This window comes from Triticum aestivum, chromosome 1D (assembly GCF_018294505.1).
Source record: "Triticum aestivum cultivar Chinese Spring chromosome 1D, IWGSC CS RefSeq v2.1, whole genome shotgun sequence".
NCBI lineage: Eukaryota > Viridiplantae > Streptophyta > Magnoliopsida > Poales > Poaceae > Triticum > Triticum aestivum.
Genome location: NC_057796.1, coordinates 247,330,582 through 247,402,670, shown reverse-complemented (window position 1 = coordinate 247,402,670; position 72,089 = coordinate 247,330,582). Strand labels below are relative to the sequence as shown.

At 42.4% G+C, this 72,089-nt stretch overlaps 1 non-coding gene and 3 pseudogenes across 1 annotated transcript; 3 read left to right on the top strand and 1 right to left on the bottom strand.

The window, feature by feature from the left end:
* Window positions 1–23,304: 23,304 nt before the first annotated feature.
* Window positions 23,305–25,285, top strand: LOC123167996 (photosystem I assembly protein Ycf3-like; annotated as a pseudogene).
* Window positions 25,286–27,983: 2,698 nt separating this feature from the next.
* Window positions 27,984–34,442, top strand: LOC123181254 (photosystem I P700 chlorophyll a apoprotein A2-like; annotated as a pseudogene).
* A 729-nt stretch (window positions 34,443–35,171) lies between these two features.
* On the top strand, window positions 35,172–35,243 carry TRNAR-UCU (transfer RNA arginine (anticodon UCU)). Its single transcript has one exon. It is a non-coding gene; the product is annotated as a tRNA-Arg (tRNA).
* Window positions 35,244–35,459: 216 nt separating this feature from the next.
* Window positions 35,460–36,654, bottom strand: LOC123158756 (ATP synthase subunit alpha, chloroplastic-like; annotated as a pseudogene).
* Between the last annotated feature and the right edge of the window lie 35,435 nt (window positions 36,655–72,089).

Sequence of the window (72,089 nt, the reverse complement as noted above, 5' to 3'; positions counted from 1 at the left end):
GCTATACCTGTCGGTATTTGTGAGGATGTGCCTGTTGTGGTTGCAAACGTTACTATTTTAACGGACTTTGTTATTCTTGATATTCCCGAGGACGATAGTATGTGTATTATCTTGTTAGACCTTTTTTGAATACTGCAGGGGCTGTTATTGATTGCAACAAAGGCAATGTCACTTTTCATGTTAATGGTAATGAGCATACGGTACACTTTCCGAGGAAACAACCTTAAGTTTATAGTATCAACTCTATTGGAAAAATTCCATCGATTAATTTTGGAGGTTTTGAATTTCCTCTACCAACTGTCAAGAAGAAATATGATATTCTTATTATAGGGGATGTGCATATCCCCGTTGAGGTAACATAGTGTTATTCGAAATTTCTCTGGTTCCATGTTATTCGGAATGAGTTTGTTAACAAGACCTGATCAACCTTGTTAGTGGATTCCTTTTGATGAGCATGAGATGGATGAAACTCGAAAGCACAACCTTCTGTACCCTCTCTCTACTTTCTGTTATTTAGTTGAAATAAAGTAAAAATAGTATTTTTCTGTCTGTTTTCTGATTTATCCATGCAATATAAAAATACCTCGAAAATAAAAGTTCTCCAAATGCCCTGAAAATGGAATATGATTTTTTCTGGAATATTTGAGAATATCTGGCACTGAGAACACAGCAGGGGAGCAAGCACCTGGCCACGAGGGTCCAAGGCACGCCCACCCCTACAGGGCGCGCCCCCTGCCTCGTGGGCCCATGGTGGCTCCCCTCCACTTATTCCTGCACCCACACACTTCTTCTTCCTCCCAAAAAAATCACCATCTAGCTCAAGCGCGAGTTCTAGCTCATTGTGCTGCGATTTTCGATCTCCTTGCTCAAAGCACCTTTCACAAAACTGCTTGGGGGGATTGTTCCTAGGTATGTGACTCCTCCATTGGTCCAATTAGTTTTTGTTCTAGTTCTTTATTCATTGCAAATTTGTGCTGCCTAGGTGACCATGTTCTTGAGCTTGCATGTCAAATTTATATGTTTCTAAGTAGTTCTAATGCATGATATAGGCTCTAGGCACTTGTAGGAGTAGTTGCTATCAATTTTGTTGAGCTTGGTTCACTTTTATTTGAAGTTACTAAAAATTTCAGAATTTTTCAGAAAATAATGAAGAGATTTTTGAGGGGCTCATCGAGTCAAAGCTCGAAGGAAAAGCAAAGTGAAGAAGCACAGAGGCCCAAATATAACTTGCCTCGCACCGCGGAGGTTTGGCCGTGTGAATAGCCTTCCGATAATTTCTTGAGAGAAGCCGTGATTTATGATGATTTTTATGAATTGGCTGAGAATGCAGGCCTCACCGGCTTCCTCTGCGACCAACGCGAACAGTATCTCTTACTCACCAATACTTTTGTGCAAAACTTCTACTATTATCCTACGGAATCACCTCCTTCAGTAGAGTTTCATTTATATGATGTGGTTAAGAAGATGCCACTAGATGAATTTTGCAAGGTTTGCAAAATACCTTTCGAGGGTGGTTTAGAAGAACCACATCGTAAAGATGTGGACGGGTTTATTGACACTATTACTGTAGGGGAAACTAGAAAGGTTTCCGATGCAAGAATCACTAGCATACATTTTCCTGTTTTACGCTACTTTGCCATATTTTCTAGTCGTTGCTTAATTGGTCGCGGAAACTGTGGAAACCTTAGTGTTCCTGATATTATCATTTTGTTCCATGGTTTATTCTGCGATAACACTGGTAGTATGGGCGGTATTATTGCTAAACGGTTAAGTTGGAACCGTACAAAGGGCCCCATCTTTGGAGGTATTTACGCTTCACGCCTTGCTGCACATTATAACACACCTATTAGGCACTATGAAAAAGAAGAAAAATTGCTCCCACTGCTTATTTAGATTATAAGAGTATGGTAGCACATGATTTTATTGTTAAGAATAGGGAAGGGGCGCTTAAATACAAATTGTTCTTTGATAAACATCACCCTGAGACTATTACCTTGCCTGCTCCCTCCTTGTTTAATTTATCTGCAGGTCCGTATCTTGTTCCGTCGGCGGCCATTCACGCCTACCGGAACCCTACACCAGCCGCGGAGCCGGAACCACAATTTGAACCTCCACGACAGTCTAATTACCAGTGGGATCCGGAGATGATCGCCAACCAGTGGAAATCAGGGTCTTCGTCATCTCAGTACGACCCCAGCTACAACTACGGATATCCGCCAGGCCATCCGTGGCAATAAACCAACTTAGGCCAAAAGCCTAAGCTTGGGGGAGTATGTATTTCTCACCGACATTACATTTATGTTCACACACTCATTGCTAGATGTCGGTGCTCATACTTTTTCACTGTAATATCCATGCTAGTTTATTTTCTTTTTCTTGCTTTCTTCTTGTGTGTTTAATAAACCTTAAGAAAAACAAAAAAAATAGTTGTAGCTTTTAGCCAGTTTACTTTTCTTGCTGTAGTAGTTTTAATTAAAAAGAAAACCCAAAAAGATTTCCCGTTCTTCTTTTGCTTGTTGGGAGCTTTCCCGTGTAAATAGTTTTATTTTTTTTTCTTTTCTTTGGGGGTCGATAGGAGAAGACCATGATTAAATTGTTAAAGTGGCTCTTATATCCATTGTTGTTGATTTAACCAAGAGCCCATATTGCCTTGTCTTCTCCTGTTTATTGAATGCTCGCAAATTCCAGCTTAGTCCAATGCACGTGCACTCTTATTATTATTCACTTCGTTCGGTCGTGCAAGTGAAAGGCAATTATGACGATATATGATGGACTGACTGAGATGAGAGAAGCTGGTATGAACTCGACCTCTCTTGTTTTTGTAAATATGATTAGTTCATCGTTCTTGATTCAGCCTATTATGAATAAACATGTTTGCAATGACAACTAGAGATTATAGTTGCTTGTGCCATGCTTGATTAGCTATGAGTTATAATGGTTTACCTTGCGTGCCAACATGCTATTAAAATGGTTGTGATGTGGTATAGCGGGGTGGTATCCTCCTTTGAATGATTTAAGTGACTCGACTTGGCACATGTTCACACATGTAGTTGAAACAAATCAACATAGCCTTCACGATATTTATGTTCATGGTGGATTATATCCTACTCATGCTTGCACTCAATGTTTATTAATTTTAATGCATGTTCATGACTGTTGTCACTCTCTAGTTGGTCGCTTCCCATTCTTTTGCTAGCCTTCACTTGTACTAAGCGGGAATACTGCTTGTGCATCCAATCCCTTAAACCCCAAAGTTATTCCATATGAGTCCACTATACCTTCCTATATGCGGTATCTACCTGCCGTTCCAAGTAAATTTGTATGTGCCAAACTCCAAACCTTCAAATGAAATTCTGTTTTGTATGCTCGAATAGCTCATGTATCGACTAGGGTTGTCCGTATCTTCCATGCTAGGCGGGTTATTCTCAAGAGGACTGGACTCCGCTCCTCACCCACGAGAAAATGGCTGGTCACCGGGATGCCCAGTCCCATGCTTTATGCAAACTAAATCAAAATAATTGCAAACAAAACTCCCCCCGGGACTGTTGCTAGTTGGAGGCACTCGTTCTTTTGAGCAAGCCATGGATTGATGCTTGTTGGTGGAGGGGGAGTATAAACTTTACCATTCTGTTTGGGAACCGCCTATAATGTGTGTAGCATGGAAGATATCGCCATATCTTGGTTGTTATGTTGACAATGAAAGTATGCCGCTCAAAATATTATTTATCTCTGTTTCAAAATCAAGCTCTGGCACCTCTACAAATCCCTGCTTCCCTCTGTGAAGGGCCTATCTATTTACTTTTATGTTGAGGCATCACCCTCTTATTAAAAAGCATCAGCTGGAGAGCACTGCTGTCATTTGCATCCATTACTATTAATTTATATTGGGTATGACTGGATCTCTTTTACCATGAATTACAATGTCTAGTCAGTCCTTGATCTTTAAAGGTGCTCTGCATTTATGTTTCGTGGTCTCAGAAAGGGCTAGCGAGATACCATCTTGTTATATCATATTATGATTGTTTTGAGAAAGTGTTGTCATCCGAGATTTATTATTATCGCTCGCTAGTTGATTATGCCATTGACATGAGTAAACATGAGACCTAAGTGTTATTGTGAATATGGTTAGTCATAATCTTTGCTGAAAACTTGAATGTTGGCTTTACATATTTACAACAACAAGAGCAAACAGAGTTTGTAAAAGTTTTTCTTTATCACTTTCAGTTTATCAACTGAATTGCTTGAGGACAAGCAAAGATTTAAGGTTGATACGTCTCCGTCGTATCTACTTTTCCAAACACTTTTGCCCTTGTTTTGGACTCTAACTTGCATGATTTCAATGGAACTAACTCGGACTGACGCTGTTTTCAGCAGACTTTCCATGGTGTTATTTATGTGCAGAAACAAAAGTTCTCGGAATGACCTGAAACTCCACGGAACATATTTTTGGAAAATATTAAAAATACTGGAAGAAGAATCCACGTCAGGGGACTCACACCCTGTCAACGAGTGTGGGGGCGCGCCTGCCCCCCTGGGCACGCCCCCTGCCTCGTGGGCCCCCTGACGCACCACCAACCTCAACTCCAACTCCATATATTCACTTTCGGGGAGGAAAAAATCAGAGAGAAGGATTCATCGCGTTTTACGATACGGAGCCGCCGCCAAGCCCTAAAACCTCTCGGGAGGGCTGATCTAGAGTCCGTTTGGGGTTCCGGAGAGGGGAATCCGTCGCCGTCATCATCATCAACCATCCTCCATCACCAATTTCATGATGCTCACCGCCGTGCGTGAGTAATTCCATCGTAGGCTTGCTGGACGGTGATGGGTTGGATGAGATTTATCATGTAATCGAGTTAGTTTTGTTAGGGTTTGATCCCTAGTATCCACTATGTTCTGAGATTGATGTTGCTATGACTTCGCTATGCTTAATGCTTGTCACCAGGGCCCAAGTGCCATGATTTCAGATCTGAACCTATTATGTTTTCATGAATATATGTGAGTTCTTGATCCTATCTTGCAAGGCTATAGTCACCTACTATGTGTTATGATCCGGCAACCCCGAAGTGACAATAATCGGGACCACTCCCGGTGATGACCATAGTTTGAGGACTTCATGTATTCACTATGTGTTAATGCTTCTGTCAGGTACTCTATTAAAAGGAGGCCTTAATATCCCTTAGTTTCCATTAGGACCCCGCTGCCACGGGAGGGTAGGACAAAAGATGTCATGCAAGTTCTTTTCCATAAGCACGTATGACTATATTCGGAATACATGCCTACATTACATTGATGAATTGGAGCTAGTTCTGTGTCACCCTATGTTATGATTGTTACATGATGAACCGCATCCGGCATAATTCTCCATCACCGATCCAATGCCTACGAGCTTTTCACATATTGTTCTTTGCTTATTTAATTTTCCGTTGCTACTGTTACAATCACTACAAAACCCAAAAATATTACTTTTGCTACTGTTACCGTTACTTCCATACTACTTTGCTACTAAATACTTGCTGTAGATACTAAGTTATCCAGGTGTGGTTGAATTGACAACTCAACTGCTAATACTTGAGAATATTCTTTGGCTCCCCTTGTGTCGAATCAATAAATTTGGGTTGAATACTCTACCCTCGAAAACTGTTGCGATCCCCTATACTTGTGGGTTATCACACATAGTTCCTATTTGCAACAATAAGAACATCATTAATTCTTCCCATAGGTTTCTTAATGGTGGAATCCGCAAGGTGTAAGTTTAGAGAGCAATCATCAAAATCACGGAAACCTAGCAAATCGCACAAAGTTTTTGGAATCGTGGAAACACTAGCACCCAAATCACACAAAGCATAGCATTCATGATTTTTAATTTTAATTTTAATAGTAGGTTCCCACTCATCATAAAGTTTTCTAGGGATAGAAACTTCCAACTCAAGTTTTTCTTCATAAGATTGCATCAAAGCATCAACGATATGTTTAGTAAAGGCTTTATTTTGACTTTAAGCATGTGGAGAATTTAGTACGGATTGCAACAAGGAAATACAATCTATCAAAGAGCAATTATCATAATTAAATTCCTTGAAGTCCAAAATAGTGGGTTTATTGAGATCTAAAGTTTTAACTTCTTCAATCCCACTTTTATCAATTTTAGCATCAAGATCTAAAAACTCCGAATTTTTGGAACGCCTTCTAGGTAAAGGTGGATCATATTCAGTCCCATCATTATCAAGATTCATATTGCAAAACAAAGATTTAATAGGGGTCACATCAATAACTTTAAGATCTTCATCTTTATTTTCATAGAAACTAGAAGAACACGCTTTCATAAAACAATCTTTCTTAGCATGCATCCTAGCGGTTCTTTCTTTGCACTCATCAATGGAAATTCTCATGGCTTTGAGAGACTCATTGATATCATGTTTGGGTGGAATAGATCTAAGTTTCAAGGAATCAACATCAAGAGAAATTCTATCAACGTTCCTAGCCAATTCATCAACTTTAAGCAATTTTTCTTCAAGCAAAGCACTGAAATTCTTTTGCGAATCCATAAACTCCTTAACACTAGTCTCAAATTCAGAGGGCATCTTATGAAAATTTCCATAAGAATTGTTGTAGGAATTACCATAATTATTAGAGGAATTACTAGGATACAACCTAGGATTAAAGTTTCCTCTATACGCGTTTACCAAAATTATTCCTACCAACAAAATTCACATCCATAGATTCATTATTACTCTCAATAAAAGTAGACAAAGGCATATCACTAGGATCAGAAGAAACACTTTTATTAGCAAATAATTTCATAAGTTCATCCATCTTTCCACTCAAAACATTAATTTCTTCTATCGCATGCACTTTTTTATTAGTGGATCTTTCGGTGTGCCATTGAGAATAATTAACCATAATATTATCTAGGAGTTTAGTAGCTTCTCCTAAAGTGATTTCCATAAATGTGCCTCCCGCGGCCGAGTCTAAAAGATTTCTAGAACAAAATTCAATCCGGCATAAATTTTTTGTATAATCATCCATAAATTCAAACCATGTGTAGAGCAATTACATACCATTAATTTCATCCTCTCTCAAGCTTGTGCAACATGTTCATGATCAAGTTGCTTAAAATTAATAATATCGTTTCTAAGAGACATGATCTTAGCGGGAGGAAAATACTTAGAGATAAAAGCATCTTTGCACTTGTTCCAAGAATCAATACTATTTTTAGGCAAAGACGAAAACCAAGCTTTAGCACAATCTCTAAGCGAAAAAGGAAATAGCTTCAATTTAACTATATCATTGTCCATATCTTTATTCTTTTGCATATCACACAAATTAACGAAGCTATTTAGATGGGTAGCGGCATCTTCACTAGGAAGGCCGGCGAATTGATCTTTCATGACAAGATTCAACAAAGCAGCATTAATTTCACAAGATTCAGTATCGGTAAGAGGAGCAATCAGAGTGCTAAGGAAATCATTGTTGTTGGTATTGGTAAAGTCACATAATTTGGTATTATCTTGAGCCATCGTGACAAGCAAGCAATCCAACACACGAGCAAACAAGAAGCAAGCGAAAAAGAGGCAAACGTAAAAGAGAGGGCGAATAAAATGGCAAGGGTCAAGTGGGGGAGAGGAAAACGAGAGGCAAATGGCAAATAATGTAATGCGGGAGATAAGGGTTTGTGACGGGTACTTGGTATGTTGACTTTTGCGTAGACTCCCTGGCAGCGGCGCCAGAAATCCTTCTTGCTACCTCTTGAGCACTGCGTTAGTTTTCCCTTGAAGAGGAAAGGGTGATGCAGCAAAGTAGCGTAAGTATTTCCCTCAGTTTTTGAGAACCAAGGTATCAATCCAGTAGGAGGCCACGCACGAGTCCCTCGCACCTACACAAACAAATAAATCCTCGCAACCAATGCAATAAAGGGGTTGTCAATCCCTTCACGGTCACTTACGAGAGTGAGATCTGATAGATATGATAAGATAATATTTTTGGTATTTTTATGATAAAGATGCAAAGTAAAATAAAAGATAATAAAAATAGCTAAGTGTTGGAAGATTAATATGATGGAAAATAGACCCGGGGGCCATAGGTTTCACTAGTGGCTTCTCTCATGAGCATAAGTATTACGGTGGGTGAACAAATTACTGTTGAGCAATTGACAAAATTGAGCATAGTTATGATAATATCTAGGTATGATCATGTATATAGGCATCACGTCCAAAACAAGTAGACAGACTCCTGCCTGCATCTACTACTATTACTCCACACATCGACCGCTATCCAGCATGCATCTAGAGTATTAAGTTCATAAGAACAGAGTAACGCTTTAAGTAAGATGACATGATGTAGATGGATAAACTCATGCAATATGATATAACCCCATCTTGTTATCCTCGATGGCAACAATACAATACGTGCCTGGCTGCCCCTACTGTCACTGGGAAAGGACACCACAAGATTGAACCCAAAGCTAAGCACTTCTCCCATTGAAAGAAAGATCAATCTAGTAGGCCAAACCAAACTGATAATTCGAAGAGACTTGCAAAGATAACCAATCATACATAAAAGAATTCAGAGAAGATTCAAATATTGTTCATAGATAAACTTGATCATAAACCCACAATTCATTGGTCTCAACAAACACACCACAAAAGAAGATTACATCAAATAGATCTCCACAAGAGAGGGGGAGAACATTGTATTGAGATCCAAAAAGAGAGAAGAAGCCATCTAGCTAATAACTATGGACCTGAAGGTCTAAGGTAAACTACTCACACATCATCGGAGAGGCTATGGTGTTGATGTAGAAGCCCTCCGTGATCGATGCCCCCTCCGACGGAGCTCCGGAAAAGGCCCCAAGATGGGATCTCACAGGTACAGAAGGTTGCGGCGGTGGAATTAGGTTTTTGGCTCCGTATCTAGTAGTTTGGGGGTACGTAGGTATATATAGGAGGAAGAAGTACGTCGGTGGAGCAACGTGGGGCCCACGAGGGTGGAGGTTGCGCCCAGGGGGGTAGGCGCGCCCCCTACCTTGTGCCCTCCTGGTTGATGTCTTGACGTAGGGTCCAAGTGCTCTGGATCACGTTCGTTCCAAAAATCACATTCCCGAAGGTTTCATTCCGTTTGGACTCCGTTTGATATTCTTTTTCTGCGAAACTCTGAAATAGGCAAAAAATAACAATTCTGGGCTGGGCCTCCGGTTAATAGGTTAGTCCCAAAAATAATATAAAAGTGTATAATAAAGCCCAATAATGTCCAAAACAGAATATAATATAGCATGGAGCAATAAAAAATTATAGATACATTGGAGACGTATCAACGGTCGGCCAGATGAAGGTGTGTGCGATATACGGCATGCGGTTCACTCGGATGAACTGTTTGCTTTGAGCCAAGAGAATAGAAACGGTTCAATATAACAAGATGTGTGTGATACGCGCCAAACAGGTCTGTAATCAGAAATGTGTGCGAAGATCGATAATAACACAGTTGATTGCTGCTAATAAGCCGTGTGTGTTGTGGGCAAACACTTGGTGGTATACAATTGTCAGCGATTGATGAAATTATCACCGACGGGTTCCCCGGTATGGTCCGTGTGCGATGTCATTGCACATAGAACAACAACATATGTACTTATAACTTATAAGGACTTGATTCCATAAATAGATTGAACATCGAATTACATATGTGGCTAGTACACACATGACCTTTGCACACACGAAAGTGTGTTCCAAAATGCCTAGGAAACTCAAATAATGTATAAAAAGGCAAAACGAATCGTGAATAATTTCATATTTTTAGGACGACACTACTATATATAGTTGCATGTTGCCTCTGTAAAATAAATCAAGGCGGGAAGAGACAGCGTATGTCGTTTCGCACACATAGGTGACAAGGTCCCTCAAGCTCCGGTTTGTAAGAAGTTTGTACCAAAACTTGTCCTAAATTGGACTATTTTTTTACCACAACATGTTGTTGCTATGTCATAACGCCATGCCAAGTTTCAAGATTTTGAGGCGAGTTTTGGATTCACAGTAATTTTAAAACCAGGTTTCTCAATGTTTGCTGTCGAGTCGGCACCGCCCTGGATAGGCTTTTTCCTCATGGGTCCCAAATGACAAATCCAAATCTGACACTACCATGCTACTTTTCTTATTAAGAATTACAGCCCATTTGGTGTGCTAGCTGAAAATAAGTTTGTGGGTGCTGGTGGGCACTAAGAACTTGCGGGTTCTGTAATGAACAAAGATCTCGAGGATCCTGCGAGAGTGATGTTCTTTCCATATGTTGTGAATGCTGATAATATTTATGTCTTAATGAAAGAAATGCCAAGACATTGGCCTAGTAGGAAAGAAAATATGGGTCAAAACTGAGTTGAAAAGGGAAACAATATCTAACTCCAGCTTACAAACAATACAAAAGCACGAGGATTAATTGCTCATCAAGTTTAGACAAAATCCAGATTGAATAGGACAATGACATCTAACTCAACCAAAGTTTTCGGCAGTCACAATCAAATGGATTGGTCTGATCCATGAAATCAAGATCCCCGGCCAGAAATTCTACTGGTACATGATGACAAGCTGTTGTAAATAGAAGCCGAGCACGATCAGAAGCCCTTAGGTCCACCTGAAACTTATTTTTATGTTGTTCAACACTTGCAGCCGTAAGAAATTTCTTGTCGAAAAACTTAATCCTCACGGACAATAGTGCCCTCGCATTCAACATGAAGAATGTGACAAAGCTAGTGTTTGCATTGTTGGATGCATATCCTTCCAGCTGTCTTCAAACGAATGTCATGAGATCTGAGAAAATCCCGGTGCTTCTTGAACCATCGATTGGTTATACCTTTTTCTCCATGTGTTAGTGCCTAAGTAGAGATGAAGATTGAAAACAGTTAATGTCTAAAAAGATTATGTTGAAAGAGGGATAGCTTAACGATTAATTATAGTACATTATATATGAGCTTTCAATGTGCGTGAAATCATCACCTTTATATACAAATTCTCCAGACATGGAAAGCATTGCAGCAAGCCAATAATCATGTTCAGATCAAAACAGCACATACTGATATGTAAGGTCTTCACAGAATCCACCACCACTGATAGGATGGACAAGCTCTTCATTGAGCATCTAACATAATATTAGTACCAAAAGTGTACTCCAAGATGATACTTAACTTATGCGCACAAATGAAAAAGGCAGATTACAAAAGTTTGCATGAATAATATACAATACCTCAATACGTGTGGAGCCAAACACCATCTTGAACCATCTAAAAGGATCACGAATTGCACCCAAGGTCACCAGTTTAGGCGCAGAGACTATACTTATTTGCGAAGGTACTATACCAGAATCAAGGAGCAACCTTTGAAGTGAAGGGGCATCCTCGATGATGAGATCATGTCCAAAAAAACAAATTCCCATGCTTACATGGTGGGGCGACTTTATTTTGAGACAACGAAACGAATTTCCATTGCAAAAACAAGCAGCAAGCGCTCCAGGGCTGGGCAGCTGGAGTGGATGATGCTGTGCAGTGCGGCCCCCGACAGATCAACCACCACAAGCGCAAGTTTTTTTAGCAGTGGGAGTCGAAGCATTTGTACCAGATTGTCTGCTGGATGGCACCGGCAAAGGTGGCGATGTGGAGACAGGAGGAAAACCATGTGATGGACATCGGTGGTGAGGGCATAGATACATCGGTTCGTGGTATGTTACACACATAGTCATGGTAGAACTCAAGCTGCTGGAGTTTATCGAATTGACGGGATGTCAGCCAGGCGGCCACCATGCAGGGTATGTCCAGCAGGTAGCATGCCGAGATGCAGATGCATTGAACGGAGCCCTCGTGGGAGGATATGATGGCTCCGGGGAGTTCAGAATCATCATCGACAGATAGTTGACAACAGTCGAGATTAAGAGGCGCGGTGCGCCATAGAGTGCGCCACCGAGATGTAAGGACTTGTGTGCGCCAGCCATCCTTGGTGGGGAGAAGGGAGATGATCTCCCCATGGATCCCGTCCGAGAGATCCCTGATGCGGTCCGCCGGAGATTCTACTGGTTCCTCAGGTCCAGGGGCGTTTCTGGCCGCATAGCCGGGTCCAAGATCTACATCTGGCGCCGGCGCTGGTCGGAGCCTCATCTGTGTGCATACCAATCTGAAAGAAAAAATGGCATAACATGTAGGACATTCGAAATCAATTCTCAAGACCAGGAAGAAAAAAGGCACAAACATATATTAGGACATTCAAAATCAATTCTCAAGATCTGGCCACGAATTATTAGCACGTAAGCTAACCCTAGTCGGATTATTAGCAAAAATCATTTGTACAGAACAAACAATTAATCACTAACTCTATATGGATAACATTCAAACAATCAATACACTACGTGCATCTAACATGTTTTTCGTCGGAGTTGCAGTTGTTGCTGGAGTTGCTGTTGACCTCCGGCTCCGACTGGGGGGGGGGGGCACGACGGCGCCGACGAAGTCAAGGTCGTGCTACTGCCCGCGCGAGACCTCGTCGGCGGCGACAGAAACCTCTGTGGCCAGCTTCACGCGCTGTGCGGGTGCTTCACTAGCCCCGGCGTCGCCACTCCCTCCGATGGAGCGCTTCGGCGGCATCGTCATACACTCCAGAGTCCATACGTTGGTGACCACTGTGGACCGGGGGTGCGGCCGCCTATTATGGTCGGCAGCTTGGGCGCGCAATTAATACGAACCAGTGGGAGCAAGGCAGGCTGCGGTCAAAAGTTGTCTCGCCTCCCGGTGAGCCTGCACAGCGGACGTCTGCCATTCCTACCATCATTTCACACAACTACTCGCACGCCTCCCGTTCAATTCACACACCTGCACGCATGCCTCCCTGTCTGCCTGCACGGCGGACTGCTCGCATGCGTCCCGTCAACTCACGCCTGCTCGCACGGCACACGGGGTGTGTGGCAGCACGTATATTTTTTAGTTTATTTTCTGCCGCTTTACTGCTTCACTGAACCGTTTGCGTTGAAAAGATGCACAAATCCTGCGTTGAACATCTCGCACGCTTCCCGGTGAACCTGCGCACCGGACGAGTTTTGTATTTACTAGAATTTAAAAACCAGGTATCTCAATGTTTTGCCGGCAATCAATGGTGCCCTAGTGTTTGAAATTCATTCCCATTTCTTGCATGGGACCTAAGCATGCACCCAAGGACAAAGATTTGATTTCTCAACCAATTTATATGCACTAGAGCATGTACATGTAGTTCAAATTTGAATTATGCACATAAATGCATTGAAAACTCAGTTAATGCATAAAAAATGTCCAAACGAACCCCGAAAAATCACAAAAATTGACACAACACTCCTGTTGTTCTATGTTGACACGAGAAAAAATTTGAAAGCAATAAGAGGCAATGCATATTGTTTCATCCCCAAAGGTGGGATGTTCCCTACTGAAACCATCATGCTTGTTGTGAGAAGCTCTGGTTTGTGAGAAGCATATACCCAAACCTGCCCCCAATGGGACAAAAAAATTACCACGGCATGTTGACGCCACTCCATATGACAGCATGCCAAGTTTCATGAATTTCAGACGAGTTTTGGATTTACTAGAATTTGAAAACCAGGTATCTCAATGTTTGCGGCCGAGTAACGGTGGCAGGGTGTTTGACATTCATTCCCATTTCCTGCATGGGACCTAAGCATGCACCCAAGGGCAAAAGATTTGATTTTTCAACCAATTTATATGCACTCGAGCGTGTGCATGTAGTTCAAATTTCAATTATGCACATAAATGCATTGAAAACTCAGTTAATGCATAAAAATGTCCAAACGAACCCTGAATAATTCCAATTCTTTTATGACACACATATAGTTGCATGTTCACTGCAGATAAAAGGTCTAGCAATTCAAACACCGTCCATGGCCGCTGTGACCCCATTATATAATTCAAATCAAGACAAAAATCAAGTAGATCCCACACAATTTATTATAACCAACCTTGTGAGATGCAGCACAAAATATCTTGGAGCACCATCGGAGTATAGTACGCATACAGCTTACGCGAGAAGGTGCTACGGCTACAGTCCATAGCCCGCTCTGAATAAGGGACCGTGTCTGATGACACTTTGCGCACCAGTTTTTTCGCTGAAGCGATTCCAAATTTTCGGCATCCGCGGAAATATCTACCTCCCTGGCCCCTCCCCCTTACCAAAAGCCACATTTTCCTTGTTTCCGCCTTCCTTTCCAAGTTGAATCCTTCCCTCCTTGCTTGCAGTGCCGCCACCTCGCCGGCAACCCTCCTTCACGTTGCTCGGCCTCGCCTATCCAGGCAGGTAATCCACACCCGACCCCCATCCTCCTCCTCCTTCCACATCCCACATGCCCCGACCGCCGGCGCGACCGCGACACCTTCCACCCAAATCACCGACCCCTCCACCAAATAAGCGCCGACCTAAGCCATGGTACACACAGTATAGCCAGGATCTCAAGGAGCATTTGGCAGCGGAGAAGCAAATCGCGGCCGCACGCGTAGATGAGGTCGCAATGGCTGCCATTCGTGTAGACCCCCAGATCTTGGAGGAGCACCTCGCCGTCGAGGCCACCATTAACGCCTCGCGCGCCGACGCCGCGACGCGGTTGACTGCTTTAAATGACAGTTCGTGGCGTTTTCTCGAGGCCATTGTCGGTGCCTTCGATGAAGACTACGAGGTGTTTTCTCAGCATGCACGTGCTTACCTCATCTCGAGAGCCAGCAGGTTGGTGCCCAGCGCGGCTCAGGAAGCTCACCACTACAACGAGGGCACCCACGATGCGGAGGCCTCGCCCTCTTCCATGTCCAAGGAGCCAATCATCATCGATATCTCCGACAATGAGGAGTAGCTTGTCTTATTAGCTCAGTATAAGGACCCATGTTCAGTTTGCTAGCTACTACCTTTCCTTCACAAATTCTAGTGAATTGTGCTATCTACTTTTACCATGAAATCTTCTGCTATAGTGTATATGTTCTATATGTCATGCAATGTGGTGTTCAGTTAACTGCTTGGTTCAATTATGCAAATGTGATGTTCAATTCTTCAGGGTGCAATATTTCCAAGTTGTCAAGCATGTTTGGTTTGGTTAACTGTCTGATCTTCTATCACAAGTATGTTATATTGTGCAATGTGGTGCTCAGTTAATGTTTGGTTCATTTGTTGTGGTGTTTAGTTAACTGCTTGGTTCAATTCTGCAATGCGATGTTCAATTGTTGTGGCTGCATTCTGTTATTGTATACCATATGAGAAATAAATCGAATTTGGTTGTACTAAATACATGAGAAACAAATACAATTGCTATATTTCCAAGTTGTTAAGCATGCTTGGTTTGGTTAATTGTCTGATCTTCTATTAGGAGTATGTTATATTGTGCAATGTGGTGCTCAGTTAATGTTTGGTTTATTTGTTGTGGTGTTTAGTTAACTGCTTGGTTCAGTTCTGCAATGTGATGTTCAATTGTTGTGGCTGCATTCTCTTATTGTATACCATGTGAGGAATAAATCCAATTTGGCTGCACTTAATACATGAGAAACATATACAAGTGCTATATTTCCTAGTTCTTAATCATGCTTGGTTTGGATAAATGGGTTTTCCATGTGGCTTGAATTAATATGATGAATCTGCAATGTGCTTATTTTTCATCAACATATTTTACTGATAGCATGCGAACCCTTACTTAACCTGATGAGTAACAACCTTATATGTGTTGCAGGGAAACAATGGGAAGCACTGAGGTTTACAAGATGGTACTAACTATTATACCTTGCCTTTTTTATTCCTTTGCCCCATTTCCAATATAGAGACAATATTTATGCACATCCTTGTTTTTAGGGTTCACGGATGATTACCTCTCAAACCACCTCTGTGGTCAAGAGGCGAGGAAAGTTTTCATACAACACCCACGGTTCAATATTGAAGTGTTCCTGAAGAGGTCGAAGGATGGACGGTCAATCATCCATAGGCACTGGCCTAAAGTTGCAAAGACCTTCAACATGAATGAAGGCTCAATATTCGCCTTCCACTTCAGCAGTTTTCCAGATGAGATGCATCTCTCTATGTACCATCTATGATGCTAATTTCGAAAGGTTCTAGATGTTGCATGTGAAACTTGCTGCTAATGCAGTTGTGTAATGGGGTAGCTGAGTGCTGAAGCTATATCATGTTGTACTCCGATGTATTTCAATTATGAAATCCTGCTTCCTTAATATGGAAATGGAATATATTATGTGCTTAATATGAATGTCAATTAGAATAGTAAATGTATTATTAATAATAGGGCAATTAGCCCGCTAATTGGCCAATTAGCTTGCTAATTGGGTTTTCCTATTGCAAACAGTTCATGAGAAAACACCGTGGGCGATGACCTCAGGCAACGCACACAGTTTCTAGGAATAAACCATGTTGGATCAATGAACAATCACACACGACATTCTCTTGAAAACTGTTTGCGTACGCCACCTTGCGCAAACGCTTTCCTTGGAGTGAATGTGTGTGATGTATATACGAACGGAAACGCTTAGCGGTGACTGGCCGTGTGGGATGTACTTACGACCGGAAATGATTTCGCCTATATAATTGTATTTTATTGAGCACTACTGTACGTATTTCTGTATTTGAGTGCTCGTCGGTCGCACACGACCTCATTTTGCCGAGCGTGTGTGCCAGGAGGGCATATCCCCAACGGTTTCTGGGTCGTGTGGGAAGGACCCCCCCTATCGCCCACACTCACTTGGCGACGGTTCCGAATGCCGTGGCGGAAAGGGGTTAAAAACCGTTTGTTTAGCACCGACGTGTACCAGTGTATATTTATTACTTTGTTTATAGATACATTATGTAAATTGATCAACTTTAAATAGAAAAAATAAAGTAAAGAGTAAATAAGAAAACATAATATTCTGCCTCATAGTTCTGAAATAGAGTTCTTTATTTTAATTTTATAGTATTACTGCTCATTAATTATACTGCATAGATTAGTCCTACTATCTTAATTAGGTTCTAATTTAGTAGTATTCTTATTTTTATTTAATAGTCTCTTATTATTTTATTATTAAATATTAAATAAAGGATAGAGCTATTCTTTTTTCTAGAGATTCTAGAGAAAGCGAGACAAAGTGTAACAAGAATGTTTTCTTTATATAAGAGTTAGATCTACATACACCATATCTAAATAGAATGGAAATCCAAAAGAAAGGGAGTTGGGATTCGTTGGATGAATCTTTAAAGAAGATGCAGCACAGAGGAAACAAAGGCTAAACTAAGCGCTTTTGTTTGAACAAGAAGATTCTTGTTTCATTGAGGAAAAGAGAGAAGTTCTGGATAAATTGACAATGCTGAATTGAATTGACTAATTTAAGTTCCGCCTATTCCATATTAATGGGAGTACATTATGTTTCTGCTTCATGAATATGATATTTTTTGGACATTTCTAATAATAGCAAGCCTTATTCCTATTTTTGCACTTTCGATTTTAGGACTTTTAGCCCCGGTTAGTGAAGGACCAGAGAAGCTTTCTAGTTAGGAATCGGGTATAGAACCCATGGGAGGGGCTTGGGTACAATTCCGAATACGCTATTATATGTTTGCGCTCGTTTTTGTTGCTTTTGATGTGGAAACCTTCTTTCTATACCCTTGGGCAATGAGTTTCGACGTATTGGGTGTATCCTTTTTATCGAAGCTTTGATTTTTCATGCTTATCTTAGTTGTTGGTTTAGTTTACGCATGGCGAAAAGGAGCCTTGGAATTGTCTTAACTGAATATTTAGAAAAATAAGGAAAAGATTCTATTGAGACAGTTATGAATTTGATTGAGTTTCCCTTTCTTGACCAAACAAGTTCCAATTCTGTTATTTCAACTACACCAAATGATCTTTCGAATTGGTCAAGACTCTCCAGTTTATGGCCCCTTCTATACGGTACCAGTTGTTGTTTCATTGAATTGGCTTCATTAATAGGCTCACGATTCGACTTTGATCATTATGGATTGGTACCAAGATCAAGTCCTAGGCAAGCAGACCTAATTTAACAACGGGTACAATAACAATGAAAATGGCTCCCTCTTTAGTGAGATTATACGAGCAAATGCCTGAACCAAAATACGTCATTGCTATGGGAGCCTATACTATTACATGGGGAATGTTCAGTATGGATTCCTATAGTACTATTTGGGGAGTTGATAAGTTAATTCCTGTGGATGTCTACTTGCCGGGCTGCCCACCTAAACCAGAGGCTGTTATAGATGCCCTAACAAAACTTCGTAAGAAGATATCGCGAGAAATAGTTGAGGATCGAACTCTATCTGAAAATAAAAGAAGATGTTTTACTACCAGTCACAAGCTTTATGTTAGGCGCAGTACTCATATAGGAACTTATGAGCAAGAATTGCTCTATCAATCACCATCTACATTAGATATATCTTCTGAAACTTTTTTCAAATCCAAAAGTTCAGTACCTTCCAACAAATTAGTGAATTAGGAGGGGGCTCTTTTGTGTAGAAAAATAAAAAGCAGGGCAATCTTTCAAACTTGCATCCGAAGTGTGAAATATTTATACAAAGAGGGAGACATGAAGACAATGCAGCAGGGTTGGTTATCTATTTGGCTAGTCAAACATGAGGTGGTTCATAGATCTTTGGGCTTTGATCATCGAGGAATAGAGACTTTACAAATAAAAGTAGGGGATTGGGATTCCATTGTTGTCATTTTATATGTATATGGTTACAATTATTTACGCTCCCAATGTGCTTATGATATAGCACCCGGTGGATCTTTAGCTAGCGTGTATCATCTTACGAGAATACAATATGGTATAGATAATCCAGAAGAAGTCTGCATAAAAGTCTTTGCCCAAAAGGATAATCCTAGAATTCCGTCTGTTTTCTGGATTTGGAGAAGTGCCAATTTTCAAGAACGCGAATCTTATGATATGGTGGGAATCTCTTATGATAATCATCCGTGCCTTAAACGTATCCTAATGCCTGAAAGTTGGATAGGCTAGCCCTTACGTAAGGATTATATAACCCCCAATTTTTATGAAATACAAGATGCTCATTGAATAAGAAATTCATGCTCACTTATACAACACAACTCCAGATTTTATTCAAGTCAAGGAATATTTTTAGGTTCTTTTCCTAGGTGAAACGCAATTCCTATTTATAATTAATTCCTAATTATACAAAAGCATTCCAGATAGACTGAGCAAAAAAAAAGGGTTTCATTTGGATTCCCCTATTTTGAAAATCGCATATTAATTTCCTTCATATGAACAGAAAAATAGGATGACTCAAAGAAGTTCTCTACCAGGAACTTTGTACCGCACACATTACTTAGCACAACTAGGAAAATAAGATAAGATAAAGATAAGCAAGACTAAAAAAATATTCGCCGGAATAGCGAAATACAAAATTAAGAAACGCAAAAAAATAAAGGGGAATCTCACCCCCTTCTTTATCATAAAGAAAAAATATATTTTAAAACTTCTTTAAAAATAAAAAGAAGTGCCTCTATATTTATATTATAGATTTATCCACTTAGATGAATAAATATTATTAATGAATATGTATCATAATCCATCTCGAGGTATTTGGATCAATACCTATTCGGTGGATCTTTTTTTCTCTGCCAGGAACCAAATTTGAACTGGTGACACGAGGATTTTCAGTACTCTGCTCTACCAACTGAGCTATCCTGACCTTTTCTTGTGCATCATCCTAGAGAGTATTTGTACCTATGTCAATTGAAAGGACTAAAAATTAATTAAAGTATTTCGAATTTAAAATTTGAAAATGGGGGGGGGGGTAGTCCTATGCATTGTGCATGGTTTACTTAAATAAAACTTAAAAATAGAGTGAATAACCAACATTTCTTGCCAATACTCTAATGAAAAAGAAATCTATTCAATGAATAGGATAAGATCCATTGAGTTATCTTCGCATTCCTTTGTGAAAGAGTAGAATAAGCAAGCTAATGAATCTTAAACCCATTGATAAAAAGAAAAAAAGAGGATAAATAATAATAATATAGTATAGTTAGGGAATAAAAGAGGATTTGGGGATAGAGGGACTTGAACCCTCACAACTTATAAAGTTGACGGAATTTCCTTTAACTAGAAATTTCATTGTTGTCAGTATTATCATGTAGAATGGGACTCTCTCTTTGTCCTCGTCTGATTAATCCACTTTTTTAAAGATATCGAAAACTTTGAATTTGGATTGAAGAATTTGATTATTCAATATTCGATTGGAGTGGATTCACAATAATGAAAAAAAAATTATGATATGAGTTTTTTTTCTTTCATAATCATTATCATTTCTAATTTCATTTTTAAAAAAGATAAAGAACCTATATTATAATTATAGTATAATATGAAGTCTATGATTAATCGTTTGCTATGTCAGTATCTGAACGTGTTTATTAAATGTATAAGGTATAAAACCCCTCTTTCTCTAATTTAGAATTAGAAGGAATTCCACTAACAACACAACGTAATTAACTCGATTCGTTAGAACAACTTCCATTGAGTCTCTGCACCTATCCTTTTCCTTTGTATTCTAGTTCGAGAACCCCTTGTTTTCTCAAAACACAGATTTGGATCAGGATTGCCCTTTTTTAGTTCTAGGGTTTCTCTGAATTTGGAAGTTACCACTTAGAAGGTTTCCATACCAAGTCTCAATACAATCAAGTCCGTAGCGTCTACCGATTTTGCCATATGCCCATTTCCCTGTTCTTTGAGACCAGGATTCCTTCTGTAATTTCATCCATCTCTTAGTTTTTTTTGGATCATTGAGTTCATCACTCAACGTAGTCTAGCAGTTCAGTTCGACTCTATTTGAGAGACCTTGCTTGCTTATTGCAATTCAGAATTGAATTGATTCTATCCTTGATGTATTTGCAATTCAATCCAAATCAATGTATCCAAAAGTTTTTATCTCCCCCACCTCCCGTCCTACTTTTTTATAGTATTCAAAATTATACTATAATGCTTCATTTTTTTTTCTAATCAGAATTAGCAATTTTATTTACTCTCACTCTATGTTCCCCTTAGTGAAATATTAATCCACAAATTATTAACAAATAATAAAGTCTATAATGATCGAATGAAAATACCAATAAATTCTATAATTTTATTTTTTAATATCCTATAGTTAAGCATATCAAGCTAACTTTATCTTTAAGAAGTTTTAGTATTTTTTGTTTTTATAAGTATAGCTTCAAATTTAGAACTAGTTAATAGCTAAGATTAATAACTAATATCTCAGATTTTACGGATTTCCTATACTATACCTATTTCTATTTGTTACACTATTTCCGTTATGTAAGCCCACTTAGCTCAGAGGTTAGAGCATCGCATTTGTAATGCGAGGGTCATCGGTTTAGATCCGATAGTCGGCTTTTTTTTCTCTATCGATGTTCTACGAACAAGAATCTCTTTTTTTCCAAATTAAATGGCCATGATATTTTATGTTTTTTACCTTACAATTTTTCTAGATACAAAACAATAAAATAAATAATATATATACAAAAAATAAAGATTTTGATGAAATTCCATTTTTGGGGTACTTTAGTTGATTTCTCTCTGTTTACCTTGTAGTTTAATTCAGTTTTAATTTTGATGTATTATGTAATGTAAATACAATGAAATTAATTGTGTAAAATGAAATTTCAATAAAATAAAAAAGGTGTCTTCATGTCCCGTTATCGAGGACCTTGTTTAAAAAAATATTCTGTCTGGGAGCTTTACCAGGACTCACTAGAAAAACACCTAAATCTGGAAGTAATCTTAAAAAAAATTCAATTCTGGGAAAAAGGAGCAATATCGTATTCGTCTTCAAGAAAAACATAAATTGTGTTTTCATTTTGGTCTGACGGAATGACAATTACTTAGATATGTACCTATCGCTGGAAAAGCAAAAATGTCAACAGGCCAGGTTTTACTACAATTACTTGAAATGTGTTTGGATAATACCCTTTTTCGATTGGGTATGGCTTGAACCATTCCTGGGGGCCCACCAATTAGTCAACCATAGACATATTTTAGTTAATGGCAATATAGTCAATGTACCAAGTTTTCATTGCAAACCCCGAGATATTATTACTACAAAACATAACCAAAGATCAAAAGGTCTGGTTCAAAATTATATTGCTTCATCGGACCCAGGGAAATTGCCAAAGCATTTGGCGATTGACACGTTGGAATATAAAGGACTAGTAAATAAAATCCTAGATAGGAAGTGGGTCGGTCTCAAAATAAATGAGTTCTTAGTTGTAGAATATTACTCTCGTCAGACTTGAACTTAAGGAAAAAAGGAAAGGTTCATAGAATTTTCTTCCCCTTCCCCTTTCCCCGAACTAAATCTCCCTAAGACCTTTACCATTAATTCATATTTTCCCATCAACTAGCTAAAATTGATTGACCCTATGATTAGGATCCTTTTTTCTTTTTTCCTCTATGTGTATTTTACATACCACAGTAATTTTCTATAGAGAATTTCTAATTTCTATTAAATCAAAATAAGATAATATAGGATATTATATTATTGTTGGAAAAAATTTGTTATTTGATTCGATACATTGTGATCCTTAACATTGATGAACTAAGAAAAACGGAAAGAGAGGGATTCGAACCCTCGGTAAACAAAAGTCTACATAGCAGTTCCAATGCTACGCATTGAACTGCTCGGCCATCTCTCCTACATAACTTATTATGGAAAATAAACTGAGTGAATAGCGAGTTTTCTTATTCCTGCAGTACTGGTACAACTGCAACCACTCGGGGGTTCCATAGTTCTATTGAAAAAATTCCTTTTCATCTAAGTGGAAGGATACATGATTTTTTTACTAGAAATTACGCTCGCTATAAAATAAAAGTTTTAATTTGGGTTTTCCCGTAACTAAAGAAAAAGAAAATGGAAGAATTATTCTTATTGCATAATAAAATAAAGAAACCTTAGAATTCGGTTTACATAAGATATGCTACACCATACTATCGAAATCAAAAATAGGGTATGAGACAATCAATAACTTTGAAAACACGAAATAGTTGATAACATAAGTTATTGTTCAGAAATAGGAAAGTGGAATGAAATCCAGTCTTGGTCAAATATTTCATATCTCTTCATGTCCAAGCAAAAGGAAAAGGATACAATTTGAGCTGAGCGGAAAATCCATATCTCTCTTATCCATTCAAAGCATATGGATTTAGAGTAGAGCATATGGATCAATCTATTTATAATTATAAGGATCGAATGTGTTTGTTTTTATGTTATTTTGTGAAGGAATGAAAACAATTCTATATAGAATGGGTTGGGAATTATGCCTAGATCCTGTGTAAATGGAAAATTCATTGATAAGACCTCCTCAATTCTAGGCAATATTTTATTGCGAATAATTCCGACAACCTCAGGAGAAAAAGGCATTTACTTATTATAGAGATGGTGTGATTTGACTCTCATTTTTTTTTCTTTTTCTAGCCCTACCTATACCTCAGTCTTACTTAAAAGAGAAGGGGTTGGCATAGAGAGAACCAAATTTGTAAAGCAAACAAACCCACGCTTCGGGAAGGTGAGGCGAACTAACAATTCCTTCCGTCGTGTATCCTTGATTAGCAAACAAACCCACGCTTCAATTGTAGATTTGAGTATTGAGAGAAAGGTTACACCTACAGGATATGGTATGTTATGGATTACATGCCAATCCTACTCTATTAGTATCCGTAGGTAGCATAGGGGAGAAAAGCACTACACCTAGAAATAGGAATCAACAAGAGAAAAACTTTGTTGGAAATTACCCCTTTCCTGATCGGTATCAGGGCTAGGAAGAATGGTTGGGATAACAAACAACCATCAGGTTTGTACTTTGGATACCCCTATAACCATCAAAGATCGTTGAAGTAGCTAATTCCTATAAATAGGAGGCATTGAGAACAAGGAAATTATTGGAGCTATCGTTTTCCTCTAGCATTAATAGAATTCATTGGTGTTAAGAAAAACCTCTTGTGGGAAGGTTAGCTAGAGATTTCTTGGAAAAATACCAGCCCCTTTTGGTTCATAATGAGACGGGACTAATTCTATTTTGATTCTATAGATTATTTCACTTGGTACTATTATGTACAGAAGGGAGGAGCCGTATGAGGTGAAAACCTCATGTATGGTTTTGGAACTGAGATTTTTTGAATAGAATGAATGACCATAACGGATGTTAGCTCAATCCGAAGGAAATTATGCGGAAGCTTTGCAAAATTATTATGAAGCCACGCGACTAGAAATCGATCCCTATGATCAAAATTATATACTCTATAACATAGGCCTTATACACACAAGCAATGGAGAACATACAAAGGCTTTGGAATATTATTTCCGGGCACTAGAACGAAACCCCTTCTTATCGCAAGCTTTTAATAATATGGTCGTGATCTGTCATTACGTGCGACTATCTCCACTATAGAAAAAAAAGAGGATCAAATTTTCTAGTAAATACTAGAAAAAAGGGCTTTCTACATAGGGATCATAAAAACAATGATTTTTCCCTATCAGCTGTAGGAAGGAAGGACACTTCACGAGAGTCAAAAAACAAAGAAAGTATGGCATATACTACTACTCTATGGATAAAGTTTCTCAAATTGATAGAGAAAGCACTGTAAAGATCAATTAGTGAGCGACTGGGTCGATACAACTAAAAAAATTGCTTACTTATCCCATGATATGGGGCAAAATTTAGGAATCCGCTTATGTAATAGAGCTGATTCACTAAGGGATTAAGCAGCGGTGTAGTATCAGATCCCAAAGATAGTTATTTTTTTCTTTCTTATGGAAAAAATCTTTTTTCAAGGATTTTATAGAGATTTCATATATGAAACCGGGATAGTTACCTTTCAGAAAATTTGAACGAAGGCTCTATATCTATCTATGCTTCATTCTTCTGAAGGTGGGAAAAAATATGAAACTGATTATTGATAAAAATTAGGGTTTGAAACTTAGGTAATTAATTTCTTCTGCTTAACCCAAGAACAAATTGGATCGATTTTTGATAAATCGAATTCAGTTAAGATAGGGGAAATTCAGATAGCAATTTTTGAGCCGTATGAGGTAGGAAACTCTCAAGTACGGTTCTAAGGGAAGGAACTTCCTATTCCGACCGAGGAGAACATGCCATTCTATAGGGTGATTCGGAAATTGTGGAAGCTTGGTTTGATCAAGCTACTGAATATTGGAAACGAGCTATAGCGCTTACTCCGGTAAATTATATTGAAGCACATAACTGGTTGAAGATTACGAAGTGCTTTGAATTTGAATAAGACCATGTTCCTTCTTTTTCATAAAATGGGTGGTTTGGTTGTTGATCCATTAATCAAATAAATTAGGTCGTAAGACCGAATCAAGAATTTCATTATATCCATTTCTTATACCTTCTATTTTATATGATATTTCATGAGAATAAACCATACGGAAAGGGTCTAGAATAGAAGTAATAAAGTGAATAAAAAGAGGGGGCAATCTAAATATTGCTAATATATTAGGACCATCTTATTAATAATTCTAATGAGTTATCTTGGAATTTAGAATCAAATAAAAAACCCTATATTATGCTCAAGGAAAGTAGATATAGATAGGAGCTTATGCCCTCAAAAAAATACACTAGTTTCTTAAATAAAAAATAAAAAGATTTTTTTTCTTACGTCGAGAAATATTTGTTTTTCAAGATAAACAATGTCCGTTAGGCACCTAATCTTTATGTCATAACAGACCCGAACACTTGCCTTAGATTGACTTCAATATATAATTGCTCTAGTGAATAACTAAATTTTTTAGAAGAATGGTAGATAGTAAAGAAAAGAACTAATCACAATATCTATCTTTCAAAATCTATCTTTCAAAGATTCACTAAAAAGACAGTTGCGGGTCTCTTTGTATGTCTTGTCCAGAAAGAGGAGGACTTAATGATTATTCGTTCGCCGGAACCAGAAGTAAAAATTGCTGTGGATAGGGATCCTGTAAAAACATATTTTGAGGAATGGGCCAGACCCAGCCATTTCTCAAGAACACTAGCTAAGGGCCCTGATACTACCACTTGGATCTGGAACCTACATGCTAATGCTCACGATTTCGATAGTCATACTGGTGATTTGGAGGAGATCTCTCGAAATGTCTTTAGTGCTCGTTTCGGGCAACTTTCCTTTATCTTTCTTTGGTTGAGTGGCATGTACTTTCATGGCGCCCATTTTTTCAATTTTTAAGCATGCCTAAGTGATCCTACTCACATTGGACCCAGTGCTCAGGTAGTTTGGCCTATTGTAGGGCAATAAATATTGAATGGTAATGTCGGCGGGGTTTTTTGAGGAATCCAAATAACCTATGGTTTTTCAGCTTTGGCGAGCATCTGGAATAACTAGTGAATTACAACTCTATTGTACTACAATTGGTGCATTGATTTTTGCACCGTTAATGATTTTTGCTAGTTGGTTCCATTATCACAAAGCCGCACCCAAATTGGCCTGGTTCCAAGATGTAGAACCCATGTTGAATCACCACTTAGCGGGATTATTAGGACTTGGGTCTCTTTCTTGGGCGGGGCACCAAATTCATGTATCTTTACCAATTAACCAATTTCTTGATGCTGGGGTGGATCCTAAAGAGATACCACTTCCTCATGAATTTATCTTGAATCGGGACCTTTTGGCTGAACTTTAACCTAGTTTTGCCGAAGGAGCAACCCCCTTTTCACTTTAAATTGGTCAAAATACGCAGAATTTCTGACTTTTCGCGGAGGACTAGATCCAGTAACCGGTGGTCTCTGGCTGACCGATATTGCGCACCATCGTTTAGCTATTGCTATGCTTTTCCTAATCGCATGTAATATGTATAGGACCAATTGGGGTATTGGCCATGGACTTAAAGATATTTTGGAGGCTCACAAGGGCCCATTTATAGGACAAAGCCATCAGGGTCTTTATGAAATCTTAACAACGTCATGGCATGCTCAATTATCTCTCAGCCTAGCTATGCTAGGCTCTACAACCATTGTTGTAGCTCATCATATGTATTCTATGCCTCCCTATCCATACCTAGCTACTGACTATGTACACAACTTTCCGTGTTCACACACCACATGTGGATTGGCGGATTTCTAATAGTCGGCGCTGCTGCACATGCAACAATTTTTATGGTAAGAGACTATGATCCAACTACTCGATACAACGATCTATTAGATCACGTCCTTAGACACCGCGATGCAATCATATCCCATCTTAACTAGGTATGTATATTTCTAGGTTTTCACAGTTTTGGCTTGTACATTCATAATAATACCATGAGTGCTTTAGGCCGTCCACAAGATATCTTTTCGGATACTGCCATACAATTACAACCTATCTTTGCTCAATGGGTACAAAATATCCATGCTACTGCGCCTGGCGTAACAGCTCCTGGTGCAACAACAAGTACTAGCTTAACGTGGGGAGGCGGCGAGTTAGTAGTAGTAGTAGGTGGCAAAGTGGCTTTGTTACCTATTCCATTAGGAACCGTAGATTTTTTAGTCCATCACATTCATGCATTTACCATACATGTGACTGTATTAATACTTTTGAAAGGTGTTTTATTTGCTCGGAGTTCCCGTTTGATACCCGATAAAGCAAATATAGGTTTTCACTTTCCTTGCGATGGGCCTGGCCAAGGGGGAACATGTCAAGTATCCGCCTGGGATCATGTTTTCTTAGGTTTATTCTGAATGTACAATGCAATTTCAGTAGTCATTTTCCATTTCAGTTGGAAAATGTAGTCGGATGTTTGGGGTACTATAAGTGATCAAGGGGTGGTAACTCATATTACAGGGGGGAAACTTTGCACAGAGTTCCATTACGATTAATGGGTGGCTTCGAGATTTCTTGTGGTCACAGGCACCGCAAGTCATTCAGTCTTATGGTTCTTCATTATCTGTAGATGGTATTCTTTTCTCAGGTGCTCATTTTATCTAGGCCTTCAGTTTAACATTTTTATTCAGCGGCCGTGGTTATTGGCAAGAACTCATTGAATCTATCGTTTGGGCTCATAACAAATTAAAAGTTGCTCCTACTACTCAGCCTAGAGCCTTGAGCATTATACAAGGACGCGCTGTAGGAGTAACCCATTACCTTCTGGGTGGAATTGCCACGACATGGGCATTCTTCTTAGCAAGAATTATTGTAGTAGGATAGTGGCTAGGAGGATTTGAAAGGCATTATGGAATTAAGATTTCCCAGGTTTAGCCAAGGCTTAGCTCAGGACCCCACTACTCCTCGTATTTGGTTTGGTATTGCTACCGCACATGATTTTGAAAGTCATGATGATATTACTGAAGAACGTCTTTATCAGAACATTTTTGCTTCTGACTTTGGGCAATTAGCAATAATCTTTCTATGGACGTCCGGAAATCTGTTTCATGTAGCTTGGCAAGGAAATTTTGAATCATGGATACAGGATCCTTTACACGTAAGACCTATTGCTCATGCGATTTGGGATCCTCATTTTGGTCAGCCCGTTGTGGAAGCCTTTACTCGAGGAGGTGTTGTTGGTCCAGTGAATATTGCTTATTCTAGAGTTTATCAGTGGTGGTATACAATAGGATTACACACCAATGAGGATCTTTATACTGGAGCTCTTTTTCTATTATTTCTTTCTACGATGTCCTTAATAGCAGGTTGGTTACATCTACAACCCAAATGGAAACCAAGTCTTTCGTGGTTCAAAAACGCGGAATCTCGTCTCAATCATCATTTGTCAGGACTTTTCGGGGTAAGTTCTTTGGCTTGGACAGGACATTTAGTTCATGTTGCCATTCCCGCATCCAGGGGGAGTATGTTCGATGGAATAATTTCTTAGATGTATTACCCTATCCCCAGGGGTTGGGACCCCTTTTGACAGGTCAATGGAATCTTTATGCCCAAAAGTCTGATTCGAGTAATCATTTATGTGGTACCGCTCAAGGAGCGGGAACTGCCATTCTAACTCTTCTTGGGCGATTCCATCCACAAACACAAAGTTTGTGGTTGACCGATATGGCCCACCATCATTTAGCTATTGCATTTATTTTTCTCATTGTCGGTCACATGTATCGAACTAAGTTCGGAATTGGGCACAGTATTAAAGATCTTTTAGAAGCGCATACTCCTTCGGGGGGTCGATTAGGGCGTGGGCATAAGGGCCATTATGACACAATCAACAATTCGATTCATTTTCAGTTAGGTCTTGCTCTAGCTTCTTTAGGGGCTATTACTTCCTTAGTAGCTCAACATATGTACTCTTTACCTCCTTATGCATTCACAGCACAAGACTTTACTACTCAAGCTGCTTTATATACTCATCACCAATATATTGCAGGGTTCATCATGACAGGGGCTTTTGCTCATGGAGCTATTTTTTTCATTAGGGATTACAATCCGAAACAGAATGAGGATAATGTATTGGCAAGAATGTTAGACCATAAAGAAGCTATCATATCTCATTTAAGTTGGGCTAGCCTCTTTCTAGGATTCCATACCTTGGGCCTTTATGTTCATAACGACGTCATGCTTGCTTTTGGTACTCCAGAAAAGAAAATCTTGATCGAACCTATATTTGCCCAATGGATACAATATGCTCATGGCAAGACGACATATGGGTTCGATATAATCTTATCTTCAATGAATGACCCCACTTTCAATGTGGGTCGAAGCCTATGGTTGCCCGGATGGTTGAATGTTGTTAATGAGAATAGTAATTTGCTTTTCTTAACAATAGGACCTGGGGATTTCTTGGTTCATCATGCTATTGCTCTAGGTTTGCATACAACTACATTGATTTTAGTATAGGGCACTTTAGATGCACGCGGTTCCAAATTAATGTCGGATAAAAAGGATTTTGGATATAGTTTTCCTTCTGACGGCCCAGGGCACGGCCGTACTTGTGATATTTCTGCTTGGGACACATTTTATTTGGCAGTTTTCTCGATGTTAAATACCACTAGGTGGGTTACTTTTTATTGGCATTGGAAACATATCACATTATGTGTGACGCCCGGATATTTAAGCTACAGTAATTCTCTGCTAATGATGCCACGTCACTTTGATTACTCTTGCTAATCTCGCGTTAGTTAGAAACTGATTCTAATTCAAATCCGAAAATCATGCAAACAGTAAAAATTTCAAATATTAAAACTAAAATGTTCGGAGTGAACCAAATATTGCATAGATAATTATGGTGGAGGAACCACACCTTTATAATGTGTTTAAATGCACTATAATAAATAAAATAGCGGCAAAACAATTATTTAAATACTTTTTAAATATTAAATAATTACAAAACTATTTTAGTTTGGGTTGAAAATTAATGTGGCAGTGGCATAATTGGTAACATCAATTTAGGTGCCACTTTGGTATAATTTTGAAACTATAATAAATAGGAACTAAAATAAATAAAAACAAAAGTAAAAGAAAAACAAAACAAGAAAAAAAGGTAAAAGAGGGCAAAGCCCCCCTCCCCCTGGCCTCGGCCCAGCCACATGCCAGGCCGGCCTATCCCCTCTCCCTTAACCCCCTGGTGCCGAACCCTATCCACTGACACCCCCACAACCCCCACTCCACCTCGCTCAGTCCCCCCGATCTAGATCGAGATCGGGGGCATGACCCGACGCCAACCACCGTCGCCGGAGCCACCTATTCGCCCGGAGCCATCATCCATCGCCGCGCGTCATCCCCGTCCTCCTCCCCAAAGGCTCCACCGAGCCTCGCCGCCCTCTTTCCACGAACGTACGTGAGGCCCCCGGCCTCTCCTCTCTCCCTCGCATGCAACGGCGCTGTCCGCGCCCACAGGACCTCAGCACGCCCACCACCGCTCGCTGCTCCGGCCGGCCCGCGTTGGCCTCGACCCGCACAGCCTTGCCACTAGCCACCGGTCGCTCGCCATGCCCCGTGACCTCCTGTGCGCATCCACACCTGCCGCGACCGGCTATGCTGGCAGCCGCGCCCTGCCTGCCAAGCCCGCGGCCACCGCGTTGCCGCTACTCCAGCCTGCGGTGCTCCCCGCCTCTGTTGCTCCTTCCCACCGCACCCGCAAGCGCCTTCCCAAACGTGGCCTCGTGCCATTGCCTGACGCTGCTTGCCCCGTCGTGCCCGCGCCCAGCCACCCGAGGCCACGCCCCTGCGAGCCATCGCCGCTGCTTGTCGCTGCTCCTCTGTTGCCGCCTATTGCTACTACTGCTTAGCACTGCTGCTTTGGTTGTCGCGGTTGCCTGCTGTGCTGCTGCTCCCGCTAGATGCTGCTATGCACTTGTCGCTGCTACTGCTGACCCTCTTGTCGCTGCTACCCATCGATTCTTCTACTGCGATAGCTGCTACTGCTGTTTTGTTGGTTGAGGCCGCTGGCACATTCAGGCCTCCTGTGCCGTGTGTGGCCATGGTCTTGTGCCTTTATGAATGGCCATGTGGTGGCCGGCCTGTTAGTTTAGTTTATGTAGACTACTAATTAGTGATTAGGTATAGCCAGATGACATGTGGACCCATTTCATTTAAAAGCATGTTTAAAAATATCTAAGTCAATGACATGTGGCCCCCACCTAATTTGTTAAATTAATTAAAGTGTTAATTTACACTCTCTCTATGGCAGCTGGGTCCCACCAGCCAGTTTGACCAGTCAACGTTGACCCAGTCAACTATTGAATGGACTATTGACTTTGACCCGGACCCCACCTGTCATACACTGTGGCTGGCACTGCACTATGTGGCAAAAGTACTTACTGATTAAATTTGGAATATGAATAAATCCATAAATTGAATAAAACTTTGAAAAATAATATAAAATGATTCATAACTCGGATGAGAATACTTTGTACATGAAAGTTGCTCAGAACGACGAGACGAATACGAATACGCAGCCCGTTCGTCCGCCACACATCCTTAGCATAGCAAACACACAACTTTCCCCCTCTGGATCATCTGTCCGAAAACGTGAAACACCAGGGATACTTTCCCGGATGTTTCCCCCCTTCGCCGGTATCACCTCCTACTGGATTAGGTCACCTCTAGCACCGCGTATTGCCATGTTATGCTTTGTGATGCTTTGATTGCTCTGTTATTTATTGTGTTCCCCCTCCGTCACTTCTTTCCAGTAGACCCCGAGGCTGCCGACGACCCCCAGTTCGACTACGGTGTTGACGACCCGTCCTTCTTGCCAGAGCAACCAGGCAAGCCCCCCCTTGATCACCAGATATCGCCTATTCCTTCTCTCTACTACTTGCATTAGAGTAGTGTAGCATGTTACTGCTTTTGGTTAATCCTATTCTGCTGCATGGCCTGTCATTGTTGCTACAGTTGTTACCCTTACCTGCAATCCTAAATGATTAGTATAGGATGCTAGTATTCCATCTGTGGCCCTACATTCTTGTCCGTCTGCCATGCCATACTACCGGGCCGTGATCACTCAGGAGGTGATCACAGGTATATACTTACATACATATTATATGATACATGTGGTGACTAAATTCGGGTCGGCTCGTAGAGTACCCGCAAGTGATTCCGATGTGGGGACTGAAAGGACAGGTGGCTCCATACCGGTAGAGGTGGGCCTGGGTTCTCGACGGCCCCCGACTGTTACTTTGTGGCGGGGCGATAGGGCAGGTTGAGACCACCTAGTTGAGAGGTGGGCCTGGCCCTGGTCGGTGTCCGCTGTTACTTTAAAATAAAACACTTAACGAGATCTTGGTATTTGATCCGAGTCTGGCCACTGGCCTATACGCACTAACCGACTACGCGGGAACAGTTATGGGCACTCGATGTCGTGGTATCAGCCGAAGCCTTCTTGACGCCAGCGACTGAACGGCGTGCGCCGGGTTGGACCGCGTAACGCAACTTCCTTTGTAATGGAGGTTGCTAGGTCTGCTCACCGGTCGCATACGCAACATGTAGGTGTGCAATGGGCGATGGGCCCAGACCCCTGCACGCATAGAATTTAGACCGGCGTGCTGACCTCTCTGTTGTGCCTAGGTAGGGCTGCGACGTGTTGATCTTCCGAGGCCGTGCATGACCCAGGAAAGTGTGTCCGGCCAAAGGGATCGAGCGTGTTGGGTAATGTGGTGCACCCCTGCAGGGAAGTTTATCTATTCGAATAGCCGTGATCCGCGGTAAAAGGACAACCCGGAGTTGTACCTTGACCTTATGACAACTAGAACCGGATACTTAATAAAACACACCCTTCCAAGTGCCAGATATAACCCGGTGATCGCTCTCACACAGGGCGACGAGGGGAGGATCGCCGGGTAGGATTCTGCTATGGATGATACTTGGTGAACCACCATCTACTCTCTTCTACATGCTGCAAGATGGAGGCTGCCAGAAGCGTAGTCTTCGACAGGATTAGCTATCCCCCTCTTATTCTGGCATTCTGCAGTTCAGTCCACCAATATTGCCCCTTTACACAAATACCCATGCATATGTAGTGTAGATCCTTGCTTGCGAGTACTTTGGATGAGTACTCACAGTTGCTTTGCTCCCCCTTTTCCCCTTCTCCTTTCTTCTCGGTTGTCGCAACCAGATGCTGGAGCCCAGGAGCCAGACGTTACCGTCGACAGTGACTCCTACTACACCGTGGGTGCCTACTACTATGTGCAGGCTGTTGACAACGACCAAGAGTAGTTTAGGAGGATCCCAGGCAGGAGGCATGCGCCTCTTTCGATCTGTATCCCAGTTTGTGCTAGCCATCTTATGGCAACTTGTTTAACTTATGTCTGTACTCAGATATTGTTGCTTCCGCTGACTCATCTATGATCGAGCACTTGTATTCGAGCCCTCGAGGCCCCTGGCTTGTATTATGATGCTTGTATGACTTATTTTATTTTTAGAGTTGTGTTTGATATCTTCCCGTGAGTCCCTGATCTTGATCGTACACGTTTGCGTGTATGATTAGTGTACGATTGAATCGGGGGCGTCACATTATGGAAGGGCACCGTTTCACAATTTAATGAATCCTCCACTTATTTGATGGAATGGTTAAGAGATTACCTATGGTTAAACTCTTCACAACTTATCAATGGATATAATCCTTTTGGGATGAATAGTTTATCGGTATGGGTGTGGATGTTCTTATTTGGACATCTTGTTTGGGCTACTGGATTTATGTTCTTAATTTCCTGGCAGGGGTATTGGCAGGAATTAATTGAGACTTTAGCATGTGCTCATGAACGCACACCTTTAGCTAATTTAATTCGCTGGAGAGATAAGCCCGTGGCTCTTTCCATTGTGCAAGCAAGATTGGTTGGATTAGCTCGCTTTTCCATGGGTTATATATTCACTTATGCAACTTTCTTGATTGCCTCAACATCAGGCAAGTTTGGTTAATTTAGTTTGTTTTTTGTACTGTATCAGCACCTAGTTCATTACTCTTGATAGAGAGGGAGGATCTGCCTTTTTAGATTTCTTTTTCTATTTATTTTTTCATCTAGGATTAGAACCTATACTTGGTAATAATAGCAACAACACATTATGGCAAAAAAAAGTTTGATTCAGAGGGAGAAGAAGCGACAAAAATTAGAACAGAAATATCATTTGATTCGTCAATCTTAAAAAAAGATAAGAAGCAAAGTTTCTCCCTTGAGTTTGAGTGAAAAAACGAAAATGCAAGAAAAATTGCAATCCCTACCGCGTAATAGTGCACCTACACGCCTTCATCGACGTTGTTTTTTGACCGAAAGACCTAGAGCTAACTATCGACATTCTGGGCTATCCGGACACGTACTTTGAGAAATGGTTTGTGAATGTTTGTTACCAGGTGCAATAAAATCCATTTGGTAAGGATAAAATACCCTTTCATATTTGTATGGATTTCTGGAAGTGATAATCATAGAGGAGCCCTCTTTACCATTCTGTATAAATGGACTATTCTATTTGTATAGATATTGGTAAAGGAGCGTATCCAACCCTCTTTTATCCACTAGTTACCCCTCTTTAGTTTAAGAGTATATAGCAGTTTGGTAGCTCATAAGGCTCGTAACCTTGGGGTTGTGGGTTCGATTCCCCCTACCGGCTCCATACTCCTTCTTTATGATATATGCATGCCTGATATAATATATACATCATGCATTTGTATCTGGCTTTTTTGATTTCCTAAAAGAGTTTTGGTCTAACAGTTTTTCTCGGAAGAAGAAAAATAATAAAAGAAAGAATAAATTATGAAAGAAAAGCGTCCATTGTCTAATGGATAGGACAAAGGTCTTCTAAACCTTTGGTATAGGTTCAAATCCTATTGGACGCAATCTTATTTCTATCTATTCTTTAAATAACTATACTAAACTAAAAATAACTATACTAAACTAAAAACAAAGAATTTTTTTTGCATGACTCAAATAAAAACCATTCTCAACGATTCCTATTCTACTAACAAGAGTAGACATGCAAAATTTATTTGTTACTGAAGAGAAAACCGTTCAAGCTGTTCCTAAATAGCTTCCTTCAAAAGGATTTCTGCTTGCTAGGTGAATGTCTTGCTAGAAGATATAATTTCTTGGAATTGAGATTTAGTTTCTTTTAGATGTTTATGTAACTCATCCAGAAATTTATTTACCTGTTCAATTTCTAACGAATCAAGATATCCTCTTGTTCTAGTATAAATAGTTGCTATCAGCTCTTCCACCGGGAGAGGATTTGCCTGAGATTGTTTAAGCAATTCCCTTAATTGTCGACCCCTTGCCAATTGATTCTGACTTGTTTTATCGAGAGCAGAGGCAAATTGTGCAAAGGCTTGTAACTCTGTGAATTGAGCTAGTTCCAATTTTGACTACTCTGGAAACAGAATACCCACATTAATAGCGGGTCGAATTTCGGCATTGAATAGATGTGCAGATAACAATATTTGTCCATCTGTAATGGAGATTACATTATTTGGAATATAGGCAGAAATGTCTCCAGATTGAGTCTCAGCTATTGGTAAAGCGGTTGCATACTTCCTTCGCCTCAAAGAGAATTTAGTTTAGCAGCTCTTTCTAAAAGGCTTGAATGCAAATAAAAACATCCCTTGGATAAACCTCACGGCCGGGAGGTCTTCTTAATAGAAGGGACATTTGGCGGTAAGCTTGTGCCTGTTTGGAGAGATCATCATAAATTATTAAAGTATGTCGTTCGCGGTACATAAAATACTCAGCCAGGGCTGCTCCCATATAAGGAGCGAGGTATTGTAATGTAGCAGGTGAATTCGCCATTTCAGCTACTACAATAGTGTATTCCATGGCCCACTCCTCATGGAAAGTAGTTACTACTTGAGCTACAGAGGATGCTCTTTGACCGATAGCTACATAAACACATATTACACCTTGCCCTTTTTGATTGAGAATTGTATCTGTGGCTACTGCTGTTGTGTCAGTCAGTCTATCCCCAATAATTAACTCTCGCTGACCGCGCCCTATAGGGATCATCGAATCGATAGCAATAAGCCCTGTTTGAAGAGGTTCCTATATGGAACGCCTGGAAATTACACTTGGAGCAGGAGATTCAATTAAGTGAGATTCAGAAGCTATAATTTCGCCTTTCCCATCAATAGGTTTAGCCAGAGCATTTATGACACGACCCAAGTAAGCCTCACTCACGGGCATCTAAGCAAATCTTCCTGTTGCTTTTACAAAACTTACCTCTTGTATCATTAACCCATCGCCCATTAATAGAATCCCAACATTTTTGGATTCCAAATTCAGAGCAATACCCCTAGTACCTTCTGCAAATTCGACTAATTCACCTGACATTACTTCACCAAGACCTATAATATGAGCAATCCCATCCCCCACTTGAACTACGTGACTTATATACTCAATCCCTACTTTCCTATTATATTGTTCAATACGTTCGCGGAGAATTTATGAATTTCGTTGACTCGAAGGGTTGCCATTAGTGTTTCTTGACTCTTTTTTGGTAAGCAAGGGGAAAAATAATGCCTAAATTCTAAACGAAAGTAGAAGTTCAAGGCCTAATTAATTTAATTATCGCTTCCATTCCAGGACCCGAGAATGCCAATATTAGCACGAATCGTACAGAAATGTAACTCGGTATTCAAACAACTAACCAGGCCTGATTCATTGTCCTTTGTTTTTCAAAATAAAGGGTTTCATTTTTAGACTTTTCCAATTGTTCCAAACTAATAGAAGTAGCATTAATCAAATTTGCTTTTTCTCATTCTACCTCAGAGTATCCATTCATACGATACTCATTCGCTTCTAGTTTGACTTTCTGTAATCGAATCCGAGCTTTTTCGAGTTGCTCAATGGTCCCTCTGCGCAATTCTTTTGAATTTCCAATAGTACTCAAGATCCTCTGTTTTCGATTATCTAATAAATCTTTTAATGAAAGTAGATTATTTTGTAAGTTTACAACTTTTATGATCTCTTCCCAAACCAAACATGAATCTTTCGATTCATTTGGCTCTCATGCTCCTTTTTATTTTTTTTCTATATCTATTTCCATATCTTTTTGAAGTAATGAGACTATCCTCTATCTTCTTTTTTATGTTTATATTTCAATATACCGAAACCCATATAAGACTAGATAAATATTAAGAGGACTCTGTTGGGGAACATAGTATTTCAAAAAAATTCCTACGATCACGCAAGATCTATTTAGGAGAAGCATAGCAACGAGTGGGGAGAGTGTGTCCACGTACCCTCGTAGACCGTGGAAGCGTTTAGTAACACGGTTGATTTAGTCGAACGTCTTCACGATCCAGCCGATCCAAGTACCGAACGTACGACACCTCCGCGTTCAGCACACGTTCAGCTCGATGACGTCCCTCGATCTCTTGATCCAGTTGAGGACGAGGAAGAGCTCCGTCAGAACGATGGCGTGGTGATGATGAAGTTACCGGCGCAGGGCTTCGCCTAAGCACTACGACGATATGACCGAGGTGTGTAACTGTGGAGGGGGGCACCGTACACGGTTAAGAGAAACTTGTGTGTTCTAGGGTCCCCTCTTTCCCCCATATATAAAGGAGGGGAGGGGGAGGCCGGCAGGCCCTATAGGGCGCGCCAGGAGGAGGGAGTCCTACTAGGACTCCAAGTCCTAGTAGGATTCCACCTAGAGGAAAGGGGAAAGAAGGAAGGAAGAAGGGGAAGGGACGGAAAGGGGGGCGCCGCCCCCTTCCCCTAGTCCAATTCGGACCCAAGGGGGGCGCGGCCAGCCCCTTGTGGCCCTTCCTCTCTTCCCACTAAGGCCCATCAAGGCCAATTAGTTCCCCGAAGGGTTCCGATAACCCTCCGGCACTTCGATAATTATCCGGTACCTCTCGGAACTCATCCGTTGTCCGAATAACATCGTCCAATATATCAATCTTTATTTCTCGACCATTTCGAGACTCCTTGTCATGTCCGTGATCTCATCCGGGACTCCGAACAATTTTTAGTCATCAAATCACATAACTCATTATACAAATCATCATCGAACGTTAAGCGTGCGGACCTTACGGGTTCGAGAACTATGTAGACATGACCGAGACACATCTCTGGTCAATAACCAATAGAGGATCCTAGATGCTCATATTGACTCCTACATAGTCTATGAAGATCTTTATTGGTCAAACCACATAACAACATACGTTGTTCCCCTTGTCATTGGTATGTTACTTGCCCGAGATTCGATTGTCGGTATCATCACACCTAGTTCAATCTCGTTACCGGCAAGTCTCTTTACTTGTTCCGTAATGCATCATCCCGCAACTAACTCATTAGTCACATTGCTGGCAAGGCTTATAGTGATGAGCATTACCGAGAGGGCCCAGAGATACCTCTCCGAAATATGGAGTGACAAATCCTAATCCCGATCGATGCCAAGTCAACAAACACCATCGGATACACCTGTAGAGCATCTTTATAATCACCCAGTTACGTTGTGACGTTTGATAGCACATAAGGTGTTCCTCTGGTATTCGGGAGTTGCATAATCTCATAGTGAGAGGAACATGTATAAGTCATGAAGAAAGTAATAGCAATAAAACTAAACGATCATATATGCTAAGCTAATGGATGGGTCTTGTCCATTCTCTAATGATGTGACCCCGTTCATCAAATGACAACACATTTCTATGGTTAGGAAACTTAACCATCTTTGATTAACGAGCTAGTCTAGTAGAGGCATACTAGGGACACTCTGTTTGTCTATGTATCGACACATGTACTAAGTTTCGGTTAATACAATTCTAGCATGAATAATAAACATTTATCATGATATAAGGAAATATAAATAACAACTTTATTATTGCCTCTAGGGCATATTTCCTTCAGTCTCCCACTTGCACTAGAGTCAATAATCTAGATTACATAGTAATGATTCTAACACCCATGGAGTCTTGGTGCTGATCATGTTTTGCTCGTGAGAGAGGCTTAGTCAACGGGTCTGCAACATTTAGATCTGTATGCATCTTGCAAATATCTATGTCTCCCTCCTTGACTTGACCGCAGATGGAATTGAAGCGTCTCTTGATGTGTTTAGTTCTCTTGTGAAATCTGGATTCCTTTGCCAAGGCAATTGCTCCAGTATTGTCACAAAAGATTTTCATTGGACCCGATGCACTAGGTATGACACCTAGATCGGATATGAACTCCATCATTTGCTGCTTCCGAAGCAACTATGTACTCCGCTTCACACGTAGATCCCGCCATGACGCTCTGCTTGGAACTGCACCAACTGACAGCTCCACCATTCAATATAAATACGTATCCGGTTTGTGACTTAGAGTCATCCGGATCAGTGTCAAAGCTTGCATCGACGTAACCTTTTACGATGAGCTCTTTGTCACCTCCATAAACGAGAAACATATCCTTAGTCCTTTTCAGGTATTTCAGGATGTTCTTGACCGCAGTCCAGTGATCCACTCCTGGATTACTTTGGTACCTCCCTGCTAAACTAATAGCAAGGCACACATCAGGTCTGGTACACAACATTGCATACATGATACACTACAAAAAAAGACACATCCGTGACATTTTGGGCCGAACAATTTTTTTCTGTCATGCTTATAACACTTCTATGACGTTAATTGTTGCAAAACACGGTATCATCATAGATGTGGTGGGGTTCTACTTCTACACTACTAGAGAAAAGCCTAGCAGCAGCGCGGGTTCTAGGTATATCAGTAGCGCGGGGACCGGCGCTACTAATAAGGCGCTACAGCTAACCCATAGCAGCAGTGCATGCACGCCCGCGCTACTGCTATACAAGTGTAGCAGCAGCGTGCTGCGTGGAAGCTCGCTACTGCTAATAGCTCTAGTGCGCTTTGGCCGCACGCGCTACTGCTATAGTCACGCTACTGCTATAGTCACGCTACTGGTAACTTTCCTCCACTCGCTACTGCTAATTTTAGTAGTTTTTTATTTTTTTTCTGCATATTTGTTTTGTATTTGAACATGCTTTATACAAGAATCTTTAGCACATACAAATGTCATCATCGTACACATACAAATGGCTGCGACCACAAATGTAATCATAGCATATACATACAAATAGTCTCATCATCCAACACAAAGTGGTATCTCGTCATCATCTCAAAAATAGCGATACATGCAACTCTCGAATACTTTCAACTACAACGTCATCCATCTAAACAATGATATACGCGAGAAGTGCTATCACTATGAGTGATAGTGGAACTATGCAGCACATGAGGCGGCGGTCATGAGTCCTCTCTCGCGCTCGCCTGAACCTCAAGTAACTAGCTTGTGCTTCTTGTCTGCTTTTGAAGCCTTTATGGCTGGCGCCCGAGACCCCCTGCACTTGCGCCTGACACTCATGCCACTCGTCATACACTCTTGGAACCTTCCCTTCATACACGACATAGCACTTTTCCATCAAGAAACTAGGTACCTGTTAGAGATGCATCTTCATCAAGAGGATGTACAATCATATGTAACAAAATATACTAGAGCAACACGAAAAAGAAAGGGTTAGCAACTAGATGCAACATACAGTACGCAAACTAATTAACTAGAGGTACGCAGGTCATCGTACGCAAACTAACAAAGTAGCGTTACACAAGTTCGGCAGGGACCGTGGACATCACAAAGTTTCATCGCTACAGAAAGTATACAAGTTCAACTGACACATATCATCATCATCGGCATCATAAATCACTAGAAGTTCCATCCTTCCATATCATCGAGGATGGACCCTAGCTTCTTGAACGATGTGAGGTCTAGACGTTGCATGCTTATGCGAGTTCGGACGTCAGCTCACGATATAGGGCCGTGGTGGAACATCCCCTTCTCATCGACGACTTCTTTCATGATGATCGTCGCAATGTCCCTTTGGATGCGAAAGAAGTCATCTCTAAGTTTATAATCCGCTTCTCCATGAGATACTAGCCACTTGTGGATACGATCATCATTTCTGCTTGTCATGCGAAGCTTTTGGTGATCCCTGCTGAACTCAATCATGAGATGGACGATGTAGAAGCCATCCTTCTTGCTTGGTTTTGGGACATGGATGCAGCAGAAGTTAGTTTTATGCGCGAAACCCATCTTCTTGTTCCTTTGTTTCCTGATCTGCATGTGGCCACCTCTAATGCTGAAGCCTTGGAGAGCATCATCTAGAATATTCATTATGTGGATGTAGTCCTTTTTCTCGTAGTCTCTGGAAGGGTCGAAATACACGGCGTGGGAGACTCGCGGGTAAAGAACAATAAGGATGGCGCGCCCGTTGCTGCGGGGAAAAGACACCTCAAATTATTCTCCATATGAGCAAGAAGGAAGATTGAAATGTACAAAAGGGTTGTCCGGAACTGACTTACTTTGGATGATAAGGCAGGAGGACAATTTCCTGGTCCTTATTCTCTACCATGAAGTTTTGGAGGTAGTCCCTAGCAGTTTCACGCTCAAAGTCGCCAAGACTCAAGAAAGACTCGTGCATGTAGTACGGATCCGCCACACAAATTTGCGAGACTTCTTCTCTCTTCATGACGGAGCTCATATTTAGCGTAAAAAGGCAGATGATTGTAAAATCGAGCCACCTTGTTAGAAACATCTCAAAGATATGGTCAAACCGCAAGAAGAACACCTCCACGGGCCGTGTGTCGACGTAGCACTTCCCCACAGGCACACGAGCCGCGTATGTCGGATATCCTGGATCCTTTGAGGCTAGTAGGCTTTTCTCAGTCGACAGCACATGGTCGTGCAGTCTCCTGAGATCCCCTGATAGTGCCTCCAGCGGTTTCGGCGGTAGCATCGGCTCGCCCATGAGATGGAACATGGCCGCACCTTTCACGGGTACACGCTCTTCAGAATCCATCGTCTGGCTGCTATGTGCTCTGGCTTGTTTGGAGGCAGCTATCTTCCCCGATCTCTTCCTCTCCTTTTTCTTGGGCACACCTTCTAGACCCTTCCTTAACCCCTGCCCCAGTGTTCCTGGGCTAAGTACTGTACGACCCCCGGCTTGTTGAGCATGTGTTGAGGCGGCATCTTCAGGCGTGTCCTGTGAGGATTTCATGAAGAGAGACTTTTTGCAATCCCTGCTACGACCTTCCTGCCCGGGCATATCATCCATATCCTCATTAGCATGCTGATAGCCCAATTTGTCATATGGTTGACTCATCATATCTATGTCACAGTCATACGCGTTTGTATTGAGGAAACCCATATGGTCGACCTCCGTCTCATCATCCATTCTCTGTTTTACAGGACCGATTACATTAGCCAGTACTATTGCACCCCCTTCATCACGTCGTCCGCCGCACTCACCCGACACTACAGGAGCTGGTAAATGTGTAAGCGGGGTGGTGGTCTCCGCACATGCTTGTTGATGTGTGGTTATTGGTGTGCTCTCGGCCGGCTCCAGACGAATAAGATTCTTCGGCCATATCAGCACCCAACCCTTGCAGCTTCCAATCCGCGTCGGGGTCTCATCGTCCTCTCCCACATGTTGTACTGGAGGAGGCAAATCCTCGTGCCCCGATTTCACACTGGACAAGCTAACCCTGAAGTGCCCGGCATGGATCGGCTGGTTGTGGAACGTGGGTTGCAAGGGGTTCATTATCATCCCCTTTCCCACGCCCACCTTCTGGCCTTTGATCAAGTAGAGTATGGTGCATGGGGTTTCTTCGGCCTGCAAACACATATGTCTGTGGCGTAAAACATCCGAAAGGCAACGAAAATGGAATATTCTACATATATATATGTTGGTGCGACATGTAATTACCATGACGGCGTCGAGCTCAGCCAAAGACGAAGGCCCACCTAGCGCGCCAGAGACTGAGGACGGGCTGCTATGAGCGGGAGCGACTGCGAGAGGAGGCCCGGTTGCGTGAGCAAGTGATGGTGCGGTGTTGTTGTTGTTCATGGAGTTTCTCCCGACGAAACTGGGCAACGGGAAATCATGTACCGTCTTGTCTGGATTTTCCTTCGTCCAGTTGATGATAGCTGGAACCAAGTTAGTAGCGAAATCATTTCTACAGGCAGTTACAGCTGCATTGACTGCCTGTTGTAGCAACTCATTTTTCTCCTCGGCTGTTTATTTCGCGTCCTCAGCTGCTTTTTTCTCGACCGCAAGCTTCACCTTCGCATTGATGTCCGCCTGACTAAACTTCTTTTTCTGCTTCTTGGCCTCTGGGCCCTCGTTGTAAAACACCTTCCACGTGGCGCCGTCTCCAGCACCATGCACACGACCATATTGTGGCCGCTAGCCCAAAGGGAGTCCCTTAAGTTCGTTCAAGGCCCGGTTGAGAGGGGTGTCCCACTTGGGCCTCATCGGAGAAGTAGGGCTTTTGGCTGCAAGCTGGTGTTGCTTCTCCTGCAGAAGGAGCGTGAACCGTTTAGGAATGTGTAGTCGACTAGATATGGAGCCAAATGTAAGGTGGTAAAAGAATAATTACCAGTAGTCTAATCAATTTCCTCGTGAACTGGTCCGTGTAAAAAACCTTCTTTTCCTTGTACCACTTGTAGCGGGCCCTGATGAAGTCACGCTCCAAGGGGTTGGTGAACTTCGCGAAGGGGTCTGGGATACCCGCGGCTTCACGTTACGCGTCCTCCTTATCCCATATGGGCCTTTTACCGAGGTAGCCACGGCTTCCGAGGCGATGCTTCCCCGTGTTCCTTTGCTGAAGGCTCTTGAATTTCGCAGCCTTAGCCTTGGCTGCCTCAGTAGCGCAAGTGTCCTTGAACTTTTTGAACTCCTCTTCCATAAGTGTCGGATTTTCCTCCAGAATCTTGGACAGGGGTTCCTCGTCCTCAATAGCTCGTTTCACCCTCCCTTTCCAGGAGGCCAAATCATTGCTGAACATGCCCATGGCGTGATTTTTAATATTTTTCATCTTCGGATCATCCCACGGTTGTTCTATGTTATCATCCCGGTCGGGGAACTTGAATCTCTTGTGCAACTTCGTCAGGAGCAACTGCGTCAAATGTTCTTTACTCCTTAAGTCATTGTCATTGATGCTCACGCATTCCCGTAGGATGCATCCTACTTGGTTCCCATAGCACTTGCGAGGTTCTTCCGGCTCTAATGGCTCAAACTTGCCAGGTGCCATCTTTGTGCTCACTAGTCGTCCAATCCCTAGTTTGTTAGGTTTTCGTATCCTCTGCTTCTTCTGCATCTTCTTTTTAGTAGCGGCATCGGCGCCAGTACCTTCCCCGCCGGTATGTTCCTCGTCGGTACCTTCCCCGCCGGTCTCGGCACCGGCATCGGTATCGACACCGCCATCGGTGCCGGCGCCGTCGGTGTCGATGTCGGCGTCAGTACCATCATCGAGGCCGACCTGCAAACCTTGCTTAGCAGTCAAATAGTCGAGGTACTCTTGTTCACCCTCATAATCCATCTCGTCTGCATCTTGGCCAGAAGGCCCAGTTTCTTCGTTGTTCGACATGTTTCTTATGATTAAGTCTCCTCGTTTAATTCTAAAAGTATGAAAAAATGAGAAATGACATAAAAAAGAAATCTATGTTTGCCGGAATGTCGTTTCCCAGCAAATCCCAGCACTCGATATGCCTACTATCTAGCACAAATCATGCCAAAATTCACGGAAAATTTCGGCATGATCTTTGCTAAAAAATGGACATATCGAGCGCCTGAAATTCACCGGAACGGAAATGAATCAACATTCCGGCGTAACATAGGCCATTCGGATCATTTACCCTGCACATAATCATCATTTTCCAAATATGACATGTCCAAAACATCACATGTCCAAATGACATGTCCAAATTCCAAACATGACATGTCCAAAACATGACATGTCCACATATCACATGTCCAGTTCAAATTTGCATATAAATTTAGCCTACCTAAATTTGCTTTAACAAGGGATGTTGATTTGGACAATTGCTTAAATGCTGCCTTTTCTTTTAACTACAATTGCTTAACCCTAAATTTCTGTCCTATTTTAAAACCTAGCTACATTCATAACTAAATAGATAACCTAATTAACCTACTGCCCTAACTAAAACCTAAGTAAATTAACCGAAGAACCCTAGCTAGCAGAGAGAGGAGGAGCACTGGGGGGGTTCACAGAGGGTGCAGGGGCGAGAAGGCAGGCCCGACGACGGCCGAGGTTGGGAGGGGAGGAAGTAGAGGAGGGAGGCATGGCGCGTCGGGGTCGGGGGCGAGCGCCGGGGCGCGGCGAGGGCAGGGCGCCGGCTGTGCGACGGGGGAAGAGAGAGTGGGGATTTGGGGGGGAAAGAGGCGGGATGACGCAGAGAGAGTGAGGATTTTGGGTTAAGTGGACGTAGCAATAGCGCGTTTAGAGCAAACGCGCTACTACTATTACAGGCAGCTATAACGGTTTTATACGGAAACTGCTACTGCTACCTTGACTAGCTGTAGCTCTTTTTCAGTAAAGCGCTACTGCTATAACCAGTACCTATATAACAGTTTTCCTTTTTCTTTTCCTTTATTTTCTCTCACTTTTTTTCCCGAGAGTAGTGAATGAAGGGAAGGCGATATATATTGCATCATTTGACGGTTAAATATGTATACAAAATAGGAACATATATATTACATCATTGGACCCATGCATAATAATGGCTAAGTATGTATACAAAATAGGAACATATATATATATATTACATCATTTGACTGATAACATACGGTTCCTCAGCGTTGACGTTTTCGTTTTTGAGTCAGCTTCTTTCCCTTCTTGTTCATTGAAGAATAATTGAGCCCCTCATTGTGACTTTGCCTTTTCCATGGAGTACGACTTTTCTTAGGTAATGTAGTATTGATTCTTCTTTTGACGTATACTTCATCATCATCGTCATCTTCCCTCACTGGGTTGCCGTACTGATCGTAGTCTTCCTCGTTGGCGACTCCATCCATTCCAATGATGTTCCTTTTGCCTCTCCTCACGACAACACGGCTGGGATTGCACGGGTCGGTTATGAAGAAGCATTGTGTCACATGCTTAGCGTGTACCCATGGCTCGTTTTTTGCGATAGCATTCACGGTAGCGCTCTTGGCATCGGGTATAGTCATGGTAGTGAAATTCTGGTTTTCTCTTTTGACATTCTTAGCCCATCTGACACGGAACATCATCGTGTTGTGCAGTCCAGCGTAGTCAAGCTCCCAGATCTCCTCGACCCTTCCATAAAATCTTTCAGTTGCGCCGTTGTCGCTGCCGGTCATGCATTCCATCATCACCCCTGAGTTCTGATCATCACTATCCATATCTTTGGCCTCCGTGTAGAACGTGTATCCGTTGATATCGTATGCCTGATAGGTTACGAGGTTGGGTGAGGGGCCATGTGCTAAGGCGTATATGAGCAATCCGTCCTTAGAGCCCTCCTCCGGGGGATTAGCAATAATATGCTCTTTGAACCAATGCAGGAAAGTGGAGTTGTGCTCTCTAGTAACTTCGCCGTCCGTCCTGCATACCCGCCGGTCATGATACTTCTTTGCGATAATTTCTTTGTGTAGTGCAATGAAAGGATCTACCTCGTCTAGGTGTTGTAGCACTACCAAGTTTGCTCTGTCAAAGTCGCTGCATCGATCTGAGTATGACACGTGCAGTTCCCTACGACCGTTGGAGTGACCTTCTCCTTCGAGCCTCCCATCGTGCTTGTTAACGGGCAAACCAACACTAACACCAGGCGGCTGCAGGTCTGTGCCATATAGAAAATTCTCGCAGAAAGAGATGCACTCTTGTGTCAGATAGCCCTGGACGATGCTTCCATCCGGTGGGACATGTTACGAACGAATCCTTTGATGATCCCATTCATCCTCTCAAACGACATCATGTTTTGCAGAAATGACGGCCCCAGGTCTATTATGTCGTCCACAATATGGACACATAGATGCACCATCACGTCAAAGAACGCGGGCGGGAAGTACATGTCAAGCTCATTCAGTATCACAACAATCTCTTCCTGTAGCCTTCGGAGCTGCTTCAGACTGATCGACTTTCGAGAGATGACGTCGAAAAAGTTGCAGAGACCAATAAGCGTGTCACGGACGTGCTTGTCCATTATCCCTCTAAGGGCAATAGGTAGTATCTGTGTCATCATCACATGACAGTCATGGGACTTCATCCCGCTGAACCTTTTCTTGTCTGTGTCTAGATATCTGCTTATCTTGCCACAGTAACCGGAACTAACTTTGACTCCGGTAAGGCACTTAAAGAATTGACCGATCTCAGCCTGACTTAAGGTGAAGCAAGAAGGGGGGCAATAATCCTCTTTCTTTATTTTCTTGCCCTTCTTCTCCCGCGCCTCTGTCTCCGTCTCTGTCTCGTCTGACATTTTACGGGGCGGCATGTGCAGGTCTTCCTTGATTTTCAAATCTTGCAAGTCTTTTCTTGCCTTCGGCCCATCCTTGGTCTTATCCGACATGTTCATTAGTGTCGCGAGCAAGCTCTCAAGGACATTCTTACAGATATGCATTTGATCAAGGCAATGAGGTGTATCGAGTTTCTGCCAGTACTCCAAGTCCCAGGACACAGACCTCGTCTTCCATACCTTCAACAGCGGCTCCAGCGCCTTTTTCATCGTCTTTCCCGGCGTGGGGCACTCCTTCCAGTTTTCCAACAGCTCATCGATTTCGGCACCGCTCCGCTTACATGGAGGTCCTCGATGCTCAGCGTGACCATTGAATAAATCTCCACGGTTTCTCCACGGGTCGTCCTGTTCGAGCCATCTTCGATGCCCCATGTACATGATTTTCCCAGACCCGCCATCTTTCCTTGACGTTAGCTGCTGAGACGTCGTATCATCCATGCACCGTGTGCATCCGCAATATCTATGGCACACCTGGCCTGTGACATATCCGTAACCGACATAGTCGTGCACCGTCGTGATCAGCGCGGCTCTCATGTAGAAATACTCACCTTTGCTGGCGTCCCATGTCTTGGCCGGTGTTTTCCATAACGTGTCTATCTCCTCTTGAAGTAGCCCCAGATACAAATTAATATTATTTCCTGGTTGTTTCGGCCCTTGAATAAGCATGCTCATGTGAATGTACTTCGACTTCATGCACAACCAGGGGGAGGTTGTACATCCATACAAACATGGGCCATCTGCTATGGTTGGTGTTCTGGTTGCCAAACGGATTCATGCCATCGGTACACGCGCCGAGCACGATGTTCCTTGCATCACATTCGAAATACCGATAGAACCTGTTCAGCGCTCTCCACTGGCTTCCATTCTTGACGTGTCTCAGCTTCGGATCATCTCCATCATCGGGCTTCTTCCTCTCCGTGTGCCAGCACATTAGCTTTGCTTCCTTGGGATCTACAAAGTACCATACAATTTTCTGGGGACATTTCTTCCCAGCCTTCTTGTATCGAGAAGCATTGCACACCGGACAGCTTGTTTTTTCCGCATGCTCCTTCCGAAAAATTATGCAATCGTTGATGCATGCATGGTATCTAATGTGCGGCAGATCAAGAGGGCACACGATCTTCTTGGCCTCATTAACACTAGTAGGACATAGATTCCCCGCGGGAAGAACATCCTTTAGGTACTTGAGATGCTCATCGAGGCTAGTGTCGGTCCATTTGTTTTTAGCCTTCGTCTTCAGGATTTGGAGCGTGAAACTCAAGCGGGTCACCTCAGGATTGCAACCATCATACAATGGAGTGTTCGAGTCTACCACTAGTTGCTCCAGCTTAGCCTCCTCTCTAGAAGCAGCTCTCTCAGTACTCATCTCCTTGCGAAGCAGTGCTTGAACATGAGGGTCCCGCGCGATTGAACTTAGTACCGACGAACTCTGCTGCGTTGAGTCCACGTCGTTCTCTCCGCCGCCATGTCCGGCCCCTTCTCCGCCGCCATGTCCGGCCTCTTCCCCGCCGCCATTATCGATCATCTCTTCGTCTTGCCCCGTGTCATCATTGCCTGCCCCGTCGGCGTCCTCAACATCGTCATCCTCATCTTCAATTATCCATCGAGTATAGCCATCCATGAAACCAGTCATGAGAAGGTGCGCTTCGACACAACCATCGTCATAGGGGTCGAGCCAAATTATTCCTTTGCATTTTCGACACGGACATAAAACCTCTGTCCGTTTATTTTCTTTCATGTCCTGCACCGCCGACCGCAACCACCTGTCCACCATCGTTCCACTGACCATCATGAACGTCTGCACGGTAATAATAAACAAATTGATTATAAAAATGCGTGCATGCATCAAAGTCATACAAAAATTCGGCATGACCTTCCCTAAAAATAGGACATATATAGATCTAGAGTTTGCCCGGAATTCGCCGAAACGGAAATAAATCGACATTTCAGCAAAACATAGGCAACTCAAAAGCACAATTTGGCGTCAACTCATGCCACACACACAATTTCCATCATATTGCCCAATTATCATATCACACACACATACACATATTTCCATTTTGCAAAAGCATGAAATTTTAATCACCTCTATCTCGAGATCGAGCACACGGTGGAGATGATGATGTAGGGAGATCAAAAGTGCACAAAGCTCTTCTTGACAAAGATAGATCTAGTTAGGGGGCAAATAGGTCACTTGACTAAATGCTACATGTACCTAGCTAGCTAATTTGGGAGGAGACAACTTCAACTAGTGGAGGGGGAAGGAAAAAGAGAAAGGAGATGCATTAATGGAGGTGGTTTAGTTAGCTAGGAGTAATGAAGAGAGAGAAAGGTAGGTAGAAGAGGGATAGTAATGGGGGGAGAAGTATTGAGGAAGAAGAAGAGTGAGAGAGGGACGATGTGGGAGGTAGGGGAAAGGGAGGAGAGGAGATGGGGGAGGGGAGGACGGGTGGGAAAAGGTGGTGGGGTGCTGCGCCTTAGCAGTAGCGCGGGAGGAAAAGCGCGCTACTGCTAAGCGAGTAGCAGCAGCACGCTTTTCTCAGACGCGTTACTGCTAAACGGGCTAACCGTGTGGACAATTTCAAAATTAGCAGCAGGGACGTGACTAAAAAGCGCGTTACTACTATTGCATTAGCTGTAGCGCGCATCATGACACCGTGCTACTGGTAAACTTAGGTTGTTGGGTACTGTCGGTACATTTTTGTAGTAGCGCGGTTTAGCCATCACGCGCTACTGCTAAATTTTCATCAGTAGCGTGCTTTTTTTAACCTTGCTACTGCTAATTAGCAGTAGCGCCTCTTTTTGTGCCGCGCTACCGCTAAGATTCTGTGTATAAGGTTTTCCCTAGTAGTGCTATGACAAAAAATCATGACAGAAAATGGGCTTTTCGTCCTGGGCGGGCCAGAGACGCAGCTGCATGACATTCTTTGGGCCATCCATGATGGAAAAAATCATGGTAGAAGCGAGGGCGAGGAAAATATCGGAGGAGTTCCCGATTACGGTGGGTGGTCGGGGGTCGAGCGATGCACGTTTCTCTCGTACGTACGCGTGTGTGTGCGAGGTGTTGGGCTCTGACTGAACCCAAGCGAGGTGTTGGGCTCTAACTGAACCCGAGCGATTGCACTGCAGGCTATGCGTTACTGAACCCGATCGATCGATCCCTTGCTGTTAACTGAAACCCGAGTGATTCCTTCGCTACTGTTGCTAACTGAAGCCGATCGATGCTGCCTCTGGATGAACATTGAGCGTTGTTGGGGGAGTTTGGATGAACAGTTCCTGGTGGGGGTTGGATGAATAGGACCCCGTGGTAGTAGAGGCCGTTGCCGCTGGATGAATAGTACCCCGATCGATCGAGCCAGTTGGGGGGGTGGATGAACATGAACCCGTGGAGGGGTGGATGAACAGGACCCCGTGGAGGGCTGGATGAACAGGACGACCCCGTGGAGGGCTGGTTGAATAGTAACCGGTGGAGGGTTGGATGAACAGTAGCCCGTGGTGGGGTGGTTGAACAGGACCATGTGGAGAGGGCTGGTTGAATAGTAGCCGGTGGAGGAGCGTGCGGTGGAGGCTGGATGAACAGGAGCCTGTGGGTGAATAGTGCAGGTGGAGGCTGGAGGAGGTCGACGATGGATGAACAGTAGCACGTGGAGGCTAGAGGAGGTCCACGGTGGAGATGAACAGTATCCCGTGGAGTCCTGTTTTGCAGTACGCCACACCCCTCCCGATGAACAGGACCCCCGTTTCGACCGTAGCGCTCCAACACAAGTTTGTTTCCTCCGTTTTGTGGTACGCCACACCCCTCCCGATACATAGGACCCCGTTTCGACCGTAGGAGGTCCAAGAGAATTCCGTTTCCTCCGCTTTGCGGTACGCCAGACCCCTCCCGATGAACAGGATCCCGTTTCAATCGTGGCCAGTCGAACACAAGGCCGTTTCCTCCCTTCTGCGGTATGCCAGGCCTCGTTTCCATCAGTTGTTCCGTCCAAGCCGGTTGGCTCTCGATGAACAGCACGCGTTCCGTTGCCTCCCGATGAACACGACGCATTCCGTTCCCTCCCCATGAACATGATGACGACGCGATTTCTCCATTCCGACCCAGCCATGTACATGAGCCCTGGCCGTACGTATGCGCGAGTAGGCATTCGAGACCCCGCCCGTATGTACGTACGTGGCCGTATTTACTTTCTTGCACCCTGGCCGCTGTACGTACGTGTACATGCTACGTGCGTGCCTCTACTACGACACGTGTGCGCCTCTACTACGACACGTGCCCTTCCTTACACGGCCACGGTTCATCGTTGCAGCCTGCAGACTGACCGATTGTATGTACGTACACGTTCGCGACCAGAATGACAATGCTACGTACACTTCGACCAGGTGGGTCCTGACTGTCAGGAACTTCCTTGCCTGCGAAGACGTAGCTGGTGGGTCCCAGCAGTCAGGGGGGTGAATCATTTTTTTGCCCGTAATATGGACGCACTTCCTTGCGTGCGAAGATGTTGCTGGTGGATCCCAACAGTCAGGGGGGAACATTTTTTTCGCGAAATACGGTGGCCTGTCCGGTGGGTCCCTGCTGTCAGGTGGAGGAATCATTGTTTTGCGCGTAATAAGGAGGCATTTCGTTGTGTGCAGCCATGGACCCAGCTGTCAGCCTCTCCACGTACAGTACACGTCCGATGGATGTCGTTCCTTGACCACGTTGACCACGCCGCACCGAGAGCACCAAGGCGGTGGACGACGGCGAGGCCTAGGAAGGGAACAACACGGAGCCGGGGAAGACGCGACAGTGGAAGCCCACGTGGTAGGGAGTATGAGGGTTTACTGGTCCGGTTGTCGTCGCCGGAAAATAACATGAGGTGTGGGTGAGTAGAGGAATGGCCTGGCCAGCAATGGAGTAGGGTGGGGCGGTGCGGTCTGTGCGGCAGCACAGCCGGCCACGGGAGGCGGCAGCAGGCAGTCCCATTGACGCTGGTTTGGGCGGGTGGAGCAAGAAGACCAGAGGTTGAAGAAGCACTACGGCCGTTGGATGGACATCGTACGGTCTCTGCAGCTATAATCGTTTATATTGACTAAGTTAACAAAGCCCTTGGTATGCGTCAACTTAGTAGGCCCACAGGTCAGCCTCCGAAATGGTGCGCCCCAGATGTCAGGGGGAGGAATCATTTTTTGGGCGGCTGAAGCTAGAATATCCGAGAGTAAAGAAGAAGCACGACATCCGTTGGATGGACATCCAACGGCCACTACTGCTAGAACCGTGTGTTGACTACAAGTTGACAAAGCATTGCATACGCATCAACTTATTTTTTTCTGAGGGGACGCGTCAACTTATTAGGCCCACAAGTGTGTGGCAGAGGACTTATATCCCATTTGCGATTTGTAAGAATGTACAACCCTTTTTTGAATTCTAATGGAATTTACTACAACCCATTTATAGTTTGTTAAAAGTACAGCCCATTTTCTAGCTAGGACAACGATTAATAATTTCAACCAACCGTTCAAAATAGAATTCAATAAAATTTCCCACATTTTGATGGGATCCGAAATATTTTTATCCCGAAATTTCTAGTCAGATTAAATACAATCTCAATATAAATTTGTATTACGTAAAAATCCAACAAAACATTGCGCGCGCAACAATTAATTAAATAAAAGATTTTAAAATCCAAAAGTAATATTTTATAAACTAATTATGTGTTTGGTGCATTTTTTATAATTACTGCCCAGTTTTTATAATTACATCCCATTTATTATTTCTTAAAGCCAATTTTCTTGTTGAGCCTAATGCATCCCTCCTAGGAAAGATTTGCAGCCTAGCGGGGCGGAAAATAACAAGTTGACCCGGATTGTGTACAACTATTGGCCCAGTTGCATTGCTGATGTTGAAAAAAAAGGCGTGTGTAGTACAGTACAACCTTACATGGCTACCCAGCCCACATTCAGCGACGTCGGAAAGGCCCATACAAGGCTTCTGTACAACTTTTTGAAATCACTGAGCTCAATTAATAACTTAAAAAAGTTAGAGTACAGTGGAACCTAATTAAAAGCTGTCACGAGCAAAGAAATAATTCAATGGGTCCCACTTGTGCGTGTGGGTGCATGTGTGTGTGTGTGTGCGTGTGTGTGTGGGGGGGGTGTTTGTGTGTGTGTGTGTGAGAGAGAGAGAGAGAGAGAGAGAGAGAAACCCATCGGTCGATGCTCGTAAATACATCTTTCAGCCATATGCATTGATGATGCTTAGTAAAAACTTATATAGTTGACACAATCATATAGAACATCATAGCACACTGAACTTGCATACAAAAATTTCACGCAGGCGGCACAATCAGGGTGGAAGCAGTGGATCGCTACGGGTAGGGCTATGTTGAAACCAACGAACTCGTACATAACGGTTCATCGTCTTTATCAATTACGGGGATAATATCTTGAATGTTGTGCAAAGAAAACAGACAGACAACACAATATATAAGTTTTGCTAGAACATTAAGTTGACGTACAGCCCTTTCTAAAAAAGTTCAGGTAAAAAAATAGAATAGGTCACAATCAAATGTACTGGCACATCAGTGCTTCACACCCATAGCTCGGATTTAACTAGTACAGTATCTGACAAGATTCAGTTGTTACCTCAAATTAGAGCACATCCAGGCAGCCATCCCTGCCTCTTCTCTCAAAGAAGCAGTGGCCTTCGCCGCGCGATAGAGTAGGCCATGTGCCATCCATCGTTCCGAGCAACATGGGGGAAAGTCTAACATTGACTCCTGTAATGGACGTCGTCGACGAACCCAGGCACCAGTGGCAGCGACAGGACTTCGATTGATGGATTGACCACTTCTCCGACATGCACGAACAATCGATACAGCTACATCCCTAACGTGGTCCGCGGCGGCCTTGGTGGCGATGAATAGTACAACCCCGGTTCCTGCACCGGTTTCTCAACACCAACCACCTTCGATATGGTGGATGGCTTCTTCATCCATGCCATAACCGTCAGAGCCCAGCTGTCTGGAGGAACAAACATACTTACGAGCTCACCTCCAAGGTCGTTGATAAGCTCATTCATGGACTCGCTGTTCCAAGCACGCCGAGGCATGCCGTGGAAGGTAAGCTTTGTTAAAAACTCAAGATCAGAGGGCACCGAGCCCCATCCTGGGTGCCACCGACAAAGCTCACAAGCACGCCATCGCAGAACAAACACCGGGAAGATTCGAACACATGACTGCAGTCGAAAGTTGTCCGGAACCTGACGAAGAAATCAGCCGGTGGCGGACAAACTTCGACGAGCAAGCCACTTATTTGGATGTCATGCGCAATGCCAAGAGCTTTGACAAGGTCGTCCAGCGAGACGGGAGACCGGTCGCCGTTGATGGTTACAATCAGCACTTTGCCGGCAAACTGGTCGTCAAGCGCCGCCATGCCACTGTTGAGCGACAGCACGCAGCGCACGAAGGCAGGACGGACCTCAGGATCTCCGGCTCGGAGATCCGCGTTGACCTGTGACATGATAGTGCGCTTGAGTACAAGGAGTACAGGAGGGGGATTTGGGGGAACTGGAGTAGGAATCGAGATTCCAGAGGTGGGGGAGGGGCGGGAGATTGGGGATGAAAAGGTAACATAAATTTCGAACACGCGCCAATATGCTCTCGGCGCACAAGCGCACGAAAACACCGGTGGTGCCCACATGTCGGGCTAAGAGTCCCTATTCTTTCTTTTTTTGAGAGCCCGGCCTTTTTTAGGATATTTTGAGAGCCCGGCCTGAGAGTCATAATTAACCTATTTGGCATTGCCTTACTACTCGGCCCATATTCAACGACACCTCACTGGCCCAAACAAGTGTACATCATCGAAAAGACACTGAGCTCAAATTATAACTTGAAAAAAGGAGGTATACTCTGAACACTGGAGAATGGTGATGCCCTCATTTTCCCACCAGCAGTTCGAGACAATAAACAGTTTGAAACAATGATATATACAACATTCAAACACTGACTAGTGACTACTGCTGACATAAACAACAAGACATGATAGTTCATAAGAAGTCTTGCTACACCACCAAAACGCACCCATCTGCAGCGCTCAGACTCTCATGATCCAGACGAGAATGACATTCTAAATAGAGGCAACTCTTACATAGTAAGAGTGACATAGACGAGGATGACCAAATGACAAGGAATATGCATAACAAAAGAGAGAACTACCCATCCAGAACAAGCGGCAAAGACAACAAGTCATTTGAAGAGGGATGATCCAACACCATCATAATTTGTAGCCCCGGTTCAGCCACCAGTGATCCGGAGACACCAGTACTCCACCCTTTCGATGGAACAGCCCAATTACCTATCAACCTGAAGGCTTGAACCACATCACTGCCTGTCGTACTCGATACATCCAAGGATCAAAGTTAATCCAGATGCCTTTGTCATTCTCACCTTCTTTTGGCTGCAGGTTGTATCATTGACAATCATGGGAGTTTGCTCCCGAACTCCTAGGGCTCGCCGTGTAGACACATTTTTCCATAGCAAACAGAGCGTCTCTACCGTCAAGGTCCTTGCCAACGGTGATCTCCTGGTTAATCGAACAATTGAGTCCGAGAAACAGAGGTGTGAACCAAGGTTCTTTACCCGCCTCCAACTCAAAAATCCTGAAGGCCCCAACAAGCTAGTATCCTGCTCATAGACGTAAAAACCACTGTCCGGATACTCACGTATTTCACGGTGCTTGCATACAGTGGGGTTTTTGCAATATAACTTTTCCGGATCATGTGTCCGAATGATCACCAGTCTTTTGTCGTCGTCTGATCGAGCGAGGAACCAGTTGTGCTTCCCTGTTTTTGGCAAAGGTGGTGTGATTACAAAGGGTAGTAGCTGTAGGGACACTGCATCATATCAAAAAGGACAGGCATTGTTAATGTAAGATCAGCATTGTTCAGAGTATGAGTAGGATAATGCAATAAACAGCATTAATATGTCCCTGTTGGAACTAGGAGGAAAATACAGGGAAATGTATACTAGGTTCGAAAATATAGAAGTGCCATGCATGGTTATACTCATGTTATCTCACAATCGATTATTCACAGGAGTCTACCATGTCATGCATATTATGTAATCATGTTCTCTCCTCACAAACAAATTCTTCAAGGAAACTAACAGACCATGCATTGTTATATACTCATGTTTTGTGGGCACAATTTCTGTGAGCATATTATTCTAGCCATTGATTGTTGAAGGGCGAACATAGGTATGTACACATGGTAAGCATTACAGGATTTCACTATTTCCAAATATAGATTTCTCCATATGCACATTTACTTCCCTAATGTATGGTTAGATGAAACCAACAGTGTGATGCATGTCTCTACATCATGAAAATGAGGAAACTAACATGGCCATTGATACACACTCATATTTAGTAGTATATAGATTACTATAAAATAAGGAGAATATCAATATCTTCCTAACCGTTTGATTATTCAGGGGTACAAATTGGCAGTAATGACATGGTCACAATCGCATGAATTAACTCACTCAAATATAGCTAATTTACGGTGTCTCTAATACATTGCCATAGTTCTACTCAAATTCTACTCAAACAGGGATATGTCAATCATCACAAAAAGTTCAAACAGTGTCATGGCGTCATCATTAACATCAGACGGAAACAACTTACACGCGCTGTTCCAGCAATACGTGGTGCCATCTGCTTTGTCGATCGCATAGATGATGCCATTGTGTTCAATATCATCACAGAAGTGTGTACCAGCTTTGACGACGATCCACTGCGAGCTGAGCTGTCTCCAGCTAACGAAGGCACCGGCAGAAAGATAGGCGAGTCCCTTGTCGAACAAGGCAATTAGCTTGAAGTCTGCGTAATCCGCATGTCATGTGGGCACTTGGCAGATTACAATCTTCAGCAAAACAAGGTGCGTCCAACTGGCGACATAATCTAGATGACTTAGACCGCGACGGTAAAACTCTATATCATCCAACGGAGGAAGGATAATCTCATGGGAGGTCTGGAAGTTCACGAGCACCAACTTTTTCCCATCTTCTCTGACGGCAGCCATCCAGTGGGAGCTCATGCCGACCCAGTACATACCTGCAAGAAGTTTCGGGCGATAGTGATCGGATCGAAGTCGAGGGAAATGATGTACGGCGACCCACTACATACATGCAAACAAGTTTGGGCTAATGGAGGTCAGATTGATGTCGAGGGGCATCATGTACGCCTCCGTATCATGGTGAGAAAATCTCGCAAGACCAGATAGCAACAAGTAGGGTGTCTTGAAAAGCTTAGGCCTCGCTTCGATGATGGCTGTGTGCATGCCCCTCGAGCATGCAGCCAGCCGAGGGCACTCAACATATCCATACACGAACAACAGAGGTCGAGGACGTCACTGGGGAGATTGCTCCAATCGCGGCTCATATGGATGCTGCGCGGTTCGCGTTCGGCCATGGTGGAGTTTGGAAGGTGGGGTTTTGGGGGCTTGATTTACGGGGAGAAGGCTCTTGATGCTAGAGCGGCTAGCGAGGGAATAGTGGTACTGGGGGAGGCGAGCGAGGCGAGGGTACGCGGGGGCACAGTGAGATGATGAAGAGTTACCTCAGGAACTCCGGCGAGACGGAGACAGAGATGGAGATGGAGTGGTGCTAGGGGAGAGGGAGACGAGGCGAGGCATGCTATACAGCAGCGGTGACAGTGACTGCACAGTGCAGACTTTGGTAACCCGGACACGCAGCCTGGACTGGTGTCACCTCGGGCGCAGGGTCTTGTCACTTCACTGTGAGGACCGGATGAATAATAGTATTTTGACCATGAAGTGTACCATAGTTGTACTACTACTACTAGTAGGAGTAGTAGGAACATGAGTAGCATGCCTCTGGGTTCACTTCATCCTCCAGGTATCATCCATATTGCGAGCAGAACCAAATTATCATGCATGGGGAAGCGCGAAGAAGGACTTCTCTTTTTTGAGGATAACTGCATATTCCTTAACTAGAGAATGTTGTGTCTCCCACGCATGCGCCAATATCCATCCGAACCAGCTACGACACATTTTTTATCCATTTGCATAGGTCCCACCTGTCAGGAGGGGTGCAGAAATAAAAAGGAATCATAAAATGTCTCGCCACGGTGATTCGAAAGAGTGACCTCAACTAGCCAGTGGCACATGTAGCGCTAGAAGGATGAGCACGTACAGGGACAGGCTCCACTCCTCAGTCTACCCGCGTAGCCTTTTCGTTTAGTCTACCTAGCCGTCTAATCAACTGCCTGCAGGCCACTTCTCCCATTTACTTCTCCATCGGGAACCGATTTTCCTCGGCTTCTTCACTACTCCTTCATCTTCATTTGCATCCAAACCACACTGCATTCACATTGTTTTAACCTCTTCACATCCTCATGGAGTAATTCCGAAGCCCCTATAAATAATCATCTTCTTCAGTTAGACTAGCCATCTAATCCTAATTCTCCAAACCATAGCCCTCCGGTCCAGCGGTTCCAAATGGCGAAAGAGATCGAGATGCAGGTTTTTAGCGTCCAACATGTCCTCGTAGAAGGCTCGTTGAGCATACTTGCCACAGTCACCGACCACCCAAGGGTTGTTCGGAAGTGGATCAACAATGTATCCAACTCCCTCCAAAAGGTGGAGATGAAGGTCATCGGTCTCGATGCAGAGTACACGGAGTGTGCCACTGGGAAGATCCAACGCACCGCCGTCCTTCAGTTGTGCCTCAAAGATGATGTTTTGGTGTACCACATCATACACGCGCCCTCCGTAACATGTGAGCTTCACGATTTCTTGTCTCGGGAGGAGATATACTTCTGTGGTGCAGCCATCGCAGGGGACAAACAGAAGTTGGAGCCATACAAACTTGATTTGAAAAGCATCGCTGACGTACAAACCAAAATAAAAATTCCTGTAGAAGATTGTAATAAACTGACACCATCCCTATTCGACATAGAAAATTTTGTGCTCGGAACAAATCTTCAGAAGGTTGACGACATGCTGGCATTAAGGTCGTCTGGGTGGGAGAATTATCCCTTGACGTACGAGCGGATAAAATATGCTGCCCTCGATGGTCGTGTGAGTTTTGAGATAGTTGCAAGGTCTAGAGAGCTTGTTGCGAAGCCTTCTCCCACAAAAAATGAGAACAACAAGAAGAAGAAGATGCTGCACAAGCAGCAGGGTGATATGTCTACAATGTATCTACTTTTTCTCACGCTTTTCCTCTTGTTTTGGACTCTAATTTGCATGATTTGAATGAAACTAACCCCGGACTGACGCTGTTTTTAGCAGAACTACCATGGTGTTGTTTTTGTGCAGAAATAAAAGTTCTCGGAATGGAACGAAACTTTGCGAGGAATTTTTATATCAATAATAAGAATTACTGGAGCCAAGACCCACCAGAGAGGGGCCCTGGGTGGGCACAACCCACCAGGGCGCGCCCCCCTCTCCTGGCACGCCCAGGTGGGTTGTACCCACCTGGTGGCCCCGCTGACCCTGAAACCAACGCTATAAATTCCTATTTTCGGAAAAAAATCAGGGAGAAAAAATTATCGCGATCCACGAGACGGAGCCGCTGCCAAGCCCTGTTCTTCCTCGGGAGGGCAGATCTGGAGTCCGTTTGTGGCTCCAGAGAGGAGGGTCTTCGTTCTTCGTCATCACCAACCCTTCTCCATCGCCAATTCCATGATGCTCCCCACTAGGAGTGAGTAATTCCTTCGTAGGCTTGCTGGTTGGTGAGGAGTTGGATGAGATTCATCATGTAATCGAGTTAGTTTTGTTAGGGCTTGATCCCTAGTATCCATTATGTTCCTAGATTGATGTTGCTATGACTTTGCCATGCTTAATGCTTGACACCTTGGGCCCGGTGCCATGATTTCAGATCTGAACCATTTATGAATTCATCATTATATCCATGTTCTAGATCTGATCTTGCAAGTTATAGTCACCTATTACGTGTTATGATCCGGCTACCCCGGAGTGACAACAACCAGGCCCACTCCCGGTGATGACTGTAGTTTGAGGAGTTCATGTATTCACTATGTGTTAATGCCTTGTTCCAGTTCTCTATTAAAAGGAGGCCTTAATATCCCTTAGTTTCCAATATGGACCCCGCTGCCATGGGAGGGTAGGACAAAAGATGCCATGCAAGTTCTTTGAATAAAGCATGTATGACTATTTACGGAATACATGCCTACATTATATCGATGAACTGGAGCTAGTGCTGTATCGCCCTATGTTATAACAGTCACATGATGAATACATCCAACAAGTCACCAATCCAATGCCTACGAACTTTTCTTTATTGTTACTGCTAAGTTACCGCTGCTATCATCACTGTTACACTTGCTACAAAATTACTGCTATCACTGTTACTGTTACTATTGCTGCTGTCACTACTATCAAAACTATCAAACTACTTTGCTACTGATCACTTTGCTGCAGATAATTAATCCCCAGGTGTGGTTGAATTGACAACTCAGCTGCTAATACCTTCAAATATTCTTTGGCTCCCCTTGTGCCAAATCTATAAATTTGGGTTGAATACTCTACCCTCGAAAACTGTTGCGATCCCCTATACTTGTGGGTTATCAAGACCTTTTTCTGGCGATGTTGCCGGGGAGCATAGCTATATTTGTTGAGTCACTTGGGATTATTATCATATTATCACTATGAAGAATCTGAAGGATCCAAAGACTAAGATATTTCCCTCAAGGACGAGGGGAGGTAAGGAACTGCCATCCAGTTCTGCTTTAGATTCACCTTCTGTTATTAATAAACTTGCAACACCACCACATGCTATTAATTCTGATATGTCGCAAGTTACTGATGATGCTACTTCTACTATGAATGATGCTTATGATGATGCTAGTACCTTGCTTGATAATGATGATGTGCCACTTGGTGAATTTCTTGATAAACAAATTGCTAGAGTTATACAACATGATGTTCTTGAATCTGATGATGAGCTTGAAATTGAATCTCTTGAAACACCTACTAGAACTAGCCTTCCTAGATATGAATTGCCTAAGGTACTGGAAGGTTATGTTATGAGTGAAGAAGCAACTAGAGATATTCTTGCTTGCAATGATAGAGATGATCTAGAGAAATTACTACACAAGTATAAAGAAAAATCTCAGAATGCTAGAATGAAATGTGATCCTAAGTTTGCTACTTCACCTATCTTTATTGATGACAAGGATTATGAATTCTCATTAAAGGGTGATGCTAAAGCTTGGTATGATACTCTTGCTCATGGTTGTGTGCGTAGTCCCCCAGGATATGATTTATTACTTCTCTGAAAAATATTTTCCTGCTCATATGAAACAAGCTGCCTTACAGGAAATATTGAACTTTGCTCAAACTAAATAAGAGAGTCTCCCACAAGCTTGGGGGAGACTTTGCCAGTTACTTAATGCTTTGCCTGATCATCCTCTTAAGAAAAATGAAATACTTGATATCTTCTATAATGGACTAACCGATGCTTCTAGGGACTTCCTAGATAGTTGTGCTGGTTGTGTTTTCAGGGAATGAAGTATTGGACAAGCTGAAGAATTATTGAATAACATATTGAAAAATTATGATGATTGGACTATTCCCGAACCACCGCCTAAACCCACTCCGAAGAAGAGGGGTATATTATATCTCAGTCCTGAAGATATGTAAGAGGCAAAGAAATCTATGAAGGAAAAAGATATTAAAGCTGAGGATGTTAAAAATTTACCTCCTATTGAAGAAATACATGGGCTTAATACACCACCAATGCCTAAGGTGGTAGAGGTAAATTCTCTTATAAAGTTCAATGATAGTGATAATCCTCACAATATGCATCCTAGTCAATGCCTTTATGAGTTTGAAAACTACATAAGAAAACAAGATCACTTCAATGCAAATGTTATGAAACAATGTAAATACAATTCTGATATGATTGCTCGCTTGAGTGACTTGTTATTTAGAATATCAAATGATGTTAGAGGTGTTGGAAAACATGCTTCTATGGTTCAAACTCAGTTAGAACAAGTTGCTAAATCTCAAAAAGAATCGCTTGATGAAATGAATCATAATATGAATGACTTTGCTGTCAGAGTTGCAACTAGAGGAGGTAAAATGACTCAGGAACCACTTTATCCTGAGGGACACCCAAAAAGAATTGAACAGGATTCACAAAGAGCCAACACTAGTGCACCTAGTTCTTCTAGGAAGAAACAGAAAAGAAAAATGATAGGACTTTGCACACCTCTAGTGAACCTGAAATAGAAAAACCTCCTGGTAATGAAAATGAAGTTTCTATCTATGATGCTGAAACTCAATCTGGTAATGAACACTCACCTAATGATAATGAAAAAGAGAATGATGAGGTTCATGAAGACTCTCAACCAACCAATGATAAAGAACCAGACAATGATGTTGAGATAGAACCACCTGTTGATCTTGATAACCCAGAACCTAAAAATAAAAGATATGACAAAAGAGACTTTGTTGCTACAAAAAAGGTAAAGAAAGAGAACCGTGGGTTCAAAAACCTATGCCTTTTCCACCCAAGTCAACTAAAAAGAATGATGATGAAGAATTTGAAATCTTTGCTGAAATGCTGAGGCCAGTCTTTTTGCGTACTCGCTTGACTGATATCTTGAAAATGCCTCCTTATGCAAAGTATATGAAAGACATCATCACTAATAAGAGAAAAATACCGGAGAATGAAATCTCCACTATGCTTGCTAATTACACTTTTAAAGATGGAGTACTGATACGTCTCCATCGTATCTACTTTTCCAAACACTTTTGCCCTTGTTTTGGACTCTAACTTGCATGATTTGAATGGAACTAACCCGGACTGACGCTGTTTTCAGCAGACTTTCCATGGTATTATTTATGTGCAAAAACAAAAGTTCTCGGAATGACCTGAAACTCCACGGAACGTCTATTTAGAAATAATAAAAAATCCTTGCAAAAGATGAAGACCAGGGGTCCCACACCCTGTCCACGACGGTGGAGGGCGCGCCTGCCCCCCAGGGCACGCCCCCGACCTCGTGGGCCCCCTGGAGCTCCTCCGACCTCAACTCCAACTCTATATATTTGCTTTCGGGGAGAAAAAAATCAGAGAGAAGAATTCATCGCGTTTTACGATACGGAGCCGCCACCAAGCCCTAAAACCTCTCGGGAGGGCTGATCTGGAGTCCGTTCGGGGCTCCGAAGAGGGGGATTCGTCGCCATTGTCATCATCAACCATCCTCCATCACCAATTTCATGATGCTCACTGTCGTGCGTGAGTAATTCCATCGTAGGCTTGCTGGACGGTGATGGGTTGGATGAGATTTATCATGTAATCGAGTTAGTTTTGTTAGGGTTTGATCCCTAGTATCCACTATGTTCTGAGATTGATGTTGCTATGACTTTGCTATGCTTAATGCTTGTCACTAGGGCCCGAGTGCCATGATTTCAGATCTGAACCTATTATGTTTTCATGAATATATGTGAGTTCTTGATCCTATCTTGCAAGTCTATAGTCACCTACTATGTGTTATGATCCGGCAACCCCGAAGTGACAATAATCGGGACCACTCCCGGTGATGACCATAGTTTGAGGAGTTCATGTATTCACTATGTGCTAATGCTTTGTTCTGGTACTCTATTAAAAGGAGGCCTTAATATCCCTTTGTTTCCATTAGGACCCCGCTGCCACGGGAGGGTAGGACAAAAGATGTCATGCAAGTTCTTTTCCATAAGCACGTATGACTATATTCGGAATACATGCCTACATTACATTGATGAATTGAAGCTAGTTCTGTATCACCCTATGTTATGATTGTTACATGATGAACCACATCCGGCATAATTCTCCATCACTGATCCAATGCCTACGAGCTTTTCATATATTGTTCTTCGCTTATTTAATTTTCCATTGCTACTGTTACAATCACTACAAAACACCAAAAATGTTACTTTTGCTACTGTTACCTTTGTTACCGTTACCACTACTATCATATTACTTTGCTACTAAATACTTTGCTGCAGATATTAAGTTATCCAGGTGTGGCTGAATTGACAACTCAGTTGCTAATACTTGAGAATATTCTTTGCCTCCCCTTGTGTCGAATCAATAAATTTGGGTTGAATACTCTACCCTCGAAAACTATTGCGATCCCCTATACTTGTGGGTTATCAAGACTATTTTCTGGCGCTGTTGCCGGGGAGCATAGCTCTATTCTTTGAGTCACTTGGGATTTATATCTGCTGGTCACTATGAAGAACTTGAAAGACGCTAAGACAACAATTTATCCCTCAACTACGAGGGAAGGTAAGGAACTGCCATCTAGCTCTGCACTTGATTCACCTTTTGTTTTGAGTAAGCTTGCGACACCTAAACCTGCTTCTGCTATTCGTTCTGATATGTCGCATGTTATTGATGATGCCACTTCTGCTATGCATGATACTTATGATGAAACTACTTCTATGCTTGATACTACTGTGCCCCTTAGTGAATTTTTTGATGAACAAATTGCTAGGGCTAGAGAGAAAGAAATTATTGAAACTGATTATATTGATGAAAGTGATGACGAAGACTTTCCTATTATTCCTGAGGGTTATGTTTTTGATAAAGAAGCTTCTTTATCTATTTTAGCTTGCAAAGATAGATATGAGCTCAAGAGGTTATTAGCTAAATGGAATCAGCAATCTCTTAATGCTAGAATGAAACCTGGCCCTGCTTTTGCTACTTCACCTATCTGTGTTACCGATAAGGATTATGAATTCTCTGTTGATCATGATATAGTTACTTTGGTTGAATCTGATCCTTTTCATGGCTATGAATCTGAAACTGTTGTGGCACATCTTACTAAATTAAATGATATAGCCACCCTGTTTACTAATGATGAGAAATCTTGCTACCTTTATATCCTTAAAATATTTCCCTTCTCATTAAAGGGTGATGCTAAGATATGGTTTAATTCTCTTGATCCTAGTTGTGTGCGTAGTCCCCAGGATATGATCTATTACTTCTCTGCTAAATATTTCCCTGCTCATAAGAAACAAGCTGCTTTAAGGGATATATACAATTTTGTGCAAATTGAAGAAGAGAGTCTCCCACAAGCTTGGGCGAGGCTTCTCCAGTTACTTAATGCTTTGCCTAATCATCCTCTTAAGAAAAATGAAATACTTGATATCTTTTATAATGGACTAATCGATGCTTCCAGAGATTACCTGGATAGTTGTGCTGGTTCTGTTTTTAGGGAAAGAACACCGGATGAAGCTGAAATTCTATTGAATAATATGTTGACAAACGAAAATAATTGGATACTTCCTGAGCCAGCTCCTGAGCCAATTCCTAAACCCACTCCGAAGAAGAGAGGTGTTCTATTTCTCAGTCCTGAAGATATGCAAGAGGCAAAGAAATCTATGAAAGAAAAAGGTATTAAAGCTGAAGATGTTAAGAATTTACCTCCTATTGAAGAAATACATGGTCTTAATTTACCGCCTGTTGAAGAAACATATGATCTTAATCCATTACCTATTGAAGAAACTCATGGTCTTGATAACCCGACATAGGTAGTAAAGGTAAATTCTCTCTATAGATTTGATAAATCTGAAATCCCTCCTACGAAAATTGCTAGCCAATGCCTGGATGAGTTTGATAACTTTATGGTTAAGCAAGAAGATTTCAATGCTTATTTTGGTAGACAATTAAAACAAAATGCTTATATGATTGAACACTTGGGTGATTATATGGCTAATGTTAAAGGTGAACTTAAACTCATTACTAAACATGCTTCTATGGTTACCACTCAAGTAGAACAAGTACTTAAGGCTCAAAATGATTTGCTCAATGAAATGAATAGTAAGAAGAATGATTATGTTGTTAGAGTGGCTACTAGAACTGGTAGAATGACTCAGGAACCTTTGTATCCTGAAGGCCACCCTAAGAGAATTGAACAAGATTCTCAGAGAAATAATATTGATGCACCTAGTCCTTCTAAAAAGAAGAAAAAGAAAAATGATAGGACTTTGCATGCTTCTAGTGAACCTGTTGCTGAAACACCTGAGAATTTAAATGATATATCTATTTCTGATGCTGAAACACAATCTGGTAATGAACATGAACCTAATGAAAATGTTAATGATGATGTTCATGATGATGCTCAACCTAGTAATGATAATGATGTAGAAATTGAACCTGTTGTTGATCTTGATAACCCACAATCAAAGAATCAACGTTATGATAAGAGAGACTTCGCTGCTAGGAAACATGGTAAAGAAAGGGAACCATGGGTTCAAAAACCCATGCCTTTTCCTCCCAAACCATCCAAGAAGAAGGATGAGAGGATTTTGAGCGCTTTGCTGAAATGATTAGACCTATCTTTTTGCGTATGCGATTAACTGATATGCTCAAAATGAATCCTTATGCTAAGTATATGAAAGATATTGTTACAAATAAGAGAACGATACCCGAAGCTGAGATTTCCACCATGCTTGCTAATTATACTTTTAAGGGTGGAATACCTAAGAAACTAGGAGATCCAGGAGTACCCACTATACCATGCTCCATTAAAAGAAACTATGTTAAAACTGCTTTATGTGATCTTGGAGCCGGTCTTAGTGTTATGCCTCTTTCTTTATATCGTAGACTTGATTTGAATAAGTTGGCACCTACTGAAATATCTTTGCAAATGGCTGATAAATCAACTGCTATACCTGTCGGTATTTTTGAGGATGTGCCTGTTGTGGTTGCAAACGTTACTATTTTAACGGACTTTGTTATTCTTGATATTCCCGAGGACAATAGTATGTCTATTATTCTTGGAAGACCCTTTTTGAATACTGCAGGGGCTGTTATTGACTGCAACAAAGGCAATGTCACTTTTCATGTCAATGGTAATGAGCATACGGTACACTTTCCGAGGAAACAACCTCAAGTTCATAGTATAAATTCTATTGGAAAAATTCCATCGATTATTTTTGGAGGTTTTGAATTTCATCTTCCTACCGTCAAGAAGAAATATGATATTCTTATTATAGGGGATGTGCATATCCCCGTTGAGGTAACATAGTGTTATTCGAAATTTCTCCGGTTCCATGTTATTCGGAATGAGTTTGTTAACAAGACCTGATCAACCTTGTTAGTGGATTCCTTTTGATGAGCATGAGATGGATGAAACTAGAAGGCACAACCTTCTGTACCCTCTTTCTACTTTCTTTTATTTAGTTGAAATAAAGTAAAAATAGTATTTCCCTGTCTGTTTTCTGATTTATCCGTGCAATATAAAAATACCCCAAAAAATATTCTCCAAATGCCCTGAAAATGGAATATGATTTTTTTAGAATTTTTGAGAATATCTGGCACTGAGAACACAACAGGAGGGGCAAGCACCTGGCCACGAGGGTGGAGGGCGCGCCCCCTACCTCGTGGGCCCACGGTGGCCCTCCTCCCCTTATTCCTGCACCCATACACTCCTTCTTCCTCCCACAAACACCAATATCCAACTCAAGCACGAGTTCTAGCTCATTTTGCTGTGATTTTCGATCTCCTTGCTCAAAGCACCTCTCACAAAACTGCTTGGGGAGATTGTTCCTTGGTATGTGACTCCTCCATTGGTCCAATTAGTTATTGTTCTAGTGTTCTATTCATTGCAAATTTGTGCTGCCTAGGTGACCATGTTCTTGAGCTTGCATGTCAAATTTATATGGTTCCAAGTAGTTCTAATGCATGATATAGTCTCTAGGCACTTGTAGGAGTAGTTGCTATCAATTTTATTAAGGTTGGTTCACTTTTGTTTGAAGTTACTAAAAATTGCAGATTATTTCAGAAAATAATGAAGAGATTTTTGCGGGCTCATCGAGCCTAAGCTCGAAGGAAAAGCAAAATGAAGAAGCACAAAGGCCCAAATATAATTTGCCACACACCACAGAGGTCCGGCCGTGTGAATGGCCTTCCGATGATTTCTTGAGAAAAACCGGGATTTATGATGATTTCTATTCATTGGCTGAGAATGCTGGCCTCACCGACTTCCTCCGCGACCAACGTCATCAGTATCTCTTACTCACCAATACTTTTGTGCAAAACTTCTACTATTTTCCTAAGGAATCACCTCCTTCAGTAGAGTTTCATTTATAAGATGTTGTTAAGAAGATGCCACTAGATGAATTTTGCAAGGTTTGCAAAATACCCTTCGAGGGTACCTTAGATGAACCACATCGCAAAGATGTGGACGGGTTTATTGACACCATTACTGTGGGGGAAACCAGGAAGGTTTCCGATGCAAGAATCACTAGCATACATTTTCCTCTTTTACGCTACTTTGCCATATTTGCTAGTCGTTGCTTGATTGGTCGCAGAAACTGTGGAAACCTTAGTGTTCCTGATATTATCATTTTGCTCCATGGTTCATATTCCGATAACACTGTTAGTATGGGCGCTATTATTGCTAAACGATTAAGTCTGAACCGTACTAAGGGTCCCATCTTTGGAGGTATTTATGCTTCACGCCTAGCTGCACATTATAACATACCTATTAGGCACTATGAGAAAGAAGAAAAATTGCTGCCCAATGCTTATTTAGATTATAGGAGTATGGTAGCGCATGACTTTATTGTTAAGAACAAGGAAGGGGAGCTTAAATACAAATTGTTCTTTGATAAACATCACCCTGAGACTATTACCTTGCCAACTCCTTCCTTGTTTAATTTATCTGAAGGTCCGTATCTCGTTCCATGGGCGGCCATTTACGCTTACCGGAACCCTACACCAGCCTCGGAGCCGGAACCACAATTTGAGCCTCCACGACAGTCTGATTACTTTTGGGATCCGGAGATGACTGCCAGCCAGTTGCAGTCAGAGTCCTCTTCATCTCAGTACGACCCCGGCTACAACTACGGGTACCCGCCAGGCCATCCGTGGCAATAAACCAACTTAGGCCAAAAGCCTAAGCTTGGGGGAGTACGTATTTCCCACCGACATTACATTTATGTTCACACACTCATTACTAGATGTCGGTGCTCATACTTTTTCACTGTAATATCCATGCTAGTTTATTTTCTTTTTCCTGCTTTCTTCTTGTGTGTTTGTTAAACCTTAAGAAAAACAAAAAAAATTAGTGTAACTTTTAGTTAGTTTACTCTTCTTGCCGTAGTAGTAATAATTAAAAAGAAAACCCAAAAAGATTTCCTGTTCTTCTTTTGTTTGTTGGGAGCTTTCCCATGTAAATAGTTTTATTTCTTTTCTTTTCTTTGGGGGTCGATAGGAGAAGACCATGATTAAATTGTTGAAGTGGCTCTTATATGCATTATTGTTGATTTAACCAAGAGCCCATATTGCCTTGTCTTCTCCTGTTTATTGAATGCTCGCAGATTCCAGCTTAGTCCAATGCACGTACACTCTTATTATTTTCACTTCGTTTGGTTGTGCAAGTGAAAGGCAATTATGACGATATATGATGGAATGACTGAGATGAGAGAAGCTGGTATGAACTCGACCTCTCTTGTTTTTGTAAATATGATGAGTTCATCGTTCCTGATTCAGCCTATTATGAACAAACATGTTTGCAATGACAATTAGAGATCATAGTTGCTCGTGCCATGCTTGATTAGCTGTGAGTTATAATGGTTTACCTTGCGTGCCAACATGCTATTAAAATGGTGGTGATGTGGTATAGTGGGATGGTATCCTCCTTTGAATGATTTAAGTGACTTGACTTGGCACATGTTCACACATGTAGTTGAAACAAATCAACATAGCCTTCACGATATTTATGTTCATGGTGGATTATATCCTACTCATGCTTGCATCCAATGTTTATTAATTTTAATGCATGTTCATGACTGTTGTCGCTCTCTAGTTGGTCGCTTCCCAATCTTTTGCTAGCCTTCACTTGTACTAAGAGGGAATACTGCTTGTGCATCCAATCCCTTAAACCCCAAAGTTATTCCATATGAGTCCACTATGCCTTCCTATATGCGGTATCTACCTGCCGTTCCAAGTAAATTTGTATGTGCCAAACTCTAAACCTTCAAATAAACATTCTGTTTTGTATGCTCGAATAGCTCATGTATCAACTAGGGCTGCCCTTATCTTCCATGTTAGGCGGGTTATTCTCAAGAGGAGTGGACTCCGCTCCTCATTCACGAGAAAATGGCTGGTCACCGGGATGCCCAGTCCCATGCTTTATGCAAACTAAATCAAAATAATTGCAAACAAAACTCCCCCTGGGACTGTTGCTAGTTGGAGACACTCGTTGTTTCGAGCAAGTCATGGATTGATGCTTGTTGGTGGAGGGGGAGTATAAACTTTACCATTCTGTTTGGGAACCGCCTATAATGTGTGTAGCATGGAAGATATCGCCATCTCTTGGTTGTTATGTTGACAATGAAAGTATGCCGCTCAAAATATTATTTATCTCTATTTCAAAACCGAGCTCTGGCACCTCTACAAATCCCTACTTCCCTCTGCGAAGGGCCTATCTATTTACTTTTATGTTGAGTCATCACCCTCTTATTAAAAAGCACTAGCTGGAGAGCGCAACTGTCATTTGCATTCATTACTATTAATTTATATTGGGTATGACTATGACTAGATCTCTTTTACCATGAATTACAATGTCTAGTCAGTCCTTGATCTTTAAAGGTGCTCTGCATTTATATTTTGCGGTTTCAGAAAGGGCTAGCGAGATACCATCTTGTTATATCATATAATGATTGTTTTGAGAAAGTGATGTCATCCGAGATTTATTATTATCACTCGCTAGTTGATTATGCCATTGATATGAGTAAACATGAGACCTGAGAGTCATTGTGAATGTGGTTAGTCATAATCTTTGCTGAAAACTTGAATGCTGGCTTTACATATTTACAACAACAACAAGAGCAAACCGAGTTTGTAAAAGTTTTTTCTTTATCACTTTTAGTTTATCAACTGAATTGCTTAAGGACAAGCAAAGGTTTCAGCTTGGGGGAGTTGATACGTCTCCGTCGTATCTACTTCTCCAAACACTTTTGCCCTTGTTTTGGACTCTAACTTGCATGATTTGAATGGAACTAACCCGGACTGGCGTTGTTTTCAGCAGACTTTCCATGGTGTTATTTATGTGCAGAAACAAAAGTTCTCGGAATGACCTGAAACTCCATGGAACGTCTATTTAGAAATAATAAAAAATCCTTGCAAAAGATGAAGACCAGGGGGCCCACACCCTGTCCACGAGGGTGGAGGGCACGCCTGCCCCCCTAGGGCGTGCCCCCTACCTCGTGGGCCCCCTGGAGCTCCTCCGACCTCAACTCCAACTCTATATATTTGCTTTCGGGGAGAAAAAAATCAGAGAGAACAATTCATCATGTTTTACGATATGGAGCCGCCGCCAAGCCCTAAAACCTCTCGGGAGGACTGATCTAGAGT